At 31.4% G+C, this 69,556-nt stretch overlaps 9 protein-coding genes and 1 pseudogene across 18 annotated transcripts in view; 7 read left to right on the plus strand and 3 right to left on the minus strand.

The window, feature by feature from the left end:
* The window catches only part of LOC107936985 (kinesin-like protein KIN-7D, mitochondrial), a 10,858-nt gene extending 4,671 nt beyond the window's left edge, over positions 1–6,187 (plus strand). For 2 of the 4 annotated variants that reach the window (XM_041116880.1, XM_016869795.2), the window contains 14 exons: positions 1–13; positions 333–437; positions 651–758; positions 856–987; positions 1,077–1,259; positions 1,564–1,779; positions 2,400–2,537; positions 2,824–2,940; positions 3,076–3,126; positions 3,262–3,309; positions 3,510–3,656; positions 4,386–5,132; positions 5,286–5,414; positions 5,869–6,187. The exon at positions 1–13 is cut by the window's left edge. In XM_041116880.1, coding sequence (XP_040972814.1) covers positions 1–13; positions 333–437; positions 651–758; positions 856–987; positions 1,077–1,259; positions 1,564–1,779; positions 2,400–2,537; positions 2,824–2,940; positions 3,076–3,126; positions 3,262–3,309; positions 3,510–3,656; positions 4,386–5,132; positions 5,286–5,360 — 2,080 coding nt within the window. In that variant the 3' untranslated portion in view covers positions 5,361–5,414; positions 5,869–6,187. Of the gene's footprint in view, positions 14–332; positions 438–650; positions 759–855; positions 988–1,076; positions 1,260–1,560; positions 1,780–2,399; positions 2,538–2,823; positions 2,941–3,075; positions 3,127–3,261; positions 3,310–3,509; positions 3,657–4,385; positions 5,133–5,285; positions 5,415–5,868 lie in introns of all 4 variants that reach the window. The other 2 variants (XM_041116883.1, XM_016869794.2) reach the window with 2 other exon arrangements.
* A 1,153-nt stretch (positions 6,188–7,340) lies between these two features.
* On the minus strand, positions 7,341–10,252 carry LOC107936962 (B-box zinc finger protein 20). Its single transcript, XM_016869752.2, has 2 exons — positions 9,874–10,252; positions 7,341–8,089 (listed from the first exon to the last, which is right to left on the minus strand). Exons 1-2 carry the CDS (start codon positions 10,069–10,071, stop codon positions 7,667–7,669), a joined length of 621 nt encoding a protein of 206 aa, XP_016725241.1. The 5' UTR covers positions 10,072–10,252; the 3' UTR covers positions 7,341–7,666.
* A 4,878-nt stretch (positions 10,253–15,130) lies between these two features.
* On the plus strand, positions 15,131–22,521 carry LOC107936950 (V-type proton ATPase subunit a3). Its single transcript, XM_016869735.2, has 18 exons — positions 15,131–15,455; positions 15,864–15,908; positions 16,102–16,224; positions 16,297–16,404; positions 16,857–16,967; positions 17,053–17,226; positions 17,658–17,795; positions 18,136–18,243; positions 18,446–18,553; positions 18,719–18,867; positions 19,636–19,789; positions 20,304–20,464; positions 20,559–20,765; positions 20,864–21,047; positions 21,132–21,215; positions 21,313–21,509; positions 21,767–21,826; positions 22,058–22,521. The coding sequence occupies exons 1-18, from the start codon at positions 15,309–15,311 to the stop codon at positions 22,260–22,262; spliced, it is 2,463 nt and encodes an 820-aa protein (XP_016725224.2). The 5' UTR covers positions 15,131–15,308; the 3' UTR covers positions 22,263–22,521.
* Positions 22,522–24,059: 1,538 nt separating this feature from the next.
* LOC107936945 (WD repeat-containing protein 13) lies at positions 24,060–29,411 on the plus strand. Its single transcript, XM_016869731.2, has 12 exons — positions 24,060–24,601; positions 24,976–25,085; positions 25,477–25,546; positions 25,876–26,023; positions 26,139–26,276; positions 26,731–26,870; positions 27,115–27,162; positions 27,637–27,747; positions 27,840–28,021; positions 28,096–28,217; positions 28,718–28,794; positions 28,883–29,411. Exons 1-12 carry the CDS (start codon positions 24,347–24,349, stop codon positions 28,991–28,993), a joined length of 1,512 nt encoding a protein of 503 aa, XP_016725220.2. The 5' UTR covers positions 24,060–24,346; the 3' UTR covers positions 28,994–29,411.
* On the minus strand, positions 28,732–34,958 carry LOC107936946 (chromatin remodeling protein SHL). Of its 3 annotated transcripts, XM_041116902.1 has the most exons (6): positions 34,689–34,958; positions 34,259–34,604; positions 33,658–33,726; positions 32,289–32,424; positions 30,720–30,784; positions 28,732–28,948 (listed from the first exon to the last, which is right to left on the minus strand). In XM_041116902.1, exons 1-5 carry the CDS (start codon positions 34,759–34,761, stop codon positions 30,782–30,784), a joined length of 627 nt encoding a protein of 208 aa, XP_040972836.1. In that variant the 5' UTR covers positions 34,762–34,958; the 3' UTR covers positions 28,732–28,948; positions 30,720–30,781. The 3 variants fall into 3 exon arrangements, with proteins under 3 accessions (XP_040972836.1, XP_016725221.1, XP_040972838.1); XM_016869732.2 differs by lacking the exons at positions 28,732–28,948; positions 30,720–30,784 and adding an exon at positions 30,797–31,022; XM_041116904.1 differs by lacking the exons at positions 28,732–28,948; positions 30,720–30,784 and having other exon boundaries at positions 32,289–32,450.
* A 9,868-nt stretch (positions 34,959–44,826) lies between these two features.
* Positions 44,827–49,264, plus strand: LOC107937003 (bifunctional dihydrofolate reductase-thymidylate synthase 1). Of its 2 annotated transcripts, XM_016869813.2 has the most exons (12): positions 44,827–45,103; positions 45,795–46,318; positions 46,398–46,797; positions 46,913–46,957; positions 47,052–47,117; positions 47,322–47,383; positions 47,473–47,547; positions 47,655–47,820; positions 47,898–48,021; positions 48,263–48,369; positions 48,479–48,659; positions 48,965–49,264. In XM_016869813.2, the coding sequence occupies exons 2-11, from the start codon at positions 45,885–45,887 to the stop codon at positions 48,587–48,589; spliced, it is 1,590 nt and encodes a 529-aa protein (XP_016725302.2). In that variant the 5' UTR covers positions 44,827–45,103; positions 45,795–45,884; the 3' UTR covers positions 48,590–48,659; positions 48,965–49,264. The 2 variants fall into 2 exon arrangements, with proteins under 2 accessions (XP_016725302.2, XP_016725303.2); XM_016869814.2 differs by lacking the exon at positions 46,913–46,957.
* A 1,188-nt stretch (positions 49,265–50,452) lies between these two features.
* On the plus strand, positions 50,453–52,667 carry LOC107936948 (40S ribosomal protein S25-4). The gene is made up of 4 exons (XM_016869733.2): positions 50,453–50,621; positions 50,750–50,824; positions 50,925–51,059; positions 52,327–52,667. The coding sequence occupies exons 1-4, from the start codon at positions 50,619–50,621 to the stop codon at positions 52,438–52,440; spliced, it is 327 nt and encodes a 108-aa protein (XP_016725222.1). The 5' UTR covers positions 50,453–50,618; the 3' UTR covers positions 52,441–52,667.
* A 1,136-nt stretch (positions 52,668–53,803) lies between these two features.
* LOC107936955 (protein RER1A) lies at positions 53,804–57,251 on the plus strand. Of its 4 annotated transcripts, none has more exons than XM_016869740.2 (5): positions 53,804–54,011; positions 55,002–55,375; positions 56,573–56,753; positions 56,836–56,905; positions 56,993–57,251. In XM_016869740.2, exons 2-4 carry the CDS (start codon positions 55,026–55,028, stop codon positions 56,887–56,889), a joined length of 585 nt encoding a protein of 194 aa, XP_016725229.1. In that variant the 5' UTR covers positions 53,804–54,011; positions 55,002–55,025; the 3' UTR covers positions 56,890–56,905; positions 56,993–57,251. The 4 variants fall into 4 exon arrangements, with proteins under 4 accessions (XP_016725229.1, XP_016725228.1, XP_016725230.1 ...); XM_041116918.1 differs by lacking the exon at positions 53,804–54,011 and adding an exon at positions 54,111–54,207; XM_016869739.2 differs by having other exon boundaries at positions 53,813–54,011; positions 56,836–57,251.
* Positions 57,252–59,533: 2,282 nt separating this feature from the next.
* On the minus strand, positions 59,534–61,237 carry LOC107936954 (3-ketoacyl-CoA synthase 9). The gene has a single exon (XM_016869738.2). The coding sequence runs from the start codon at positions 61,120–61,122 to the stop codon at positions 59,641–59,643; it is 1,482 nt and encodes a 493-aa protein (XP_016725227.1). The 5' UTR covers positions 61,123–61,237; the 3' UTR covers positions 59,534–59,640.
* Positions 61,238–68,049: 6,812 nt separating this feature from the next.
* The window catches only part of LOC121230917 (3-ketoacyl-CoA synthase 4-like), a 32,339-nt pseudogene continuing 30,832 nt past the window's right edge, over positions 68,050–69,556 (plus strand).

A 69,556-nucleotide genomic window follows, 5' to 3' on the forward strand; every position in this document is an offset into this window, starting at 1 on the left:
GACTCTTGGAACTGTAGGTGCCTTGTATTTTTTTATGAATATTTGTTACTTTTCCTTGTTTTTATAAGGCCAAAACATACAAAGCATTGCATATGTCCCTTCAACTACTCTGCAGGATTAAAGCCTCTATTAAGTTGGTGGAGAAAATGAACTGAATCTTGGCAAATATATTTCCTCCAACAGTCTCAATGATTACTAATTACAATAATAAGTCTCAAGTGGATGATAAACTTTTCTTGTCAAATTATTCATCTTTGTCTTTGGTTTTATTGACTGGTGTCTTGACAAGAATTTTTAGTTCTATAATTAAATCATCTGGTTTCAATGTGAAGGTAATAGGAAAGTTAAGTGAAGGAAAAGCTTGTCATGTTCCATATCGTGACTCCAAGCTTACCCGTCTTCTGCAATCTTCACTAAGTGGGCATGGACTTGTTTCGGTGAGTTGATCAGTATCTTACCTGTAGCTGACATTTTTTTCTATTTCTTATCGGTTTGTTAATTTTATCTTCAACATGAAAATTGAAATTATAATTTCCTTTATCTATCAATTTTTTCTCCAATATTATTATGTGATCTGTCTGCAGTTATGTATCTTCTATTGATATGTGACAAAATTTCTGCCTATTTTGCATTTTTCTGTAAAATTACAGCTCATTTGCACTGTCACGCCTGCATCTAGCAATATGGAGGAAACTCATAATACCCTGAAGTTTGCAAGCAGGGCTAAGCGAGTGGAAATCTATGCCTCACGTAATAAGGTTTTTATAGCCTCAGTGTTATTTCTTTCAGCTAGTTGTAGAGAGATACACTTAAGGTCGAATCTTATGCTACTTTCAAAACTAAATTTTTTTCCAGATTATTGATGAAAAATCACTGATTAAGAAGTATCAAAGGGAAATTTCTGTCCTCAAAGAAGAACTTGATCGGCTAAGGAAGGGAATGATTGTTGGTGTTAATCATGAAGAACTTTTGAGCTTAAAGCAACAGGTATGGCAATTTCCTTTCTGCAGTCATTTTTATTTTTATGGTGTAACTATTTTCTGAGTTCTTTATGTTATATGTTGTTTGTGGGACAGTTGGAGGAAGGTCAGGTGAAAATGCAGTCAAGATTAGAGGAAGAAGAGGAAGCCAAAGCTGCTCTGATGAGCAGAATCCAAAGGCTTACCAAGCTTATACTTGTTTCTACCAAAAATACAATCCCTGGAAGTTTGAGCGATTTACCTAGTCATCAAAGGAGGCATTCTGTTGGTGAGGAGGATGTAAGTTCTTTTCTCAATAATTCTAAACAAAAGATTAATTCTTTCATTCTGATGGTTGAAGAAGACAACACAAATATTCTAAACACAAACATATGTAAAGATATTACCCAGAAAAGGCGAATGATACATTTGATTCAAATGGTGAAAAAGATGAAACAAAAATTCGTAGTTATGAGTTTTACTATCCCTGTCTGCTTTTCTTTTTGAAGACTGTATTCTGTAGTCATGAGTACTTTTTAGGTCTTGGGTTTTAGTCTAATAATATAATATGATTTTAATCCTTTTGGTACTTTTCCTCCAGCAGAAACTGGATCTACGAGTAGGTGATTCCTTGCTTATAGATGATGAGAATCAAAAAGATTCTCCATCTTTGGTTTCGGCACTTGTTACTGATCCATGTTTTGAGTTTAAACACAGAAGATCCTCCAGCAGGAGGAATGATGAATTCTCACCAGCTAGCCGTACTTTCACTGAGTCTACTCAAGCGGGTGAACTTATTACTGGGAGTAAACCGCTGGCAGTATGTTCTGCTTTTTTCATTTCCTTCTACCTTTTCAAATGTCATTTTGTTAAATTTTCCAAAGGGATTCCTTGCATTTCCTTAAATTTCTCTCTTTCTTACTTTACAGTTGGATGGTCTTAGTCCCTCATAATAAGGGCTGGAACTTACAGTTTGATGGTTTAATTTTAGATCTGCATTTTTTCTTTCATGTAGCCTACCAAAAAGATGCGCCTTTAGACCTGTTCAGTTAAAAAGTTCCTATACTTTCTATATACGACTGTGCTTAACATTATGACATAGAATGTGTAAAAATTTCCTGTTCTTTTCTAGACAATTATGTTTTAGTGGTGCATAATTTCTGCATGGGGTAGAGAGTAGTTTCATTCTTTTATTCTTGATTCCATTTGATTTCCCTGTTCCACTTTAGCTATTTGCAGCTGAAGTTTTACAACCCCTGCCACAATACACAGGGTTTGTGTGCAAGATAATTTTTCAAATCATAGTACCATAGGATATCGTCCTCCATTATTGCTTCAGTGAATTGCAATCAGAACTGCCTTCTTTATTCTTGTCTTTGTAGTTTTCTTGAATTGCTGTTGATAATGTAATGATTAAAGCTAAGGCTTCCATTGTTATAGGGCCGGATGACATCAGATCAGATGGACCTTCTTGTTGAGCAAGTTAAGATGCTTGCTGGAGAGATTGCACTTAGCACCAGTACCCTGAAACGGCTGGTGGACCAGTCTGTAAATGATCCTGACGGCTCAAAAACCCAGGTATCTTTTCCTGTCTCACATCTATAGCACATTTTAATTCAGTGGCAGTGCCAGTGGATATTCCTAATGGTAGGAAGAACTGGGGGTAGACTGACATGATCTATTATTGATCCTGGTTCTCCAGTCTATAAATTTTAACATTATCTGAGTATCCATGAGGTTATAAAACCGAGGACAGTGCAACTGGAATAAACTATCAGTTCTTGTACTTCCAGTGTCTGTTTACTCAAGAGTAAACTTTACATAGTTTTTATATAGGTGCTAATTAGCTTTTTTCCTAACACAGATTCAGAATTTGGAAAGAGAGATTCAAGAAAAGAAGAGGCAAATGAGGGTTTTAGAGCAACGCATAACTGAGAGCGAAGCTTCAATTTCTAAAGCAACATTTGTGGATATGCAGCAGGTAGTGTTGTTACCCTGTTTATAGTAATGATGTTTATGCTAATTTTTAAAATTATTTTATGGTAAACTATTTATGAGGGCTTTAATGCCTTTGGCTTTTGCTTAGCTAATTCTGAATGTTTTCTTGTTGCAACAGAAAGTTATGAAATTGATGACTCAGTGTAATGAACAGAGTTTTGAGCTAGAGGTGAGTGTTGTGCAATTTTTCTGATATATGGAAAGTGCATTTCATGGATACTGTTTCACCATTGATTAGGGCTTGTTAAACAATGACAATTCATCGTGTATTGTGTAATAAAGTTTTTTCTACTCCTTGTTACAGATCAAATCAGCTGATAACCGTATCCTCCAAGAACAGCTGCAGAACAAGGTGAAAGCCTTGTGTTTGTTGTCTTATTTCCTCCATTAATAAAATGGCTTATCATGTCTCAAATTTAAATTTGGTGTTGCATTTGATCCTTCTTTAAGTGCTTCTGGCTTCTTTATAAAATCAATATGTTGTATTTGTCAATAGTTTCTCCATTTATAAATACAGAACTATTTTTCAATTATGGTTTTGGTTGTTGGCAGTATTCTGAGATCGAGGAATTGCAAGAGAAGGTGAATCTCCTGGAGCAGCACTTGGCATCTCTTTCCGGTGACAAATTATTATTGTCATCCAAAGAGGGAATATCTGAAGAATATGTTGATGAGTTAAGAAAAAAGGTCCAATCTCAGGTAATTTACTTATTGTTGTCTCAAATTTTGGTTTGCAAAAGGTTTATCAGCATGTAGTAGTTCGTCTTATTCTTATAATTGATTTTAATGAAATTTTGTGACCATGCCTCCACATGAATTCACATGATAGGTGCTGAAAAAAAAAGTCATTTTGATCATGTGGTAACTGATTGCTCGTCTCTTTTGTTTTGTACACCTTAGGAATATTTCAAAACATGACGTTAGTAGTAGCATGTGAATCTCCTTTCGAATGTTGCTTCTACTTCTCGACCATAACTCAATAGCATTTCTGGCATGCCAGTGGCTCATAAAACCAAATAGTGTAGTTCATGGGGCCTACACATGGACAATCTCAGTAGGGATTGTCAACCTTACACGGGGTTAGGCAGGAGAATAACTTAACAAAACCCAGACTTTGGTGCTATAACTTTCGTCTAACCTAAACCAATTAATAGCAAATGAAGAGGCTCAAATTAAATATAAGATCATAAGGAGCAATGCCCCCCCTTAATAGATGTGAGATAAAACCACTTAACATCTTCTCTTAGAAATTTAATCAAATTTTAAATTTTGTCAAAGGTTTGCTGAGTAGTATAGAAATGATTCATTAGTGTGCCTTTACAATATGATAAAAGCTACAGGTTAAGAGTGAAGGTTTGTTTGTGATTAGTGTAGTCCTTGTCTTCCTTTCATCATCGAGCTGCTCAAAGTACTGTTTTATCTCTCCAGGAGATTGAAAATGAAAAAATAAAACTCGAACAGGTGCAGCTCTCAGAGGAGGCCAGTGGGTTGCGTGTCCAAAATCAAAAACTTGCTGAGGAGGCTTCTTATGCTAAAGAATTAGCATCTGCTGCTGCAGTTGAGTTAAAGAGTTTGGCTGGTGAGGTGACAAAGCTGTCAGTACAAAATGGAAAACTAGAGAAGGAATTAATAGCTGCTCGTGAATTGGCACATTCTAGAAGTTTTGCTAATTCAACTTTCAATGGTGTTAACCGCAAGTACAATGACAGCATGAGATCTGGCAGGAAGGGACGGCTTTCTGGCCGCTCTCAAGACTTTTCAGTAGCGGTTGGTGATGACTTTGAGTCCTGGAATCTTGATCTAGATGATCTAAAGATGGAACTACAGGCTAGGAAACAACAGGAGGCAGCTCTTAAAGCAGCTCTAGCTGAGAAGGAATTGATAGAAGATGAGTATCGGAAAAAAGTTGAAGAAGCAAAGAAGAGGGAGGAAGCTCTTGAGAATGATTTAGCTAACATGTGGGTGCTTGTTGCTAAGTTGAAAAAAGAAGGAGCTGCTGCTACGCTTGACAGTAATACAGATGAGCCACACAGTAATGGTACTGATAATATCGAAGATCTGAAAGCAAACAACGTTGAGAGTAACAATGTCCTGAAGGAGAGACAAGTTTCTGAAGTGCCTTCAAAACCAGCTAATGAAAGACCTAAAGAAGAACCTCTGGTTGTACGTCTGAAGGTTTGATCCTGTACCGACTTTTAAGCACCATATCTGTGTTCTGACTTCAGTTTTCCATTTCCTTTACTCGACTCCTGACCCATAGACTGGTCTAAGATTTTGTAACAGCATGTTTGTTCCCGTTTCAAAACTAAACTTGGTCTACACTTGCAGGCTCGAATGCAAGAGATGAAGGAAAAAGAGCTCAAGTCCCTTGGAAATGGAGATACTAATTCCTATATTTTGTAAAGTATATTTTGAGTCACCCACTGCTCCTCTTTTCTCTCGTGTCGGCATTTCATTGTAAGTGATTCTCTAAGCCATACCGTATTATTTCTTGCCACTAGTACTTATATTTTTTTGAAATGTTTGTTTTTCATTTTTGCAGTATTTAAATCTTGTTGGCTTGCTTGTTCTGAGTGTCCAATTTGTGGCACAAAGATTGCAGAATAGACTTTTTTGCATTTCACTTCATGACACAACTATATATACTCTCCTAATGAAAGGTCATGCAAATTATCACCACATTCATCTATGTTAGCCCGGCTTCTCATTTTCATTAACGTCCAACATCGTGTGTACACATATTTAGATAGGTATATGGAAAAAGAAACTTAGGATATGTACCCAATATTCACCTCCAAGTCCACATAACATATAGATTATCGTTCTTCTTTAATCGTATTCACATCAATACGAGAACTAATCGGATCATGAAATTTTGACAAATTTAATCTGTTTTTTTTTTTTTTTGCAGGCCTGGGATAACCTGTTTCCTATTTTCAGTGATAAGCGGGTATCAATTCTTTCTTTTATTTATCTGTGTAACTGTTTTAAAGGTTAGTGTACCAGAAGTTTGTTCTCTCCTTCACTGAGAAGCAGCTGTAAAAATAAATAAAGAGATTAAGGTTAAAAATATTTTTGAAAAAGAAAAAAAAAAGGTTAATTCATTAAAAATTGCAGATACAAAGTGTTGCTTTGTTTAAAATTCACAGCAAAGGTTGTGATCTGTCTTTCAAAACTTTTCAATTGCTTTGTACAGAAACGATTTATTAAATGTTCTTTTTTCTCTCTTATTTTGGTTCATACATCTTATCGAAGATTAGTTTTAACTTTCTTGCATGATTCTTTTAATCTTAATGAAGGGAAATTAAAGTTATTATCTTGCGCCATATTTGATAAATTAGAGAAGCTTAAAATAATTATTTCAAACAAAATATTGTCTTGAACTCCATTAATTCTGCTGAGAGGTTTAACTTCATTAAAAAAAATTGTTAAGTGACGTTTGTTAGTGGCCAACAAATTTTCAATGGGTTGATATTTGTTCCCTCAACAAAAGACGTCTTTTTATTGAGGTGTAGTTCGTTTGGAGGCAGCGGACTTATCAGCAAGTCGAATTTTGTTCTTTAACTGTCTTCTTAAAACACTTGTTGAGATGTTCTTATTCCCTTTAAAGATAATCTTAACTAACTGAGGGATTTGTTGGCTTCCTACAGATAATATTTTGTATGCTTCTTTCAATCGAGTTTGCCTCCTTTAATAAATTCTATTTCATAATCTACTTTAAAATTTGATATTTAATTTAAATTTCACCATAAACATTATACTTTTAAATGTAATCTTTATTAAAAAAATCCAATTATAACGACATAATCGATAGAAAGTGAAATGCTTTATAAGTATGGTTTCAAATTCTAATTTTATAGCCGAAAAAGAAGTATGATTTCAACTGGCCCGATTATTAAAGATTCTCTATCCCCATCTCGAACATGTATGTACAATTTTCTCTGAATTTCTTGAGATACGAAAAGCTGATCTGAGCAACTAAAAGAGTCGACCCATTGTCACCTAATATTCAGAATATCTGCCTGATCTTTGAAATGAAAGCTTAGGAGCATTAAGGATGAGACATTTCGGGTCATTCGAATTCCTTGACATGAAAAGGATCTCAAATTCACTAGCTTACAATTTTGCTAGAAAAATTGCATGGAAATAACCTCATAACACAAACATTAAAGACATAATTTTATTTTATTTTTAAAAAATTCAGACAACTCACTTGAAATAAAAAAATAATACGCTTCAGTATATTTAAACTTACATCCTCCTTCGTTAGCTTACATTAAATCAAGTTAAAACTGAATCGACAATTAAATAATCATAATTATTTATGTAATGTTATATATTTTTACAAAAATTAAATCAAATCAAAATTTATGAATAACATTCTACCATAATTCATATATATATATTACTTTCTGGATTTATCACGTTTAAAAATAATGAAATACAAATATCTATTAATATTTTTCGTCTTCTAAATTTTCAAATCTTTTAGATGTAAACCTTAACATACAAAAACCATTAATGGCAGTGTTAAAGAGTATGAACTGAGCTAAAGGCTAACTTTGTTGAGTCTGTTGTAGTCAATTGGATATAAATTGTAAAGTCCAGAGTATCTTTGCTTCTCAAAAAATTCTCTTTAGTTTCTCTTGTTTCCTCAGTAACCAAATAGTGTTTCTTTGTTTCATTTTTTCTTCTTCATTTGTGAACTTTTAACGTGCAGCATATGATGAAGGTTCAAGAAAATCATCGACACGCCAACCAGGTAAAGTTTCCATCAAGTACTCCGATATACTCATTGAAACCAAAACGTCGTCGTCGCCGATGGTGTAATTATGTTCGATCCTGTAAGTCGTCAATGGCTTCTCAATTTCGTTATTGGACTGTGAAGTAGTTTCAGCTTCAGAACAAATGGTTTGACCACCATAACCGCCATTAGAGGAAGATGAAACTGTGTTTAAAGCAGGAGGGAAACCACTAGCAGAAGAACAAGAAGAAGAAGAAGAAAGCTTAACGCCTGTGAGAAGAAACCTGTTATGTTTCGTGGTATGTTCATTGGCTTTGTGAATTGGAATATCACATTCCCTACAGAGTATTGCTCTATCTTCTTGACAAAACAGAAGCGCTCTTTTCTCCTGCAAAAAGGTAAATTTATGAAACCAATGCTTTTTATGGTTAATTGTAGATCTCGGAATTCAAATCCAAGAAGAAACTTTTTTTTCAAGGATGGAAATTAAATTAAAAACTTTTATGAGATTTAAAATGTAAAAAAGAGGTAATTGAGCTTGAGTTCGGTCAAACATTTGTTACTAAGTTTGAATTTAGCTCGAGATATAATTGACCTAACTTGATTAAAATTATTTATCAATTTTAGTAATCAAGCTCGAGCTAGATGAGATAATTAAACTTAAGGTTAATAATATATATTAAGGATAATATTATAATTTAATAATATAAAAATATGAAAAAGCTCGATAAAGTTCGCAAGCAGTTTGAGTCCAGTATTAGAAAATTCAAATTCGCTCAATCGATAGCTCGAGTTACTTGAGCTCAGCTCGATAACTAATGAATCGAGTTCAATTTTTTTCAAGTAGCTTCCAAGCATGAGTGTCTTATTTACACCACTATTTATAATTTTTAGAAAGACTAAATCATAATTTTATCATTTTAGGAACCAAAATACAATTTCGTCGTGTATTAATTTATAACTTTTTGAACTTTAAAAGAATTATTCATTTTAAGGGACCATGGCTCCTATCTACTCCTCGGTGCTGCCCATCTTTTTGTCAACTTAATCATGCAGCTTAGACTTTATATGCTCAAACATGTTACTCAAGTTATAAACATGTGTATAGACTACAATGATAAAATTAAGATTTAATATATTAAAAAAAAATAAAAAAGGAATTAAACCACATATATATTTATATATTTTAAATATACTTTTATATCAAATTTAAACCATCTAAATAGATAGTTAATACAACAGAAAGACTTGATTGATATCCATATAATGAGATGTAACTCACTTAGCCATTTGATTAAATAGTATAATTACTTCCTTAGATATGCTTGAATTTAATAATTCAAACCAATCCTTTTTAGCTCTTTAATTAAAAGAAAAAAAATTGTATTTTTAGTCTTTATTTAAATTAATATTTTTTTTTAATTTTGACACTCTAATTTTTATTTTTATTTTATATCAACCTCAAAGATAAAATTTCTATCTTTGTCCCTTATTGATGTGACACCAATACTTTGATAACTCAACTGGAATGTTTTAAAATGTCAATTTAGAATCTAAATGATAGATTAAAGACATCCAATGGAATTTGTTAGAGTAGATTTTAACCTCTCAAGTTTTCTAAGTTTCCTATGCCGAAAGTCAACATATTCTAATGTTTTTTAAATTGGACCGATTTGATTAAAAATTTAATAAAAATATATAAATTAAAAAACTCTATTTAATCAATTTAATTAGTCCATACTAATTTTTAATATAATTAATTTAAAGTTATTCTTTAAACTAATATCTCAACCGACTTGATACAATTCAAACATCTTTTATGGATCCCTTAATATTAAACTTAAGGTTTCTATACTCAATTTTATCATTTAACTCATATATGCAAAAGCTGATGGCTTTAAATCCCACCAAATACAAATTTACTATAACACGAGGAGACAATGAAAATAAGAAACAAAGTTCAAATTTAAAACTGAAGATAGACATCTCGAATCCAATACCCAACCTAGTGGATTCGTCCGTGGTTAGTCTCACCAAGAGCTGAACCCCCTCCTCCAGAAAAGGAAAAACATATAAAGTCGTTGTAAAATCCGATAGTTAAAACGACCGTCGTTTTAAATCTGGGTTGTAAATATCAAACAAAAAGTGGGAAGTTGGGGGGGGGGGAGTTACCTGACAGATATCACAAAGAGGGGATTCATCGGGTTGAAGAAGAGCAAAACGACAGTGTTTAGTTGCAAGCTTATTTGCATGATGAACATTATGATCACACACACCACAAAGAGCAGCTTCATCAGCTGGGCAAAACACTGTGGCTTCTTCTTTGTCACACACTTCACACCAAATCTTCATCTTTCTTTTTTGTTCCATTGAATTTTTTTTATTGATTTATTTATAAACAGAGACCTTTGATTTTTTGTTTCTTTTTAAAAGAAGGTTCAGAGAAAAGAATGAAGGGCTTATGGGAAACAGGCAATGAATATTTATGAGATGAAATAAACAGCTTTTAAAGTTTTCACTTTCAAGGAGATCTTTTGATATTAAGAAACATTGAGATGCTTATCCTTTTAGACACTTTATAGGCACCAACATTTTGGGTTTTTTATTTTTTATACTTTTTAATTTATAAAATGGTTAAAACAACATTTAAGACCTGAAGTTGATAACATTTTTCAATTTGGTTTTTGAATTTTTTATGTTCACCTTTGTTTGGGAACTTAGCAAATTTTTTCCTAATTTGATCATTAAGCTTAGATTTTATTAAGGTATGATGATGTGGTACTCCCTCGAGGTTCTACATTATCACTTAATTTTTTTAAATATAAAAGAAAAAGAAATTTTAAAGTGTTTTTTGGTTAGGTGAAAATTTGGTACAAGTTTAGTGACCAAATTGAAAAAAGTTGTCAAGTTTCAATACTAATGTGAACAAAAAATTTTAAGGACCAAATTTGGAAAGGTTGTCTAAGTTTAGGGACTTAATTTATCATATCTATAAAATATAGGAAGTTAGTTGATAAGCACAAGAACTTGAATGGTTGATTTTTGTTAATTTGTACGTATGAATTAATAAATTCTTTATTTCTACTAATTATTTTCCTATAAGTCGATGAATTATTGATTTTCAAATTAATAATTTAATAGCAAGATTTAACGGTGCTACCCGAATGGATTAATTTTCATAGTTTTTTTTTTGATAAATTAAAGCAAAAGAATTAATTTTAAAATTTTCAGAAAATACAATGATCAAATTTGGAATTAAACCTTTTTCTTTCTTTGTGTAAAAAGGAAGGTCCAACTTGGCTTTCTTTAATTGTTTATATTTTGTATATAATAATTATTTTTCTACTGCCTATTCTTTCCCAACTGTTTACTCAAAACCTTGTTTTCTTCTTCTTCTTGCACCGTCTTTGTTGAATATTTTTCCTTAGTTTTTTTTCTTTATGGTTTTTAGAAAATTTGACTTCAAATAATTGGACAGTTTTTTTTCTTTATGGTTTTTAGAAAATTTGACTTCAAATAATTGGACTTATTTAATAATAAATAAATTGCTCCCTAAATTTTTAATTCTTCGATCAAATAATTTGAACAATAATGTTCACACACACAAGGTGACAAACAATAACTTTTTAAGAGCAAGATATGAATATGCAAGGATATGGATTTTAAAAAATAAAATTATATTATATTATATTATATCGATAGTTGTATATTTATCATAATTTTTATTTTATATAAATAAAAAATAATAAATCATTTTAAATTTATTAAAATTTTAATACTTATGATTTAAAAATATTTTTAAAAAAAGCAGAAAAAACGTGGTTTGATTTTTTATATCGACAATTACTAAAACTCCAGTTGTAAATGGAAATGATTAGAACATGGATTTTATTTTATAAATTATAAATGAAATTGGGTGGGACAGAAAATGACAAAAAAGACTTTTTAAGAGCAGGATATGGTAGTGATCTTGTCTTGTAATAATATTATTTATAAACAAATAGGATAATGATAATAATGAAAAAGGAAATTTTCAAAGTTGGTTACATTAAAAGGCACACCAAAAAGGGTAAAAAGCTTTAATTGCACCTTTTCAGTATTATTGCCCATGCTTCTTCACATGGTGTAGAGATTTTTGTAGCTTAAACAATTCATAGTCATGTAAGATTGATTCCCTCTTTTTGTTTTGAAAGTTTGAAATTATGGGTAAAGAGGAAAGTCACAAATACTTCTTTTTTATTTAGGTATTTTGTTATTTAAAGACACCTTCCTTATTTTGCAAAACTAAAAAGAGTTTTTTTTTCAATTTTAAAATTAAATAAATTATTCCTTTTTGAATATTTTTTGAAAGTGAACTCTATTTTTTATTATATTTATTAATTTAATTATTTTTATCATATTTTAAGACAAAAACCAAAACATCTCTAGTTAGGTAAGTTTATTCTTTTTAATTTCTACTTATGTCTTTGGTTTATTGCATTTAGAGTTTTTTTTCCCAATATCTTAGGCTTTTGTAGTTTTTTCAATTTATGTTGCAAGCTTCGTGTTTGTTGAATTTTTGTGTTTTTTATTGTTATGGATTCTCTTGATTGTTATAAATTATTATTTAATTAATCAATAAGAGTATATTGAGAGATAAGTAGAAAGAAGAGACATTGTACAATGGCCATGATCGTCATCTCTTCCTCTGCGTTGTATTGTTTGTAAGTTTAAATTAACTTTCAATTTTTAAATCTCAAATTTCTTTTTGTTATGAGCTTAATTTATTTTATCAAGAACAATTGCTAACACTTATTTGATTAATTTAATATTATTATTACAGATTGATGTTTGAAGCTTATTTGCTTTGTTGTTTGTGATTTAAATTGTCGTTTCGGTAAAAAAAGTTCACTGAGATCATAACTTTTAATCAAATTCTTTTTTACCTTTATAGGATTTTAGGTTTTTTTTTCCGGCTAGTAGGATTATAAAATGATTGTCAATTTGGTGGATTAACTTGTTCTTTAGCATCCTCTCAATAGCCAACTTAATTATTTTGTTAATAGGTCCATATTTTATAACAATATAGTAACATTTACAATGCTTAGAATTAGGTATAATCTCCACTCAACCTTCAAATAGGAAGATTTATACTTTAATACGCTTGAATCCACATTTTTTTACTCTAGTAAGAACGGCAATATCAAACTAAACTAAAACTCAATCTTCTTTAATAAAATTTAAAGTTAGTCAAGATTTGAGTTTTTTTTTTCTTTGTTAAGATTTGGATCCTACATTTTATCCATTTGAATAGCCAACGATTCATAATTGAATGAGATTGTATAATCTAATTCGAAATTGCAAGGGAATTAACAATTTTTGATATCATTGTAAGCGTAGCTAGAGGGGAAATTTAAGCCCTTTTAAAGTCATCTTTTTACCTTTAGCTTTCAGTAACAAATTTTTAATTTCGCCCTTGATTATTACAAAAGCCAACCCTTTTTTATAGCAGTTTTATTTATACTAAAATTTGTGTTGTTACACACTTGAAAATATATTTGAGATTTAGCTATAAAATATGATTAATTGGTTTTATGTAAAGTTTAAATAATTTATAGAGAACTAGAGTTTAGTAAATAGTGTATTTTATAATTTATGTATGTTGCTTTTATAGACGAAAATATGCTAGAGAGGGTAAAAAGGCAAAAGCTTGAAAAACCGATTTCATAAAAAATCAATTGTTATAAATTGTGGTTGTTATAGAAAAGACTAATTGTGTAATAATAATTTTAAGTTAGATTATGGTAGAGGTCACATAATTATGTTTTTGTTTTTTGAGTTACTTAACTACGAAAAGTTACAAAATGATTATCCAATTACTTAAGCATCTTACTTGGGGGAAAGGCTACATTTAGTACTGGACCGATAATTTTAGAAATACGCCCTAAATTTTCTTTTTCAAGCGTGAAAACTCCAGGAACAAAAGTAGTAGGATTTATTTTCATAATAAAGTGAAATATGTCAAAATTTTTTTCTAAAATTATCTAATATAAAATAAATCTTCGACTGGACTTGATCGGTTAATTTAATAAGAAATGAGAGTTAACGCTCGATTTCATTGGTCTCATCCAATTCAAGTGCATGCAATTGGATGGTTTCCTTATTTAATGAAGGAATTTTTAAGTTTCACCAACCTATTTTCAAAATAGGAAGTGGATAAATAAAAAATTTGGGAATATTTTTTTGTCACAAACTGGCTAATGTAAAAATGAAAATACTTAGAAATCTAAGATAGTCCTGACCAAAAAAGACAAAATTGAGTAGTTGAGTGATCATTTTGTAACTTTTTATAATTAGATTATCAAAAAAAATTTACTAATAGTTAAGTGATCATTTTATAACTTTTCATAATTAGACGGCAAAAAGAAATTATACTTGATTAAGGAATTACGTAATGGACACTATATTAATGGGCTTAACCATAACGGGCTTAACATTAATAATGGCCTTTCATCAAGTCTATTTTCAGCTTCAATGGTAGCCCGGTCTGTGTTTTGATAACTAGGTCAAATCCTTTGTTTGGTCCCTGTATTACGTTGAAATTTAAGATTTAATTCTTATCCTTTAATTTGATAGCTTGTATTTTATACGAAATAGTTTATTCCTCTCCCTTACGGAAGTTGGTGATAGTAAAAACCATCATTACAGATAAAACGAACTATCAAAACCAGGGATTTAAATAGCGGTCCGTTACCGAAATAGCGGCCGTTATATAGCGGTAACGGCACCGTCCGAAACCGTTACTGCCGAAACCCGCTATACCCGCAATACACAATAAGTAATGTAAAATTCACGACCGCGATACCCGCAGTGACCGCAATAGCGTCCGTTATGTCCGCGACCGCGACAAACGCGACGCGACCGAAAACGCGACCGCGACCGCAATTTAAATCCCTGATCAAAACCATTCCATTTGAACTTAGATAAAAAAATTTAATGGTTAATACATAATTTGGTACATGATTTTGACACTTCTTTAATGGGTTATTTGTATTTTTTTTAGTCTAATTCGATACTTATATTTAACAAAATTTATATATTTTGGTACTGAAAGGTAATGGTATTAATTTTTTAGTGTTTAATTTAGATTTTAGAGTTGATTTAAGGGAAGTTAATTGCTAATATTATCATGTTTGAAAATTTTAAAGCCATACTAAAAATGGAATTAAATACTAAAAAGTTAACACGGTTATTTTTGGTATATACAACTTTTATCAAATATAAGTACTAAATTGAATAAAAAAATAACATAAGTACCATATTAGAAAAAAATATCAAAATTAAATACCAAATGATATTTAAGCCAAAGTAAAAATAAAAAGGCTTACGTGGGAATTTCTGGCGGTAAGAGAGTATAAAGTAAAATAAAATCTCAACAAATCTCACAGTTCGCTCGCTCTGCGTTTCTGTTTCTTTTTTCACTACGCAAACCGCTGCTGTGATTCATTGAACTTCTAAAACCAAAACAAAAAACAAAAACAATGGAGATTGAAAAAGCACACCGGGGATCGATCAAGGCGTGATTTCTCGTCACCGGAAAATTGACAGAATCAAACCGTCGGGAGCCAATGGGAGACACTCGTGGCGGATGCTGTCCCCCGATGGATCTGTTCCGTTCCGAGACAATGCAATTGGTTCAACTAATCATTCCGATGGAGTCCGCTCGTCTCACTGTATATTATCTCGGCAAACTCGGCCTCCTCCAATTCAAAGATGTATGTACACTGTCTTTTTTTATTTACTTGTGTGATCACTTGTGTTAACAATGCTGCTATTTTTTATGCTTTGTTTTTGTTATCTCACGTTGTTGTACAATGTAATTTTACTTGAGTTATGGTGATTGATTATTGATGGTATTTTATGAGAATCCCAGGCTGGATTCTGGAATTAAGTGCACGCTAGTGTTAGTAGTGGGGATCGATATCTCCTTTTTTTTTCTTTTTCTTTTTTTTTTTCTGTTCATTTTCTTGGTTATTGCAAGGGTTTTGGTTTTATCTATTAATATATATTTTATAGTTTTGCTTTATAAAATTCTTGAAAATCTAATTTGTTAAAAAATTCTGTGATTTGATGGATCACTTGGTGAAGATTTGAGACTGATGTGTGTGTGTGATGTCTTACAGCTGAATTCAGATAAAAGTCCATTTCAACGAACTTATGCTGGTCAGGTATTTTCTTCTGTGTTTTTTATTGATATATATTCACGTTTAACATATGCCGAGTTCCTGCTTGTTTCTTATAATGACTGGACACATTAACGGTTTTTATGACGTTAAGTTTTGTTGCTGTAATTTGCTTTAAAGTATTATTTTTCTATTTTGATTTTCGTTCATAGTCTATTAACATCTCTTCCTCATGAAGATTAAAAAATGTGGAGAGATGGCACGCACTTTGCGTTTTTTCAAGGAGCAAATGCTAAAAGCAAGCGTTTCCCCTTCAGCGAAATCTGTGGAAGAAACTGAGATAGATGTGGATGACCTAGAGGTACATCATTTGTTGCCAAGAAATGTTTTATACTATTATTGAACTCAATTTTTTTTCTTTGTGACATGCCAGGTGAAACTAGCAGAACTTGAGGCTGAGCTAACTGAAATGAATGCAAATGGTGAAAAATTGCAACGCAGTTATAATGAGCTGGTTGAGTATAAGATTGTTTTGAGGAAGGTATGGGTTTTTCTTCGCCGCCCTAATTAAGCTGGCTATGCTTGTCTTACTAGTTCCTGTGGATATTTTTGCATAATGAGAAACAGTAACACAAAAATATTTCCACTTAAATTGCTAATTCTTCCAATGAAAGGTTATGTATATTTGGAAGGGTAAAATATCCAAAGTTGAAACACTGAGCTGTGAACTGGATAGGAGTTGATAGACATTGTTCAATCAGATAAAGACTTAAGTTAGTATTAATATCATATTATATTCTTGTCTTTTATAAAATATATTCTTAGTTGATTTCAATTCAGATAATAACTTGCTCTTTGTTTGTACATCTTCTCTTTTTTTTTTTTTAAATTCTGTCACTCTATCTACTGTTAGGTGGTTATCTCTTTCATTTCTTTCCCGCTCAAAATGCTTTATAATAATTGCATAAAATGATACTTTATTTTCCTGTTTAGGCTGGTGACTTTTTTCCTTCAGCACAACACAGTGCTACAGCTCGGCAAAGGGAAATGGAATTAAATCAAATGGTTGAAGAATCCATAGAAACTCCATTGTTACAGGAGCAAGTATAGCAACATTTTTCTTTTAGTGTACTGTACTAATTAGATAATGTATACTTCTGCTCATAGAATCTCCTCACTATCTACGTAGGGAACCTCGACAGATTTATCAAAGCAAGTGAAGCTGGGGTTTGTTACTGGCCTTGTTTCTAGGGGGAAGTCTATGGCATTTGAGAGGATTTTATTTCGTGCAACTAGGGGAAATGTGTTCCTCGAACAGGTTCCTATAGAGGCACCTATCACTGATCCTGTTTCTGGAGAGAAGGTGATTGTTTTTACCAGTTTTGTTCCTATTCTTTTGATATTTTGAGAAAGAAGAGAGACACAAACTCAATTAACAATGGAAAAAATTGTACTTGCATCACAAAATGCAGATAGATATACATACACATGCACATGAAAGAATGTTTCTTATGTAACATTATGTTAATGAGACATGCACTGGCTTTATCATGAATGTATGGTAATAGCGAACCCTTCATGGGAGTTAGAATGTTATAATTGATCTAGATTTTAAGTTTTTGAGAGAAATGGGACTCTTGGTATAAGGTTTATTATGGTATTGAACTATTGACCATGCTTATGTTTGTTGTTAGCTTGTACAGTTTTCTGAAGCTTGTGATTACAGGGAGAAGATACTTGTCTAATATTGTACCAAGTTTTGTTTGGCTTTGATTAGGAAATATTGATGTGCAGATGGAGAAAAATGTATTTATGGTTTTCTATTCTGGAGAAAGAGCAAAGAACAAAATTCTCAAGATCTGTGATGCTTTTGGAGCTAATCGTTATCCTTTTGCTGAGGACTGTGGCAAACAGGCTCTGATGATTTCTGAGGTATAGATCATTTCTTTTTCTTCTTTAAACTGTCATTTCTGTATGCTTTTCTTAAGGGTTTGGTAAACTGGTTCTTCATTGTTTCTCAACACCATATGTTTGTTTCTCTGACATTTCAGGCCTTCCAGTTCTCTTTTAGTTAGATTGTCTGAGTATGCATGTATATATTTTCTTGTAGAGATTACTCCTTCAATTTTACTTCTTGATGAGGAACACCCCTTGCCCTTGTTGCAATTATTTTCAGGCCTCCCTTAACAAAGCTTTAATCTTTCTGCTATTTGTTTGTGATTTTTGGGACTTTTTAACCTTACCAATTCTCTATGATCACTATAAATTTCAGGTATCAGGAAAAATTTCAGAGCTAAAAAGTACCATAGATGCTGGATTGCTTCACCGGGACCATTTGTTGCGGACTATTAGTGACCAGTTTGAGCAATGGAACCTTAAGGTCTGTTTTTTTGTTTGTCGAAACCTTAAGGTCTGTTTGAACTTTAAATTATGTTACTTGTTGATCATCTTTCACATGTGGCATGTGCTTATATTTTCCTATTGCACATCAAATGATAATGCTTTGCTGCAGTCATAAACCGGTGGACTAAATCATTTGGATCAAGTTTAGCGATTAACTATATTTTCTTTAACTTCTGAAGGTCAAGAAGGAGAAATCAATCCATCACACTCTGAATATGCTTAGTCTTGATGTAACAAAGAAATGTCTTGTGGCTGAGGCATGGAGCCCTGTTTTTGCCACAAAACAGGTATTAATTTTCTGCCCTTTTTGCTTTTACATATTCTTTTGTCCTTGCTTGAAAATTTTGAATTCTTGACATCATGCTCTTCTTGAATTGTGGTTTGCTTGTACAACCTTATAGAGATTTCTTTTTGTAGATTATTTACGTATGAGTTTGAGCATTTTTATGCAGATTCAGGATGTACTGCAGCGGGCTTCAGTTGACTCCAACTCTCAAGTTGGAGCCATTTTCCAGGTCTTGCATACAAGAGAGTCACCACCGACCTACTTTCGCACAAACAAATTTACTTCTGCTTTTCAGGAAATTGTTGATGCATATGGGTATGTTCACAAAAACACTTTGTGTGATACTGCTTTGTTTATAAATAAAAAAGAGAAACAATATCTGCCAAAAGTGATAACCGTGAATGCTGATTGTGTGTGTATATCCTAATTGATACGTCTAATTTGTAACATGCACATGCATTTTAGGCATTTCCTGCATATTGACGTGGACTTATGATTACCTGCTTATATATTGCATATTATGTTCAAATTAATAAAAGTATTGATCTCCTTTGGACTCGAGAATTAGGTGTAAACATTCTGTCTCTTCCTTTCTGCTGTAATTTAATGCAATATTGGAAGGGATAAGAGCTATAATAAAACCTGTTCATATTAGAGAGATAACTCTAATGGTACAAGTATCATGGAGTCCCTTGTACTAAGAGTCGGATTGCATTTTTACCCTCTACTGAAAAAAAGGTAAATTAGTTCTTGTATGTTAAATTAAAGAGCAAATTGATCATTCTGTTAAAAATTTCATTCATTTTTACTATTAAAAACTAGTTCCTATGCATATTTTAATTGTACAAATGAATGAAAATTTTAACAAAAAGAACCAATTTACTCTTTGATCTAATGTATAGGAACTACTTTGCCCATCTTTTGAGTAGAGCGGGTAAAATGCAATCTAACTCCTAGTACATGGGCAACCATGATACTTTTACCTAATTCTAATGGGTAGCTTAATAAATTATCCGACTGCCAAACGGACTAGGATCAGAAAATGGTAAATTCTCCATTTTACCTTTTTACATTTAATTGCAGGGTGGCAAAGTATCAGGAAGCAAATCCAGGTGTATACACTATTGTTACCTTCCCTTTCCTTTTTGCCGTCATGTTTGGTGACTGGGGGCATGGAATATGCTTGTTACTTGCAACATTATTTTTTATTATCCGGGAAAAGAAATTGTCGAGTCAGGTAATCTCTTCTTATGATATAATCAACTTCTCAATATATATAACCATACAGCTTTTACATTGGCATGGAGAACTCTCAGTGTGTGTTTTCTCTTCTTTTCTTGCTGTTTATTTGCTACTTCTTTGTGGGTCTCATCAATGATTAAACTGCTGAAAGAATAAGATTCACTGATGTTTTAATTGTGCCAGAAAAGTTGTAATACTTTCTCAACTTTTCATATTAATTTCGCTAACATGGTAAAATGGATGTGAGTGTGACATGAGATTATTCTACAAAGACATTTTTGTTTTACTTTTGTAAACAGCAAAGGTAGGGGCCACATTAATGCGTACTATGAACATGTCATGGATTTTGCGGAAACATAACTTTGCCATGGCTTTTGTTTTTGGTTTGACGGGTTCCTTTACAAAGTAGATATACCCGTTAGCTTTCTCCATTTGTGATATTTATCTTAGTTCCTTCTTCGTATAGTCTCTATTGATAGAAGCTAACTTATATTTCTTGGAAACTGCAGAAGCTTGGAGATATAACAGAAATGACATTTGGTGGCCGTTATGTTATTATGATGATGTCACTCTTCTCAATTTATACCGGGTTTATTTATAATGAGTGTTTCTCTGTAGCTTTTGATTTATTTGCTCCCTCAGCTTATGCTTGTCGTGATCTCTCTTGCCGGTATTTCACTTGCACTTTTGGGATGATATCAAATGTTGTATAATCGTCGTTTTTATGTATAATCCTTTATGGCTTTTCGACTTCCCTTTTGTAGGGATGCATATTCTATTGGTTTGATTAAGGTGCGTGACACTTACCCATTCGGGGTGGATCCTGCTTGGCATGGTACCCGTAGTGAGCTGCCATTCCTAAACTCTCTGAAAATGAAAATGTCAATCCTTCTTGGGGTGGCTCAGATGAACCTCGGAATTCTTTTAAGTTATAGCAATGCAACATTCTTTGGTAATAGTCTGAACATCTGGTAAGTTGATATGCCAATCGATATCTTAGCTTTGCCTACATATTCCAGGTTTTTATCCAACTGCTAAATACGATTGCCTTTGCTCATGCATTACTCAGGTTTCAATTTATCCCCCAGATGATATTTTTGAACAGCCTATTTGGTTATCTGTCACTCCTTATCATTGTGAAATGGTGCACGGGTTCGCAAGCTGATTTGTACCACATAATGATATATATGTTCCTGAGCCCTACTGATGAATTGGGTGACAATCAACTTTTTCCGTATCAAAAGACAGTTCAGGTTATCTCTCTTTCTTTTTTCCTTTTAATTATTTTAAAATTTATATGTACATCCAACTTAACTTTCCTCCGCATTTCTTTCCAGCTTGTGCTATTATTACTTGCTTTGGTTTCCGTGCCATGGATGCTATTACCAAAGCCATTTCTTTTAAAGAAACGACATGAAAATGTATGGTATACTGCTATTTCTTGATTTCTTACTGAACATGTTTTCAGCATTACTTCCATCCTCTTGCCGTCACTTATTATATCCGCCTTTGTTTTAGAGGCATCAAGGCCAATCATACACACAAGTTCAAGGCACGGATGACGCTCTCTCAGAGGCAAAGCATGATTCCCATGGTCATGGTCACGAGGAATTTGAATTCAGTGAAGTCTTTGTGCATCAACTCATACATACCATAGAGTTTGTGCTCGGTGCCGTTTCAAATACAGCCTCATACCTTCGATTATGGGCCCTAAGGTATGCCGTTGGTAATCAAATTTATGCTTAGGCTCAACTTTACTTTTACTGAAATAACTTGTTGAAAAAATGCGAGCTAACAGTTGGATTGTTCTTTGATGCCTGATTTTCATAAAGAAATTGCTTTTTCTTTCCTACATGTGTTCCCCATAATTATTTACGCACTTAGACATGTGTTTGTTCTTTTGTACGAATGGTATCGGATTTTACGAAAGCCTAACAACAAATTCATCATGTTTGTCCTTCTTGTCCCGCAGTCTTGCTCACTCACAATTGTCAATTGTGTTCTACGAGAAGGTTCTTCTCCTTGCTTGGGGGTAACGTCTTTCACATTATCTTATGCTTATATGTTGCACTTTTTATCTCTTATGATATTGTTTTTATGACTTATTTTATACACTTTTTCATATATTTGGTGGATTATACTTTATACCAATGTCCTAATATATGTCGGACATGGATAATTCAAGAAAAATTAGGAGTTCATCATACATCTAACGTACATAGGGATATGCAAATGATAATGATGTGCGTTTTGCTCGCTACAGATACAACAATATGGTCATCCTCGTTGTTGGCATCATCATCTTCATTTTTGCAACTGTCGGTGTATTGCTAATTATGGAAACCTTAAGCGCTTTCCTACATGCATTGAGACTTCATTGGGTCGAATTCCAGAACAAATTCTACGAGGGAGACGGTTACAAGTTCTATCCATTTTCATTCATCTTGATCGATGATGAAGACTATTGAAGCAACAAAGAATCGAATAAAAACGATTTCGGCGGAGTTGAATTTTGATAGAGATATGGAGTTTTTGTTGAAATTTTTTTAAATTCGAAAATCGGGTTTTAATGCATTCCCTGTAAGGGGGAGTTGAAACTTTCAACGGCCCCAACACTGCTTTTTTCCCTTCCGATTGGTGATTTTTTTTTTCTTTAGTTAGCAGTTATTTAATAATGTTTTGATATAATTTTTTTTCTATCTAAATAAAAGAACTCAAAATTGTTTAGTTGTTGCGGTTGTCTTTGTATGGCAAGTCTAATTCATGAATATTTGTTCGGTGAAAGTACTACAGAAATTTTTGTTTTTATTTTAAGATTTAGATTGTATTTTGTCCTACAAGAATTTTCATGTTGCTTTTACCATATTCCTATAGTTTATATTTATGACATAATATTTGCAAGATCATATTTTATTTTTGTTGAGGAATTTTTTACCCCTTTAGAGAAATTTACAATTTTTTTTGTTTAGTGCCCTGTATTCTTTAACAAGTCCAGTATTATTTTCTGCGGAAGATTTTTAATAAAATTTGAGCGTCTAAAATGAGTTCATAGAGCAAGAGCATTGAACAAACGAATTTGAATGAGTTTTAATTGAATTTTTAATTGAATTTTAACATAAAATTTAGATAAGGTAAAACTAAAATTCAAATGGGTAAATTGCACTAAATTTTTTTATCATCAACTATGAAAAGTTACAAAATGATCACTAAACTATTAGTAAAATTCTTTTTTGATCACCTAACTATTCAATTTTTTTTATCATTAGTTGGCTAACAATGTTAGCTTTTAAAATTAACATAATAACCATTTTAACCTTCAACATTTATAAATTATATCAAATGATCTTGATTTAAAAAAAATTAACCCCAACATTTACACATTGTGTAATTTAGTCTTTTTGTTGCGATTTTACTTTTCTTTATAACATTGATGGTTGATTTTAAAAGAATGAGAAAAATAAAAATTATTAACTTGGATTTTTAAGTATTTTCATTTTTTATATATTTTCAATCAAAATTAATTGATAAAATTTTTAACTTTTTAGGTAAAAGAAAAACTAAATTGACATAATGTATAAATATTGTGGGTTAAAACTGTTATTATGTCAATTTTAAAAGCTGTTACCATAGTCCTGATAACAAAAAAGATAAAATTAAATAATTAAATAATTTTTTTATAATTAAGCGGCAAAAAAATACTAATAATTAAATCATCGTATTATAACTTTTTATAATACCATTACGTATTGATTTTAATTCATTCAGGAACATTGGAAAGTTAAAGCCCTCGTGATTTGCGTACAACTTTTTTATTGACTATGTTTGATGGAGAATGCAAATATAATTTCTTTCAATAACTTAGATGCTGAAGTTTCGTTACTAATCTCTGTACTAGGCATAATTTTTCTATTTAGTTGTATTTTAATTTGGTTTATTTGAATTTATTAATTTTAGTTCCTATATTATGAGTTATCAATTTGGTTTTATTTTATTTTGATTAATTTATCAATTTTAATTTTTATATTTTTTTAATATTAAAATTTTGTTCATGAATTAAATAATAACAATTAAATCTATTAAGCAAAATAATATAAATTTTCATACAAATTAGCATGGCATTACAAAGTAATTTATTTATGGTATAAAATTTTAAAAATAATAAAATTTAATTAATAATTTTAATATTTTAAAAATTGAAAAGTATTAAGGATTAGAAATACACGTAGAGCTAATATACATATATAGTTAAAAAAAGAGAGCGAAGTGGGTAGTTTTTTAATGGGGGCGGGTATATAAAGGGCAAACTAGTAAAAAAGCTTAACTTCCTTGGTTTCTCTCAGTTTCATTTTGATTTTGGATTGATTTGATTTTCAGATCCAATTCCAAATTTCAAAGCATTAATTTTCAGTTTTCCACATCACAAAGCGCCAAAAAGGTCTTCGCTTATTGTGTTTTGATTTTTCAGTAAATACGTATCTACTCCTTATCCCCCAACTTAAACCCGAAGGCAGTGAACGGTCTTTGATGAAGCGGCGTCAGCAAGTTTAATACAATGGCGGAAGTTACGAGCATGAACAACTGCTCCAAAGACGGCGGAGCCATTGAAGCTGTGACTAAGAACGACTGTAATATCAACGGTACCGGTAAGGATATAATTAAAGTCACTGTAAAGAAAGCGAATGTGAAAGATCCGGAAATTTTCAGTTGCTTGCTTCAACCGGCGAGTTCCGATTCAGATCTCGATTCAATCGGTGTTCGGCGATTTCTACTCGCTCGCAAAGCTGAGTCCGGTGTTCATCGCCGACTTGTAAGCTTTTATTTGTTTTCTGTTAGTTTGGTTGCGTTTATTTGTAGGTTTTACCTGCGGATCTGAGTTTTGAATTGTTGACTAGTATGATTTTGAGCTAGTTTTAGGGGAATTATGGAGCCAATAATGCGGGTTCAGTATTCTACTTGTTTGTATTGGAACGGAAGGTTTTAAATTCATTTCTTTGTTGAAACACAAAGCAAAACAAGTTGTTTTCTCTAATTTCATTTTGCATTCACTGATTTTCCACGTTTTCACTTCATTCTAGTGTTTATTAACCTTCCATTTCATTTACAAAGAAGCGGTAAGCAAGAGTTTGTAGCTTTTATTTATGTTTTGTTTAAATTAATCTTTATTCGTTGATTGATATGAAGGATTGGAGATGTAATGGAAAAGGTTATGTGGCCTATCGAAATTACATTCGTAGGCCAAGAAACTGGGAGAATTCACAAATACCAAGCTATCCAAGCACTCCTGGAAACAGGTACCTTAATTATCCAGAACTTGCATTATTTTTAACATTTGTTTATGGAGTTATATTTGATGCACTAACTGCATGTAATTATATGCAGATCATAAAAAAATTTAAAATTAAATTCACTTATTTTTATTTCTAATTATGTGGTATCTTCTGGTTTGCTGATAGTATGTAGAATTATACACAATCAGTGCATCAAATATTACCCCCATGATCATTTGCTTCTCGAAATGAGGTTATGAAAGTACCAATTGCGGTCGCATTTGTTAGATTGGATGAATGGTTAGGGTTAAGGATGTTTTATGAACAATCAACTGCTAATTTGTGAGTTCTATTTTAAAGTTTTATGTTTTTATACAATTCTGACATCAGGGTAATTTACTGGTTGATGCATCAGTGGGCAATGGATGTTAACTTCAAGTCCACTCTCGCATTTGTCCGAGGTGGAAAGCTGGAGCTCAAGCAAGGTAGGTACAACATTTGTTACGTAATTAGTACTTTCAATCAATTAGGGTATGTGACTATTTTCTTAGTTTGCATTGTGCATTGCTGTCTGAATTCATTGAATAGTTGTTCATTTTATAATTGTTTGATCACTTTCCATGACAACTTATTCATCATGTTCTTGATGATGAAATGAAAGAACAGAAGATTTTCTTTTCCATTATAAAGGGATTTCCTGCATGTCAAGAGCTTGAAAGTTGTATGTTCTAATCTTGCAGTTAATATAAGACTTCAACCTTGATATATACAGGCTTTTAAAAGACATAGAAGAGTTTAATACTTTTCCTTGCAGGATTTACGGAGTGGTGCTTTGGCTTCAAACCATAGAACAAGTTTCAGCTCTAGCATTAGTGATAGTGATCGCCCACGTGGACAAGGAGTTGAACCTGCATATTCTTTTGTAGGAATGCACTGCATCTTTGATCAGTGCAAATCAGCTGGTACCTTTATTGTAAATCTTGAATGCAATCTACACTAGTTTCTTCTTTGTCATGCTACTTTGAGCAGTGAATTTCAATCTTTCAAAACTGAAGCAATCATTGGTCTTACATGTAGTTACGGTTTTGAAGTTCGGGCACATGAGTTCTGATCTACTTGCATATGGGGCTTCAGATGGGACTTTAACAGTTTGCAATGTCTCTGACCCCCCTACAGTTATCAATCAATTACAAGGGCATTCAAAAGATGTCACAGGTTGGATTTACTGGTATTGTATCTGTAGTCTTTCTTATAACTTAGACTAAAGTATATGTATCTGTGCTGCCTGCTAATGTCTTTCATTTAGTGAGATCACGGTCAACTTCATGTCTGGGTTACTTGCTCCATTTGACTTCCTTTATTTTCTTTTTGGAGTTACTTTGGAAATTGAACTAGATCAGCATGATTTTAGGTATGGATATTCACTTGATAGAAAATGGATGCTAGTTTACACTCATTAATGCATTTGATTACTCATGTAATAGCATAAGGAAAAAACTTTACATACATAATTTTTTTATTTAAAATGGATGCTAATTTGCATACTACATTATTGTTATTCATATTAAATTTCTAGATATCAGTAACTAGGATTGAATTTTATTTCGATAACGATGATTTGTATCTAGTTTTTATTAATTATGTTTCTGATTTGCAACTGCATTCTCAGATTTTGACTTCTCGTCAAACAATCAATATATTGCATCATCATCAGCAGATAAGACTGTGCGAGTATGGGAATTATCAAAAGGCCTTTGCATACGAGTAATATATGGAGTCTCTCCACAATTGTGTATTCGCTTTCATCCTGTGAGTACATATCATCAGCATTAATAAGTCGTCCCATTCAGGCCATGGAAATTTTATATGGTTATTTATTCTGCATTTTCTTTTTATCTACCATAATCTTGAAACAAATTCTGTTCCAACCTAATTTTAATTGAGGCCACAACAAATTTGTTCTCTCTAATTTAACTATAATGTGTATCTTTAAGTTTAGTTCGGGTTTAACTGTCTACTAAATTGTTTTTATATTTTCATTTCTTTGCCACAGGTAAATAACAACTTTCTTTCAGTTGGCAATGCAAATAAAGAGATTACTGTAAGTACTGCAAATCTTTGCTTTCTCAATTTATAGCTCTTGACAACAAAGTGGAAAATAACCCACTGATAATCTCAAGGCAACTTAATGAGCAATTACTGCAGTTGATTTAATATGTTAAATTGTGTAGTTTATAATCATCAGATTCAGACTCTAAATGCATTGCTTCTTTCTCACTGATTTGTTTGTGAATTTTGATGTTTAGCTTGTGGTACGAGACAGGCCTCTGCCTGTTTAAAAATCCATTATGAAATAGCCAGTTGGCTGCTTCCATATATTTTAATCTTCATTCATTTCGTACTTAGGTGTACATCTGTATGTGTTTGAATTTTCTAAGCTCTCGTATTTAGGCTTTCAAAAATTAGGAATCTAAACTTCTGTCAGTTGTCCACAGCAACTAAAACTGCATATTCTTATCTACTTCAATCAATCCCATCATTTAATTGATAGCTTCCTTTTTTTTCTGTACACCAGGTGTTCAATTTCAGCACGGGGAGAGTTATTGCCAAATCCATCTTCGATAGTGAGGTTACCTCAATGGACCATGATCATACTGGTCATCTCATTTTCTGTGGTGATGCACAGGTATCTCTCCATGTGTCCATGTCGTAATTGGAGAATCAAAGAAATTTGTTAATAGTCTTTACAGGAAGTTTCTAACGAGATAACATTTGTAGGGATGTATATACTCTGTAACTATGGACTCCCGCACAGGTGCGTTGTCCCGTTCTCATCGTTATAGAAGTAGCAGTAAACAGAAATTTCCAATCACAACTGTGCAGTACCGAAGTTTCTCGTTACTGGCTGGTGGCCCAGTGCTGCTGACATGTACTAAAGATGGAAGTCTTTCTTTCTTTAGGTTCGTTAAGAACACTATGCCTTCTACTTCCAGTCTTTATGTTGTGTAACTGAAATAGTAAGCTCGCATTGCAGTGTTGCTTTGGAAGTACAAGGTTACTTGACCCTGCGTTGCTCGCTTAAATTAACTCCGAGAATACACAGTATTCGAGCATCCTTCTGCCCTCTGCTTTCCCTCAATAAGGGAGAATATATAGGTTTGTATCTCCCAACTTAATTGCCACTTACAAGTACGGATGTAATGAAATACTGATGCTCGCAAACTATTCGAGTTTGACTCGAAATTTTTTTAATTCTATTCGGTACTTATCAAGTGAGCTCAAGCTATCAGTCGAGCTGAATTCAAGCTTAGTAATACTTGACTCGAACAACTCACAAACCTTATCGAGCTTGTTATGTTTTTATATTATTGAATTATTATATTACCCTTAATACATATCATTAACTTTAAGCTTAGTTATTGAGCCGAGCTCAAGCTCGAGTACAAAAATTGGTAAACGAGCTTAATTGAGCTCGAGCTTAAAAGTAGATGTTCAATTGATCTCGGCCCGAGTATCGAGCTCCAAATTTGAAGTCAAACTCAAGCTTGAGCTGGACAATATTCGGGCTGGGCTCAATTACACCCCTACTTACAATACAACTTCATTCTCAAATCATGTATATCATTTCTGACATTATGTTGTTTCGTGCCGTGAAGTTGCTGGGAGCGAGGATTCAAATGTCTATTTCTATGATTTAACTCGGCCGAAACATACATGCGTAAATAAGCTACAGGTAATACTCTCTCGAGTACTAGTGGATAACTTGTTCGAAACTTCTTTACTAATGTCCTGTTAACAATTTGAGTAATTGATGTCCGCAGGGTCATCGTTTTCCGGTTTTAGTAGTAGCTTGGAATCACGGGGAGAACTTTTTGGCTTCAGCAGACCTGTATGGCGTTGTTATAGTATGGAAGAGAGCAAAAACGAGTTAAAAAGGCAATATATAAACATTATACAACGATATAAGGTAAAAAAAACACTCTCAAACACATACATATAGATGCATTAAACTGAACAAGGAAAATCGGCTTTATTCGCTCAGATTGATCATTCTTTGTTTATTTCATTTGAGTATTGAATTGTTCCTATGTTTCATTGTCTGCCATTGATGAGTAAGCCGTGTGATCATTGTTCGACTCAAATTTTTAGTTCGTCATATTTTTCTTTTAGTTACATGTTGAGGAAATTTAGGGGGGAGAAAGGCCCAATTGCTACAAACTTGGGGTAGACCAGATTTGGGGGGGGGGATGAAAAGCATGTAGATTAGTTTATTTTCTGCTTTGTGTAATTTTAGTCACTGCGCCAAAAATTGTAGAATTACATTGTTATGAATTTGATTTCTTTTTATTATTTGTGATTGGTTGTGGGTCCAAAAACAGTCATTAGTTATTCATTCATTTATGGCATACTACGTGTTGTGCTTAGGTGTATCTTAAGAGGTAATATAGTAGTTACTCTTATCGTCTTATATTATGCGTTGGGCTCAGGTGTTAATGAATCAAGTTTAGACTAATTCAACAAGTGATTTAAAAATTTAGATATGTTTTGATTGGAGGTCGACTCCTTTCGGGTAAGTCTTCAACCTGTCATTCGTTGGGAGACAATAGACCCCTCAATAGGTTGGTGTTGTCGTCAATCTGAGTTTTGTTTCGCTATTTGGCGGGGATCCCCAGTGCCTATAATGGCAGATTTAGTAAAGTGGGAGTGCCTTGTTAAGATGGACCTGGACCTTGTGTGACATCACTTATCAAGGGGATGTGAACATTCACACTTGGTAGCATTTAAGTCCATGCTTTTAAACAACATCAATGGGCATCTATCCTACGGTTTGATTAACCTAATTTGTTGAAGCATTTTGATTTTTTTTGGAGAAGTTTTTAAATTGATGAATCCCTCAAAAAGTCAGTATCATTCTCACTCTCAACTTTGTGGAAAGTTAAAGAGTGAAGGTGATAAGTTCGATAAAATGAGAGTGCCTCATCGAAATAGATTATGCTTATATATGTACTTGGTAGGATTTAAATTTACCTATCTAGGTTTAAAGGTCTGTTCAAAATTTGAGAGGGTTGGGATAAAAATATTAAGCTTGAAAATGGGCTTAGTTAAAAATATTAGGCTCGTTTAAAATATGAGCTAAGCTCAAGCTTGAACATTCAAAGCTCGAGTTTGGCCTGACCTGACCTAATTTTAGCTTATAATATTTTATGTTATATTTTTTTATATTATGTAATTTAGAACATATTAAAAAAATAAATCCATACTAAATATATAATATTATAATATAAACATAAAATAATATGATTATATAAAAATTTTCAATAAATAAAAAAATGTATAAAATTATTAAATATTAAAATAATATAGGAGAATTTAAAATAGGTTTGGATTAATTTTTTATAAATATGAGTAAATTTTGACAAACTTTTAAGTATATATTTCAAGTCGAGTCAAGCTAAAATATATTAATATTATGTTTAAGTCTGACTTGACTTGCCCGTGATACCCTTTAATTTGAATACATGTCCTTAAATGACATCAATGGGCATCTATAACATTCGCTTGATTAACTATATTAAAACCAACCCATTAAAATTAAAAAAAATAAAAATATAAGATTTTAGTTATTGCATTTAATTTTAATTTATTTAAAAAACTCACTTTGTGTTTTTCTTCTCTCTCCTCAGATGTAAAAAATCCGAAATTTGAATTTCGACATATAATCACTGCACCAAAGGTAGAGAAACAGTGAAGTTTTATATAGCATACAATACAACCTTAATTTACAATCCAGATACATACATATGGCATAAAAAAAAAACCATAAAGGTTTTCAAACCAGCTAAGTCAGCCAGTCTCAAACTCAACCATCGTGGTAAAAATTAAAACTATCGTCTCTCAACTAAAACACTAGAAGTTTATGTACATTCTTTTTCACCTCCGTCGTCGTTTTTTTGCATCCACCTAAGTCACAATGTTGATATTTAAAGGTTAATAACAAATACATAGTAACTAAATAATCTACTAATACTACAATCATTTCATGTAGATCTGCAGGTATAATTAAGCTGAGCCAAGCTTGAATATTGATAAAATCAATCTCAAAAATTTAGAGTTCAATATCTAAATTTGATTGAACATCTATTTTCAAGTTCAAACTCAACTCGAGATATAGTCGAGTTACTTGAACTCGAGTTTCACTAGGCTTGTTTTTCAATTTTCATGCTTAACCTCAAAACTCAAGCTCGATTTAAGTTTGTAGGTGTTCAAGCTCAGGCTCAACTCGATAATGAGCTTAGGGTTAATACAAAAATTATTTCAAATATATATTAAATAGACTCGTGAACCGTCCTGGTTGAGTATTATTAAACTTTAATCCGACTCAATGATGAGTTCAAAGAGAGAATTATTTAATAGAGTTCAAAGTTTTTTTCAAGTTATATTCAAGCATCTTACAAGCATCACATTTAAACCTCTAAATTGCCCTATCCATTAGGTCTAAAACTAGTCAATTCACGTTTCGAAACATTGTATTATGGATTGATATCATTAGGGCTTGAGGAGATGTTTTCTAGGATGAGTCATTATGAGTTGAGATAAATTCAATTCAAGTTCAACTCATTTTGAATTACTAGTTCGGGTTATTCTAGCTAGAATTATTTCAAGTTTGGGTTGAACTCATATTCAAGTCGTTGACTTTTATGTTCAAATAGAATCAGAATCGATTTGGGTTCAAATTGATAAAGTTTGGTCGAAATTGTTAATCCTACAATCCCTAACAATGTTCAACGACATGATACATTCTCTTTATACTCTCTTTCCCTTTAGTCTAGGTTAAGTGTAAGTATCGAAAGACCATATTTTTTACACTTACTAGACATGGATTTTGAATCTGATACTAAAAAAAAAGGAAATGATTAAAATATGTCATAAGTCTACATAATCTTCACAAATTTAAAATTTAGTCCTAGTGCTTTTATTTCTAGACATTTAATTCCTCTACTTTTCTAATTTTAAAATTCAGGTCCAATTGTTATAATTACATAGCTATCAAGTAAGTATTTTTATTATTATTTCAAAATGCAACATAAACAAATTTAACAGTGTTAACAGTTAAATTTAAATTTTAAAATATGAAAAGTAGAAAGACTTAAATTTCAAATTTAAGGATTTATGCCATATTTTAACCAGAAAAAATTATAAGACTAGAAGGAATTAGGAATTTGCTACCTTTGTATCCAAGTCTACGGAAGAGGCAAGGGAATTCTGCAACTTCTTCGGATCTTCGGATAAACAAGTTTCACAAAAATAGTGATCGAGTAATTTCACCTCTTCTGCTGTCATTTCTATACAAGCAGGGTGAAACCTGAATCAAAAGTGCATTCCCACATACTACATAAATTTAAGTGTTAATAAAGGAGCCTTTCAATTGTAGTGTAGAATAAATAGGTGAAAATGTTGAGTAAACACAATGAAGCAATTGCATGAAGAAATGATACTACGTCAACGTATCATGTCCCGTAACTAAAATTATATGAAAATGTAACTAAGTCATTAATATGTCACACAAGTAATTAAATTAAGAAAAAAATATTTCAGCAATGCATTTATAATTTACTTAACATAATTTGACTGGAAATAATATATGCTAATATGATGTCCCCAGTCTATACAATTTTTTCTCGTGATCTTTGCTATTATAGAGAAAATAAATTCTAATACTAAATTTAGTTATTAGTGTAATACCATGAGAAAAATACTAACACAATGAAAATTCGTTATAGTAATCTTGGAGAAAGAGCCGTACAAAGCAGTGATATTGCGTCAGCATATATTATTTCCACTTAAATCATGTTACGTAATTAATATTATATGAAAAGGCAACTGAATCATTAACACATCACATACGTAATTAAAAAATATTTTAGCCAATGCATTTATGATTCGGTTAACTTCTCACACAGTTTTGATTATGTAATGTGATTTGAGTGAAAATAATATACCTTAATGTAATATTATTATTTCATACAAACTTTCATACAAACTTTTTTTCGTGATCTTGTTATTATATAAAAGATAAATACTGAGGTTACATTTAGTTACTAGCGTAATAATATGAAGAAAATGCATATTTAATACACATGTATTAAAGTAGATAAATTTAAATTAAAAAATAATTATAATAAATTTAAATTTGAAATTAGAATGATGAGTAAAAATTCTTGTAAAAAATAAGACCACTTTAAAAGAAAAACTTTCTTCCTCTTCACTAAAAGTAAATAATGAGAGTAACTAAATATTACTAATTTAAATTAAAAATAATACTCAGAAAAAAATAGCACAAACGAAGCAAAGAAAAGCTAAATTGGATGAAAATTTTGAATTGGATTTTAATATTATGAAATCCGATGTTTTTCACAGCAGCCCAAAAATATTGGAGGGTAATGTATTCATACTCGCAAGCATATTTTCTTACTCAAGTTTAGATATATTCAAATATTAATAAGAGAAATAAAAGCCAAAACTATATATATATTTCAAGAAAACAATCGTAGCAAAAAAGGTATTATGGAAAAATATTCCCAAGCATCCAACTTACCAGTCACTGCAACCTTCACACTGAACCATAAGATCATCAGGATTGTAAGGCATCTCACATTTGCAATAACTGCCCACATTAAGTTCAATTTTAATTTACATTTGCAATAACTCTGACATTTAAGTAGAACTTTTATTTTAACAACCTAACATATTTGAATTTAAAGAAAATAAATGCATATATTGAATGAACGACAATTAGCAAATTAATTTTTAACATTCTCCCCAAACACCAAACTCGTAAGATGGTATCTAAATATCGCATGCTAATAATCAACATTTCTTAAATTTTTCTTGCGTAAACCTAAAAAATTGAAAGAAATCAGAACAAGCGGATCTCAAAATATAACCTATAACTGTTCTAAACATAAATTAACCAAAAAACTAAGCATAGAAAACTTTAATCAGTTCCTTTTAGTCGATGTATTAACCTAATCTTAGTCGAGAGATTAAGTAATCAAAACATCATTAGACAAAATTCACCAAAAAATTATCATTAAGTCACTAATTATAATGTGTGAACCAAATTAATAATTATCCACTCAGAAATTAGGTCATGAATTAAAAGTAAAAAATAATGGAAGAAGAAGAGAGGAACGTACACGGCGACGCGATCGGGGTTGAAAGCACCGGTGGCGGAATTGTATTCGAAACGACAGAAGAAATCGTCGTTTCCAACGGCGTCAAGCTTTGTATAGCTTTTGAAGCTATGGACCGTACACTTCGCTTCGATCGTATCAGCGCTTTGCACATCGTAATGATCAGACAAGAAAACCTCCTTAGAACCATGGAACTGTCTCCTCCCTCCGATCGACTCCTCCGGCCGATAATACCACCTCACGTGCACCTTCACGTTTCCACCACGTGCGTCCGCCTCGATCCGTTCGATTCTCGCCACGTATTGCGGTTTCGATCGCTCCGCCGGTCGCATCAACACACAATCTCCCGCTAGCAATCACCACCACAACTTTTAAAACACACACAAAAAAAGGTGAGGAATAAAAGCTCATCTTCTTAGTTCTTTAGTCTTACCTTTAATTGTTTTGTTGATGTTCCTGAGTGTATAAGAATCGAGAGTTCTCCTTGGAGCTTTGCCTTTGCCCATGGCGAAACAATTTTCTTCAGATAAACAGAGATTTTGAAATGACACAAAAAGAAAATTTTCAAAATATTATACTAATTATTTAAAATTTTTATTTACTTTCTGTTTTGGCGGGGAGTTTAGATTCAGTGTTTCTCGGACGTATGGTGATACAGTGATTTTGGGGTTTAATCTGCGTTGGATGGGTTTTTTAAGGGACAATATTGGAATTAAGGTAAAAGTTTGACGGTTTTAAGGAGAGTAAAAAGGGAAGGATAAGTGAGGATCCACGTCATCGGGTGATTAGATTTGGGAAGGAGCGTGTGGGTGCGGTGACGTTTCACGTCATGCGGATATGGGAGTTTGAGATTTGGTGCAACCAGATTTATTTTTACAAAGTGCTGTTCTTCACTCTGTTGTTATATAGAAAATTCATTACTAGATTTTTTTATATCGAAAGTTTAATGAATATGTATGTAAAAGGGAAATAAAAAAGGAAATTGATTTGATAGTGGTGATGTCGGTGTATCGTGTGGATGGGGTGATATACAAGTGTTGACTTTTGCACCAGATAATTTTTTTGACTTATTATTTTATAAAATTAGACTTTATTACATCAATTCGAATATAAAAATTAAATAAATTTTTGAATAAATTGTTCAAAAACGATATAAAATTAGAAATTAAAAAAAATCAACAATTCAATCAATTAAATTAATTTCACAATTTTTAAAATTGTTATTATTTTATAATTTTTTACCATTTATGTAAGTATTACTAAATTAATTATTAAAATTATTGAATCCAAAATTATTAATTTAATTAATTCAACTGCTATTTCAGAATTAAAAAATTGGTCCAAAATTGACTAAAGATGAATAAAAACAAGAAACTGATTAAAACTATCTTTAAAAAATAAAAAATATTGTTTTAAGAATTTTTTTAATATTTTAATATAAAAACTTTAAAAAATTAATAAATGTTTAAAACAATGATAAAACATATTACATTTTTAAAGAGAAATACGTGCCTGAACCTTAAAATTAACATTGTTGATAGGAAGAATTACGAATCTCGAATTTAAATCATAAATGGACCAAAAGAATACTAATGAAAACTTAAAATAAATTATTGTATAAAAGTTGCTAGTTTTTATAAAGTAAAACTATATTTTTTAAATCTAAATTTAATTTTTATGTATTTTTTTACTTAATTCTTTTGTAAAATTTATGTGAAGAATACCAAAAAAAATTAAAAACTTAAAATAAATTATTGTGCAAAAAACTGCTCCTTTATAAAAAGATTTTTTTTTTAAAGTCTACAATTCATTTATACATATATTCCTTTTACCAAATTCTTTTATAAATATAAATTTATAATTCACATATTGAATCACATAATTTAATATGAATAAAATCGAATAATATATGAGTGGTTAAAATATATCTATCAATCTTTACGCTTAAAATTGTGAGTCACATCCTATGGACTTGGGACTAATGTTGGTTTTTGTCGTTTGAGCAAGAGTTGATTTCTTATTCGGTTTAATCGGGTTTTTTTATATTTTTATTTATTTATTTTTAATATTAATTTCATTATAAAATTTTACTATATTTTTTTTATACAATATTTAAAAATTATTCATAGCCATTCTCTAATCCTTAAATAAGAGAATAATGCACTTCAACACACTCGAACTCAAGTCCTCATATACTGATAATAATATTAATATCAATCGAGCTAAGATTCAAATCGACTAATCTCATTACTTTTTGTTGTTGGTTGTTTGTGCTTAGTGGTTTGTGACTATCTTCATTAGGTACGCTATCCCTCTATTATTTATGTTTTAAAATACACTTCAACACATTCGAACTCAAGTCCTCTTATACTTATAACAAATATGATTGTTGTTACCTTAGATTTATGTTTTCAACTTCTGTTGGACCATTCAACGGTCTTATATCAATCTTTCCTTATTTGACCTAAAAAAAATTCACACTTAAAATCTCCAATAGTTCAATGTTTGTACTTAAAACATTAAAAATTCTTCTTCTTTTTTTGTGATTTAATCCAATTTGAATTAAATACCACTATTCATCCTATACCCGAATTTATAAATTATGAAATAATTTAGTAAGCATATAAGTTAATAGGAAATATTACTAATCAAATCTGCAATTCTTAAATTGCAATGAAAAACAAACCCTTAAAATCAGCACGTATAAAATAACTAATGTACATAATATGATAATAGTATATATATACTTTTTATGTTATCCATGCTCGTGTTTAATATATATTCCAATATGAGTGTATAAAAAATTAGATTATATTTAACCATAGTTCGAGAAACATAATTTAAATGCCGATGTAAGGTGAATTGCAATGCGCTTTACTGGATACTCTTTGACATGGATAAGGCATATACTGATGCTGATGATGATGCATTTCCTTTGTTTTTGGATATTTCTTTCTTTTCTTAGCATTGGGATGTTCTTGTTTTTTCAGATCCTCGACGTTACGGACATCTAAAATGCACGCAAATGATTGAGATTTTCCGGAATAATACATTGATAATCCTCGCCTGTTTAGAGTAGGGTTGAATCAAAATTACTGAATAAAAATATTTATTAAAAAAATAAAAATTACATATAAAAAGAAAAAAGAAAAAAAATACTTTTGTGGAAGATTGTTCCTCAAAGATCCCATGTCAAAATGCCTCTTTTCACTTTGATTCTCCATTATTTGAATGTATTAAAACCTCAATGTTATGTTGCTGGGGATTTTATATGAAATTTTGTGTTTAGGAAATAGGTAACCTAAAAGGTTTTTTTATTAATTTATTTATTTTTCTATAAATATGGATTGCTTTGAATTTTTCTTTTTGATTTTAGGGGGAAAAAGGGAAAAAAAAATTGATGTCCCCATGATTGTCTAAACTCCGTCTTGTCCATTCAAAGGGTTAAATGAATTTCTCAAAGGAAAAAAGACTTCCTAATTGATATAGCCTTTTTTTTCCAATTTATTAATAGGTCTAATTTGAATAGAAAATTATCGATTTGGTTTAAATAAAAGATTGAGTAGAATGAAAATAAATTTATATTCATTTTAAATTAAGGTTAAATTGTAAAAATAAAATTTAATTAAACTCAGATATTGCTAATTGATTTTTGACTCATGTTTGAGTTTCTTAAACAAAGAGTTGGGGAGTTATAAATGAAGTATTTTAAAATATTGAATTTAATACAATATTGTTATGTTTTTTATTAAATTATTGAATTTTACATATATACTTTTCAACATTAATTTTATTATAAGTTCTTATCATATATGTTTTTTTTATATAATATTTAAAACTACTCGTAGCCTCTCTTCAACCCTTAAATAAGAGGATACGACCTCTTACATTAACAATAATACTAATGCCAATCAAATTAAAACTTAATCGACCTAAATTTCCTGCCCTTTAAATTGCTAAATTTCTTACCAAGATCTCATGAAATGCTTATTTAAGAAAGCTATTTTATATAATATTTTAATTGAGTTTCTAAGAAGGAAAATGCAGTATAATCAATTGGTCATTAGTTTGTTTGGGCTTTTGTGCAAATTTTGAAACTTTGAATCTATAAGAAGATTAAGTTGATTCCTCTTCAATTAATGCCCAAAATAGTATTTCTTCCGTTTGCTAAGTATTTAGGTCACCAGAGTTAGCATAAGTATTTTTACTCGTGCGTGGCATTTGATTGCATATATTAATTAAATATATTATATTTTGTTGTTAAAATTTAGATATAAAATTTATATAGAGATTGATTATATGTATTAATTAAAATATAGTGAAATAGTGAAAATTTTTAATTTTTATAATTACATTTTATTAAATTAGTTCATATATAATTTTTAATTTTTTTAGGTTTCACAAATAATAAATTTATGGAATTAAAATATAATAATTAATAAAATAAAATTTTGAAAATAGGAGTTGATATTAAAACCATTTAAAAAAAACAATAAATAATAGTATTGTTAATCTCACAAATTAAAGTATATTAATCTCATTATAGGGTCATATCACATTTGCTTTGTTTTTTATACAATATCTAGGATTATTCATAGTCCATTCATAACCTTTAAATAGGCAGATAATATGTTTCAGTGCACTTAAACTTACGTTCTCCTACACTGGAACAATGTCGATGCCAATTGAACTTAAAACTCAATCAGGTCCATATAATTTTTTTAAAATATTAATATTAGTTTATGCATTAAAAATAATACAAACTAGTTATTAACATGTGTGCAATAACCTAATTTCGAATACAATGACATTTGGTTAGAGTTTGAAATTTATTAATATCGAGATTATATATTTCAACATAGTTTTATATTTGGAAAATGCATTAATGCAAAAAATGTGATTAAGTTTACATCATCTAAATTAGATTAATATTTTTTTGTAAGTATAAATTTAAATATTGATACGTTTTTTTTCAAATTTTATTTAAATAAAAATTGAGTTCCATCTTTGTAACACAAATCATAAACTTTGCTTATCAATGAACTCTTTGTTTCAATAATTAAGAATTTAAATAATTCAAGATTATTTGAATATTGTTATTTTTTGAATAATTTTATTATAGGTTTTAATCATATTTGTTGTTTTTTACACGATATTTAGAATTACTCATAACCCCAATCCATAAATAGGATGATAATACGCTTTAGCATATTCAAACTCACGTTTTCCTACATTGACAATAATAGCTATATCAATCGAGTTAAGACTCGATTGATTTATTCAAGTTAAATTATATTTTAATAAAAAATAATTCATTTTATTAAATACCATTGATTTAAAATATATATCAAGAAGTCATAACTAAGTATGAAATGATTAACTAATATAAATAACAACAGGGATGAAATTGAATGGATTCAATTGCAATTGGAGGCTAAATAACATAATTTGCAAACTATGAAAGATTGGGTTTATTTGAGTTAGATACCTAAACTATTTTTTGACCGATTCGAATACGTAAACTTTGATTGCGGTTAGTACCGTTATAAAAAAGTCAACCAATCAAATTTTACCTCATCGCCTCTCATTAAAATATAATTATAAAATTGAGGGACTAAAGATTAATTAATCCAATTTGAAAAGATGGAATCACTTTTCCCTACCCGACGCCTTGATGGTTCCGACTGTAATCTATTTCCGCATCTCAAATTATCATAATATGTTTTTCACAATACTTTTTGAAAATTCTAGCTTTTTCAGTTTGAAATATTAAACTCTAGCTTGATTAAATTAGGCATCATGGGTGGGTCGGTGTAAACTAGGGACCAAATCCACACGTTTTAACTTTATATATATAGTATTAGTATTTAATATTATAGAAAATTATAATTTTATGAGCACCATACGTTCTTTTTAAAACATTTTAAATTATCTAATAACATGTTAAAAAGGTATTTGTCACCAGTTTAACCTTTTTTGTAAAGTTTTTAAACAGTTAATGGAATAATTTTCGATGCATAATAAGCATCAAGATTGGATGTTTTTCCTTGTTTGATAGGGTTGGGTGTGTAAGATGCTTCAACATTGTCAAAGCAGTGAAAGCTACATTTGTTGGTAGTAATGGCATACCAAACATATCAAAACACTAAATATTTCACTTTTTGAATTTTAGGTGTTAATTTGGGTTCAAATCGTACTAATTACATTACGGTTTTACCTTCCTCTTATAATTTACAAAAAAAAATTCTTTACTTTTTTTTATTAAAAATATTTTAAAAAATAATATAAATATAAACAAAATTTCAATTAAAATAGAAAAATTAATATATTAAGTTTACTTTTTATTTTTTACATAAAAATATGAAAAATAAAAATACCGTCAAAGTATTATAATTTTATACGTAAATAATATTTTAATCATTACTCAACTGAATTAATGTCTGATTCGCTCATGACACTAATTCTATGAATGAATTAAAAATATATAGTATAGCTTAATGTGTCATAATTTAATTATATAAAAAATTCTCAGAAAAATAGATTCCATGGTTTTCTATATGATTTGATAAAAATAATTAAAATAGAAAAATTAAACTTATCAAAATTTATATAAGATAACATGCTAAAATCTAAATAATTATGATGCAAAAAATAATATAAAAGATCACTGATTAATACATTTAGTGTTGTCAAGTTTAAAAAGGATGGATATTGATAAATTTGACCAATGCTGGAAAAATAAATTTAAGGAAAAAAATGTATTAAATTTACAATGAAATTGTTCTAGAATTATAAACTTAATTTAGTTTTTTTTATAATAACACATTTAATCTTCAATGTTTATATTTTTATTAAATTAGTATTTATTATTTTTTTAGTTAAAGTTAATCATTAACCTTTTAAAAAGAGTTAAATAATTTTTTAAAAACGAAAATATTGACTAAAATATTAAAATTTTAATAGTGTTGGTGTGGTAATCACATGCCAATTTACTCGTATTTCGTGTTGATTTTGCATTATGTCTTACATGTTACGTTAAAAAATAATTTAAAAATTATAAAAAGTTCATAAAGACTAAAAAAACTAGCATGAAATACATTTAAATTGTCATGTGTATTGTAATTTTTAAAATTTAATGATTTAGTTAATTTTTTTAAAAATAAATTGACTCTTTTTAAAATATTGAGAGTCAAATTTAATTAAAAATAAATAAGATTCAAATCGGGAAAAGATGTAAAATTAAAAATTAAACATTATACTTTGTTTTTTAAAATTTTAAATATATTTCAATAATCACTTTTGTAATTGATTTTGAATGTAATTTATTCACAACCAATTATCTGTAGAATAAAAAATCATTTTGGAGATGGAGAGATGGACGGCTGAGATTTCATTTCCAAAGCAAGCTACTGACGACCGGTATCTATAATCAAGCGATCAACGCCAGGTGGATGGTAAAGATTCGAGAAACATCCAATGTAAGTATGACACGTGGCACACAATAATTGGTTGGTTCTTGATTTTCCTGCCTTCCAGCGTAGCACGCAGGTTTGCTTTTCCTTGTACTCCTTTCTCAATAGCCGTTTCGTACAATTTTTGGTTTTAGAGTCAATTATTTTAAAAACCCAAATTACCTATTTACCACCAAGATAAAAAAAAATTTATTGTGATTTAGGCAATATTTAATTCAATAAATTTAAAATCTTATAAAAAATTTAAAAAAATTCCTTACTCTAATACATTAAACATATTCAAAATTAATGAATCATATTTATATATATTAAAATTATAAAATAGATTTTAAAATTTATTTATTGACAGTAAAAGATTTCATCAGGCAATAATTTTCATTGAATAATTCTCAATGTTGGTACCCCTTTATCCTTTATTTTTTTATGAAACTACATTAATGTCACTATACTATTATTATGTTAACTTTTTGGTTATTTAACTTCAAAAAGTTATAAAATGATTATTAAACTATTCGGAAGTTTTCATTTAAGTAAGTAAATTATTTGGAAATTTTCATTTAATTCACTAAGTTGTTAAGTTTTTTGTTTTTGTTTTTTAAAGTTCGGATAGCGAGCTTCAAATGAAGATTCAACGATCGGTGCCTTTCTACAAGTAAAATAACATACCTTAGGTCCAAGCCGATCTAACGATTAGTGTCTAATACTGAAAAAGAAAACAATTTGGATTTTGGTTCATAGATTATTAACGTTTAAAATTATTCAATGCAAAAAAAAAAGGACTATATAGGAGAAGGGGAAAGAGACCTTTCAATTAGCATAACTTGTGCAAATAAAGAAGGCCATACAACAATGATTTTAACAATCTAGTAATTTGAATGAAAACTTTCGAATAAATTAACAATCATTTTATAACATTTTGAAATTAAATGACCAAAACGTAAATTTACAAATAGTTTAATCACCTTGATTAGCATACGTTTATCTTTTTTGTAGGCGTAACCGAAAAAGGAAAAAAAGTTTGAATATTATCTAAAATTATTTTAAAATTACAATGAACACATTAAAGTAAAATCAATACAATAAATAAGTTTGATTATTTGATTAGGTGTAAAATTATAAATGGAATATTGAAACAAATAAACATATTTATATACAACCAAAAAATAAATATACATTAATGGAGAAAAGTAACAAAATATGAATTCATTATAAAAGTGAGCGTTTTTATATTTGAAGAATAGTAAAAAATAATATTTTTTAAAGAGTTGACATCTTTAATTTTAAACTTTATTTTAATTATATTTCTAAATTATTGATATTGTATTAATCAAGTCATTTCGTTATTAAAACCATTAATTTAATTGTTAAATGATGCTTCAAATATTGAACAATAAAATTTCTGTAAAAGATTTGAAAACCTCAAATTAAATTTCTTAAAACATCTATTTTTATAATATTCAATTTTTTTAAAAAATTTTCATTTTAAATTATGTGACATAAGATTCGACGTTTCATTCGACAGATAAACTAATGATTTTAGTAACAAAAAAACTTGATTGATATAACCTCGATAATTTAGGGATGTAATTAGAATGATATGAAGTTTAGGGATAAATTTAGAATGAGAGTCATAATTTAAGAATGTTTGGTGCAATTAACATATTTTTAAAATATGGGTTTTTTACAAGCTATTTGTGAAAATTGAACGTCGATAAATGAATCGCAAATAAAGAGAGAAAATAGAAGACATAGAATTTTACGGGCAAAGAAAAAGAAAATTCATTATGTTGAATTCAAATGATACAAGATGAGTATAGACTATATTTATTTATAGGTTTGTTACTTTATTTTTACTTATTTTACTTATTTTTACATTTGAATTTACAAATTCCATCTCAACCCCGCACCCTCGATTGCAACTCCAATCCAATATTTTTACTTATTATGAATCTGTGTTGAGCTGAAACCCTCAATTTTTGCCCTCACATATCTTCTTATATTTCCTCTTATAATTCATTCTAATAGAAATTTAGATCAGACAATTTTAACATTATTATTTTAGGATAAAGTATTTTTTTTAATATTTTAATACAAAAAGACCCTGACACTAATGAGTAGGAAAGTCGATATACAATGAGTAATTTATGAGAGCTGACCTCTACTTATAAATGAAAGTATAAGCATAAAAAAAAATCATAAAATGCTATATGTAATTGTTAAAAAATTTAAAATTTTCATTAATAAAAAATAAAAGAAGATGAAATTTTAATTTTTCGTTAAATGAAAATATTTATTATCAAATAAAATTTTACCAAAAAGTACTATTATGATGGCATATTTATCTTTTCAATAACGAATTTGTAATTTTTGTATTATTTTATTTAAAGATAATATAAAAATGTAAAAAGATAAAAAATACTATTATAATAATATTAATGGTAAATTCCACTGTAGGTCACTAAACAATTACTAAATTTAGGTTTGAGTTACTTAGCTTTAAAAAGTTATAAAATAGTCATTAAAACTGTTAAAATTATTGTTGTATAACCTTCTCTTTCACACTGTCATTAATCGAAAACTCTCATTCTCATTCTCTTTCACACTTCATTTTTTTCCATGAAATAATTTTGAATGTTACGAATATATGAACCAAAATTTAAATAGTTTTATTCTTCGATCCACTATACTGATCGTCAAATCGTCATTTGAAACTCTCTAGCTAAATTAAAAAAATTAACTACCAAATAACTTAAATAAAAACTTTAGAATAGTTCAATGATTTAAATGATTTTTTTGAATAGTTATGTGATTATTTTGTAACTGTTTAAAGTTGAGTGACTAAAATGTAAACTCAATAACAGTTTAATGACTTAACTACCCTAATATTAATTATAATTTAAAAGAAAAATATTTTTATAAATTTATAACTGAATTGGTGATTCGATTAAAATTAATATTAACTCAATAAAATATTAAATATAAAATTGGTGAGATTAAAAAAAAAACTAATTCATTTTTTTTTCAACCGATTTAGTCATTTTATTAGTAATGATAGAAACTAAAATAAAAATAGGCGGCAGCGACACTCCGCGTCAACTTTGCTTTTTGGATATTTGCCGTCTCTTTTTCTCTTTTACTTCCTCCCTTTTTTATATTTTTTCGCTCTTCTTTTCAAACTCTCTCTCTTCGATCTACTAAAAGAGTGATTCTCCACTCACATTTTATTTTCATTTCTCTATACTCAAAAAACAAAATCCCTAATTTCTCTCCTATTTTGAAAAAATTATTCTAATAATTTTATTCTTAGTTGTAGAAGAAGTAGCCGGAGCTTTTCACCGTTGCTGATCAAACATTTTTGTGTTTCCTTCTCCGATCGGTTGGTACCTTATTCGCATTTCTCTCATTTTTTTGTCTTGCCTTTTGAATTTTGTTTTAAACTTGGTTTTAGAGAGCTGGTTTGATTGTCTGGTTCCATAAATTTTTGGTACAAATAATTTTTTTAATATTTAAAAGAGTTGAATGTTTGGTAGAAGCGTGATTATTGATCAGTTATGTTCGTTTTAATTTAATTTAATTTTATTTTTCCTCCAAATATTTTCTGGAAAATCTCGTTTATAGTTCGTCATTTTTTGTTAGGAATGTATAACAATTTCTTCTTTTATTTTTTATTGGGAAAAAAAACTCTGTTTTCTAAGATTTTTCTTTTGACTTTCTCTCGCATGCATCGATAGCTCGATACCTTTTTAAGTTCTGAGATTAATTAAAAAATGGGTATTAAATTTTTGGCATTTGAGAGGTTGATATCTGAATTTTCGCGCTGATTTTAGTGACTGCTAAACGGGGTTGACCTTGATTAAAGTGTTGTTTTCGTTTAGAAGGACTCTTTTTCCCATTAATTTCACTCATTTTTATATTGGAATTCGGTTACTTTGAGTAAATGCTTGGTAGATTTCAATGCTAGGAAGGTTTAACTTACATGTTCTTTATGTTAAAAAAAGAAAGAAAGAAAGAAAGAAAACTTACATGTTCTTTATATTGAATTTTGACTTCATTCTTGTTTCTGTCAGACTCTACCGCACTTCCACAAAAAAAATTGGCTGATTGGTTTACGTTGCAAGCTTTGATCCTTGAGCTTCAGTTCGGCTTTTAGTTGAATTATGTCTGCTGATACCATGATGAATGTTCCTAATGGCAATGGTAATGGCAATGCACAGCCTGATCCGCAGCGAACGTATCAAGTTGTTGTGGCTGCGACCAAAGATATGGGTGTCGGTAAGGATGGGAAGCTACCTTGGAAATTGCCTTCTGATCTCAAATTCTTCAAAGATATCACTCTGACTACATCAGATTCTGGGAAAAAGAATGCAGTCATAATGGGTAGGAAAACATGGGAAAGTATTCCCCTTAAGAATCGACCTCTTCCAGGTTGTCTTAATGTTGTTCTGACTCGGTCTGGAAGTTTCGATATTGCAACTGCTGAGAATGTTGTTATATGTGGAAGCATGACCTCTGCTTTGGAATTATTAGCTGCATCTCCTTATTGTCTTTCGATCGAGAAAGTCTTTGTTATAGGTGGAGGCCAGATATTTAGGTGCAGAAGCTATTTTTTAATAGTTTTGTTCTCCTTTTTTCTCTCCATCTCTTCTTACATGCAATATCTTTTGATGCAGGGAATCCCTTAATGCAGCTGGTTGTGATGCTATTCACATAACTGAAATAGAGACAAACATTGAATGCGACACTTTTATGCCTGCCATTGATACCGCTGTATTTCAGCCTTGGTACTCATCATTTCCTATGGTGGAAAATGACATTCGGTATTGCTTCACAACTTATGTTCGTGTGAGAACCTCGACAGTTGAGCACCTCTGCCAGAACTGTGATCTGGTCGTTGATAAAAAATCAGATACTGGCAAGTTTGAGGTAAAGAAGTTCTCTTTCCTGCCCAAGATGATTTTCCATAAACATGAGGAGTACTTGTACCTGAATATGATTCAAGACATCATCTCTGGGGGTAACCTTAAGGATGACAGAACTGGAACTGGTACTTTATCGAAGTTTGGTTGCCAGGTAATGTCTAGCTCTTAGTTAAGTTCCTGCTGTTTTTTGTTTGAACCGTTAGGTTTCCATCGATCTTTATTGGTTTCAGCTTGCTGATTTGAATATATATTTTTTTTGTCCATAGATGCGTTTCAATTTGCGAAAAACGTTTCCGCTTTTGACAACTAAGGCATGTGTATTATCCTTGTGATGTAGTTATTTCTTCTGTATATTATTTTTAAGTATACAGAGAGTGATTTGCATTAGTGTTGCTTTGTCCGCAGAAAGTATTTTGGCGAGGTGTTGTCGAAGAGTTGCTTTGGTTCATCAGTGGTTCAACTAATGCCAAGGTGATAATTTCTTGAGCAGCATACTCCTTTGCATTGCTAGACATTTTTATGCCCTGATGGGATGGAGTTGCTGGCTTCAGACTTCTTTTGTCTTCCAAATGAACTGTGATTTATGGGACGGTTGAATTAGCAACTGCAGATTTTGTTTTGGTATATGAGAGCTGAGGGTTATGATTCGTTCTAAAATATTTGCATCATTGACAGGTCCTTCAAGAAAAGGGCATTCACATATGGGATGGTAATGCATCCAGGGACTTTCTTGATAGGTATTAGACTCTTTTGTTGTCAATTTCTTGTTGAACTAATTACCGTTTTCGTGTTGTTATTATAACTTGCATTTGAATTGCAATTTCAGCATTGGGTTGACTAGTAGGGAGGAGGGTGACTTGGGACCCGTATATGGGTTCCAATGGAGGCATTTTGGTGCTAGGTTGGTTTTTTTTTTTCCCTTTTCTACTTTTACTACACTGCTGGTGATCGGATCCGTATTTCTACTTGATTTTTTAATTCAGATGCCTCATATCTGATACTTTCCAGGTATACTGACATGCATGCTGACTACACTGGACAAGGATTCGATCAGTTGTTAGATGCTATCGACAAAATTAAGAACAATCCTAATGATAGAAGGATTATACTCTCAGCTTGGAATCCGTCTGATCTTAAACTTATGGCACTTCCACCTTGCCACATGTTTGCTCAAGTTGGTATTAAATAGTGAACTTATGTCTCTCTTTCTTTTGTACTTAAAATTAATACTTTTCAATATGAATGTTGCAGTTCTATGTAGCCAACGAGGAGTTATCTTGCCAAATGTATCAGCGTTCTGCTGATATGGGCTTGGGTGTGCCATTTAACATTGCATCTTATGCTCTCCTGACATGCATGATTGCTCATGTTTGTGGTATGTTGTCGTTGAGACCGATAACCTGTTTATGTATAATTGATTTGTTAGAATGATGAGTAACATTTGTGTAGGGTTGCAAATGAGACAACAATGAATAGAAAACAAAACTTGATGCTATAACTGCAGGATAGCTTCCTGCTCGACTCTAAAGATTAGATTAAATCGTTAATGGTTTCAATTTCTCCTAGACTGCAATCCTCTTGTAAGGATCTCTCTTAATTTCTTCTACTGTGTATAGATCTCATTCCTGGTGATTTCATCCATGTACTCGGTGATACACATGTTTATAGCACTCATGTTAGGCCATTGCAGGAGCAGCTTCAGAAACTGCCGAAGCCTTTTCCGGTGAGTACAGTGAATTAATCTTTAAAAACCATGGAAAGGTATTTTTGGTTCCCATCACCCTTCAACCTTATTTCCTCTGAAGCATTTTTCTTACCATATCGGAATGCAGATTTTGAAGATCAATCCTGAGAAAAAGAACATAGATTCCTTTGTGGCATCTGATTTCAAACTCATAGGTTACGATCCTCATGAGAAAATAGAGATGAAAATGGCTGTATAGAGCTTTGTTGCAGGTTCAGCAAACTCAGAGGCTCCGGTCTGATTCTAGGCAGCATCCACTCAGTTTTGAGGTAAAATTTTCACTCGACTGGTATCTCTTGTGTCATGGTTAAGTGGTTTCTGGTTTGAGAGCTTGATGCTAGGAGTTGTATATAGTTGGTATGCTCATGCAGATGCTCTTTTATGTTGCTCCAACATTTTCATTTTGCTTAAAGTACCCATGTCTGGTATCCATACCTAACACATATTAAGAGATAGGTATTGGGAATATGACCAACGACTCTGATTATGACACTCACACCCGAGTCCTAGTAAAACATTAGTTTAATCTGCATTTTGACTTTGTCAGACTGAATGTTTTAGTGTAACATTTCAGGGCCATTTACCGGAGGCTTATGCCGATGCCGAGACATACTGATTACCAAGTTCAAAAATAAAAGGTTTTTTTTTTTTTAGTTGGATACAGTTAGAAGGATGATATCATATGTAGTAAGTGAGAATCCTTTAGTTCCACATTATTATTCTTCAATGGTGGTTCTAAGGAGATTTAGGATTTTACTGTAATTTTCTTGAGCAATTTTACTTTCTTAATTGCCAAACATATTCTTGAAAAGAAAACTGGTTATTTGGAAGACCAAAAGTTCTTTCAGCTTTTATATGGAGGGGTTATTATTTATTAAGGACTTAAAAAGAAATTAAATAGTATTCATTATCAAATATCAATCCATAAATCTGTTTTCTATAGCTATATTTTGTTTGTTGATTTATTTAGTTCAATGGCGTAATAATGATGTTTGTTTGTCAATTTTTAAATTTATTATTTTCCTCTTAATAATACTCATAATGGATTCATAAACTCACAATTTCATTTAATTTTATTTATTCTATTTTCCTACATATTTTATAGGTTAATAATTAGTATTTTTTTAATTGGGGAGTTAAATCGAATTGTTGGAATTAAATATAAATTTTCATACCTATAACATAATATTTTATCATGGGTCAAGAGATTTATCATGGGTCAAGAGATTTTTGAAATTATTAATTAGTTTTAAATCATATATTATGTTATTTTGAAGAATGTATTTATAAAAAATAATTAATAATTGAGATATAGGGTAAGGGTGAGTATCACAATTTAAAAAAAATTAACATATAATTTTTTAAAAATATTTTATTCTTAATATTTTATTATACTTTTATAGAATATTTGTTAATTTTTAATTTTATTTGTAGAGTCTAAAAATTTTATTAATAATATATGAAATAATTTTATATTTTATAAATAAATTTTAAGGGTAACATATCTCATTTAGAATATAGTAAAAAATAAAAATATAAAATTAAAAATTATGAAATTAAAACATTTCATTCACAAGTTATCACATGCTAACTTATAATTATACATGACATCATGAACCTAAATATTTTTTCAGTAGTCTTGCGACATCAAGACCTGCTCCGCTTTTATTGCTATCTGAAAAGTTAAGAGTTTAATTTGAATTTTTATAATATATTATGATTATTCGGTTGAGTTTTCCTTTTTAAATTTTTTTTATAAATATTTTATATTATTTGATAAAATTTTAATTTTTTATAAATATTAAAAAAGTTAAATTTTTATTAAAAAAGTTAAATTTTAAGTAAATTAAAAATTATAAATCTTATAAAATATATTTTTAAAAAATTATATAATATTTTAATATTATTTTCAATATAAAATATTTATTTTCTCATCATTTAAAAAAAATATTTTCTAATCATAAAAATTAAAATTAATTCGATTCACATGGATTTTAGATTTTTTTCTCGGCCCAACGAAAAAGTCTTTAGGCTTCTAAAATGGTAAATATCCTATTGGGTCGGATTTCAACCAACCCAAAAACCCTAGTGTTACAGAAAAAAAAAAAGCCATCCCATTCCCATTATCACCTTCCTTATATATCTCACCGCACCCAAAGTAAAAACCCACCCCGACAAAAGCTGCGCTTCATCTCTTATCCTTTCTTCTTCACTTTCGGCAGATCCCAATGGTTTGTTCATCTCCCTTCTCTTCATTCTTCAATACAATTCGATTTGCCATTTTTCTACTTCAAAAGAAAAGGTGAATCCAGCTTTGTTTTAGATTCGTAAACTATATTGTTTTGTTGTTTTTTTGCAGGCACCAAAGAAAGACAAAGCTCCTCCTCCATCATCAAAGCCTGCAAAGTCTGGAGGTGGCAAGCAAAAGAAGAAGGTCGATTTTTTTTTCTGATATGTATTTAAAGGGGTGTTGATTTTTCTGCACTTTTTGAGTTAAATATGAACTGGGTTTTTTTTATTTTGGGTATTAATAGAAGTGGAGCAAGGGAAAGCAAAAGGAGAAGGTCAACAATATGGTGCTATTCGACCAAGCTACTTATGATAAGCTTCTCTCTGAAGCTCCTAAATACAAGCTCATCACTCCCTCGATTCTCTCTGATCGTATGAGGGTACGTTGAAATTTTTTTACCTCTTTTATGTTAATTTCATTTTTAGAATGTGGAATTATTTTGTTGTGTGATGTTTTTTTTTCTTGCTCTTCCATTTGTGATACTATTAGATTTTTTTTTATCTGGATGCGGAGATCTGAGTTGTTTATTTGGTTACATTAATTGTTGTTGTTCAATGATTATGTTATGGCTGTTTTATGCCGAATCTGGGCTATCTAGACTATTGTTATTGATGCTACATGGATCTGAATAATGGGAATTTTTCAGGTTGTTGATTATAACTTGAAATGTAGCCTATAAAATGGTATCATGACATGTTGGATTATAGCTTGAAATGTGGCTTACAAAAGTTGAATGGTATTGTAATGGTTAGGGTGTATTAGTGTTGAATCTGGGCTATTTACACTTTAGCTATTGGTGCTGCATGGATCTGGATAATGGATGATTATAGCTTGTAATCTAGCTTACAGAAGTTGGAATTGTTTTAGTGTTGAATTCGGGCTATTTAGACTTTAGCTATTGATGATGAAAGTGGATAATGGGATTTTTCAGGGATTTTCCAGGTTCTTGATTATAACTTGAAATGTAGCCTACAAAAGTTGAATGGCATTGTAACGGCTAGGGTGTTTTAGTGTTGATCCGGGCTATTTGGACTTCAATTATTGATGCTAATAATAGGAATTTTCAGGGATTTATCCGGGTTCTTGATTATAGCTTGTAATGTGGCTTACTAAAGTTGGATGTGGTAGTATTGAATCCGGGCTATTTAGATTTTAGTTATTGGTGCTACATGGATATAGACAATAGGGTTTTTTAGTGATTGCAGGCTAAAAACATGAGTGTTGATCTTAATTACCTTTGGCATGAACTTCTGTTGTTTGATTAATGTCACCCTAAATCATTTCTACATTCGAATTGTCTATTTCTATAAGAAAGTGCTGTCGGGACGTAACTTGGGTTACCATTCTTTTATACTTGTCTGCTTCTAGATGCATGTGCGAATTCTATTACATGAATTTGAATTTGGCGATTTAAGTCTGAGCCGTTGTGCCATAGAGTTTGATGCAGGTCGTTACTTAGTTGTCTGCTTCTTAATGGCTGTGTGAATTCTATTACATGAATCTGCTTGTGCTATAGAGTTAGATGTCCGGCATTACTTGGGTTACCGTTCTTTTATGTCTGCGTCTAGATGCATGTTGTGAATTTTATTACTTGAACATGCATTTGGCTATTTGAGTCTTAAAATTGTTTTGTTTGCACCTTGCAGATCAACGGATCGCTTGCGAGAAAGGCTATAAGGGAACTGATGGCAAGAGGGTCTATTAGGTTGGTTTCCGCCCATTCGAGCCAGCAGATTTACACTAGGGCAACAAACACCTAGGTCTCATATTGTTACGTTTTTTGCTTAATTAGTTATACATAGTAATGCTTTTTGCTGAGATTGAACTTGTTCAAATGGTTTCGTTTTGTTTTATTTTAAGACGTTTCTTCAGCTCAAGAATGTTTTTGTTATGGTTTAAAGGGATAGTTTTGGGATTTTGTTGACATGCTCTTTAGCTTCTCGGTTTTCCGAGATGAGATCAGTATGATGCTTCTAATTTTACATTACATTTTGATTTTGTGTGGGGTTAATTATTTTTGGGTTAAATTATAGAGTAAAAAGATTATGTTATCGCTTTTTTTATTTATTTATCTGGAATTTATCTAATGTGAATTTTTTTTTGTTAAATTTACTGGTGTAATGTGTGAAAGTTTAAAAGAAAAAACCCAATAATATGATATTATAATGGAATTTAATTTCACAGTGCGTTAATAATCTTGACAATTTTTATTAGTTAATAAATCATTTGATATTTTATGTTGAATTTGATATTTAGATCAAAAGGCATTATATGTTTAAATAAATATGTGATATTTTAGGTATTAAATTGAATATTAAAATAAATTTGAGATAATAATAATTTAAATATGAAATTATAAAATTGAAGTATCAAAATCGAAATCAAGTATCAAATTAAAATATAAAAAAATTCAGAATTAGACTCATAAATAGCATAATGATAAAAAATGATATTTAATCATCTTATATTATTTTAGGATTGTGTATCTGTGAGTTATTATAGGGGTAAATAAGAACATATCTCAGTCAACTATTGGTAAATAATAAATTTATGTTTTCATCATTAATTTTAAAAAATTATAAAATAATCATTAAATTATTTATAGGTTTTCATTGAAATCATTAAATTATTTGAGAGTTTGTATTTAAGTCATTAAGTTTTTTTATAATTTGATTGGCGAGTTTCAAATAATGATTTGATGATCAACACGGTGGATCAATACCCATCAATGAGTAGAAAAATATAAATTAAATCTAAGTATCCCATCAATGAGTAGAAAAACATAAATTAAATCTATTTGATGGTCAATGTTGAATATCAAAGAAGAAAGTTGTATAGATTTTAGTTAATAGATTTGTGACATTTAAAGTCGTTTCATAAATAAATGAACTGAAGAAAAAAAGAGAAAAAAAAACTTTTGATTAATGCGGACATTGTGAACAGAAGAGGTCGTACAACAACAATTATAATAACTCAATTATTTAAATAAATTTTTTTAAATAATTTAATAACTATTTTATAATTTTTTAAAATTAAATAAATAAAACATAAACATAAGTTTAAGTGTAGTTTAGCACAAATATAGGAATTAGAAAAGCAAGCTAAATCTTTAAAAAGTTGAAATTTAAATATTGGCTAATGGCACACAAAGAGAAGGCCTAAAAGGTATATTCTTTCTTGCAGCTCCGTTTTCCACGACTCTACTGTCACCCGTTCAAGCTGCGTCACTGTCTTGTTCAACACAGTTAAATAGAAGGGGAAAATATTTATAGAAAATTCCACCTCTGAACAGATCTTCTCCCTCTCGTCAAACAACGGACAGTCATTTAAGGTCACCCCCATTTTTTGCTTTCAAATATTTTTTTTTCAGTTTTTGTATTGGTTTGCTTGTTGTTAAGATTTTAACTTTTTTTTTCCTTTCATAGATTTTATGCTTCGTAAATATAGGTTTTTATCTTTGGTTTTTCTGGATCTGGGTTTCCAAATTGTTGTTTGGTTGGTGAGAAAGTTGAGGAAAAAAAGCTTTGGTAATCTCTTGTTCTTTTTGGTATCTTTGGGTTTTGGTGATGGGTGAATGTCATTGATTAGTTAGTGACTTCTTGTTGATTGGGGTTTGTGTTTTCTCCTCCTCTGTTTCCAGATTCTGAGCATGAAATTTGGTCGAATTCTATATTAGTCCCTCTGCTTTTCAAAATTTGAAATTTCACTATGAACAACAGTAGCTGTTAAATTTCGTAAAGTTAAATTATGCTGTTTACAAAATTTTACTTGACAAACATATTATCATGTTTAATGCTATGTTAACTTGTTATTTTTATACAATATTCACAGAAAAACTGTCATTTTAGTCGATAGATTTAACGACTACAAATTGGCATTTGAAAGATATAGGGCTACAAATGATCAAATCAGAGAATAGGGACTAAATCCACACTCACACATAGTACAGTACTAATAACAGAATTTGACTTAATGAATTAACTGTTTCAGTTTGGTTTAGAATTGAAATTTCAAAATTTGAAAAGCAGAGCGACTAAAATTGATCAAATTAATTTACGCATAGTATAGGAGCTAATAGTAGAGTTTGACTCATGATTTTTTATGCATTTTCTTGGTAAACAAACATAGCATTAGGGCATTGTATTGGATTCAGTGATTGAAATTGACTGAGCTGTTTTGCTTTCCCTTTTTGTTGCTTAAATTGATGGAGTGTTTAATAATGAATTGAGAGTTATCGAGTGTTTAGTGATAACTATGTTGTTTTTGGGAAGCTAATGAGTCTGTGTGCTTAACTTTATTGGATTCTCCTCTTATGATGCAGGCTTTAAATTGGAGCTAATATTGAATGGAGGGAATTAGAGGCGATGGTGCATCATCAGCTTCGCCTTTGTCTCAATGGGGGCACGACGGTTGGAGGATTTATCAGTATTATCTCGATAAGACTACTCCTCATACAGCTTATAGGTGGATTGGAACCCTTGTTATAACGGCTATCTATTGTTTGCGGGTTTATCATGTTCAAGGCTTTTACGTAGTTGCATATGGCCTTGGGATCTACCTGTTGAATTTGCTAATAGGATTTTTGTCTCCTCTGGTTGATCCCGAACTTGAAGTTACCGACGGGCCTTCACTGCCAACTAAAGGTTCTGATGAATTCAAGCCATTTATTCGTAGGCTACCCGAGTTTAAGTTCTGGTAATTGAAAACATGTTACTTTTGTGTTCTGTGTCAACATTGTTTATGATGAGTTTTGTGAAGGCAAAAACACTGCTTGATCTCTCGGATAGAAACATGCCCTTTCGTATTTAGTAAAAAAAGAAAAGATATGCTGGAAATATTTGATGTCTGGTTAATGGTGTGATCTTTTATGCCTTTTCATCATTGATGAAATTCGGGGGATGTTATTGCATGATAGTAGCTTTGTGTTTAACCAAAATTATGGTCTTAGTTATTATTGCTTATGGTTTAACTTATCACAACCTAAGATAGCATAATTCGTTCTACCTGCTGCTTCTTCGGCATGCTCACTGAATCAGCTTAAAGTTTCTATCAATACCGTCAAACAATATTGCATTACATGCTAGTTTGACAACCATCAGCAACACTCTTCCGCTTCAAGCTTCTGTCCTGATTCTGGATATGTAGGGATAATGTACTTTAGAGCTTTTGCTGTTATCTGTCATTTCCATTAGCCATTGCCTTTTATTGTCTATCACTCCATCTCATGCATGCACGTCACCTTTGTGCATCTAATATCTAGACGTGGGTTTAGGGATATGACTTCTGTTGAGGGTTAGTCGGCTCCTTAGGGAGAAGATTTCGAAGTGTCGTCACTTGACAGCTGACCGGATCCCCAACAACCAAAGGCATTGTCCCTCGGGGAGGGTTTTGTCTCCCATGCTCTGCCGAAAGGCAGCATGCTGTAAGCGGCTGCCTTGAGGACCCGGTTTATAGAGTCAGGAGCACTTCGAACATACGTGGACGTACAGCCACCCACCAAGGCGATGTGAGTGTCTCGCCCTTGGTGGGGTTCGAACCCTTAACTCTAAATGGCCGCTCACAGAACACGTGCTCTGGTAGAGCATGATAGACAAAATCCTCCCCGAGGGACAATACCTATGATTGTCGGCCGCCATGAAGCCGACCTAACCCTCAACAACTTTCTAAAAGTCGTAAAAATAAAAATAAAAATGGACATGTCTGTGTTGGATTCATACCTACAACGTATCTGGTGATTGGTTTAACCTATGTCATTATTTCCCGTAATCAATAATATTTTGGTTTGACCATTTGGAAGTTTGTTGTCTTGCTTAAGATTTGTATGTACTTAAGCTTGACGAATAGGTATTTAAGAATAGATATAATACTCCCTCTGTTTAATGATTTTTGCAGGTACTCCATGACAAAGGCTTTCTGCATAGCATTTGTAATGACTTTCTTTTCTGTATTCGATGTTCCCGTCTTTTGGCCCATATTGCTTTGTTATTGGATCGTTCTCTTTGTCCTTACAATGCGGCGCCAGATTACGCACATGATCAAATACAAGTATATCCCATTCAGCATCGGAAAGCAGGTCAGCTTCAAATCAGTTTTCGTAACTGTAGTTCCAAGCATTGTCTGCTTGAAAGATAACGGTATTTTCATCTCTTTTACAGAAATACACTGGCAAGAAGCCTTCTGCGAGTAGCAGTGGCTTTCGTGGGGATTGAAACAGCTTGTTCACCGGTAAGTAGTAAAAGGACTTGGTAAAAAAAGAACGAAAAGTAGCAATCTGATGATGATACTGATATTTGATTTTCATCTTCGGAATAGGTGCGTTGCCATTGGTACGCAGTTACTACAAAACATAGGTTCTTCGTAGTGCTGACATATCCTAGAACTGAAACTTGATTGTTTATATACACATGGTGATGCATTTCAGATTATTTGCAAGTAATGTGTACAAAAAAGTATTGTTTTTGCACTTGTATGTCAGTAGGCGTCATTGGCAGATTGTAGGTTTTAATTTTATTTATTTGTTTTTAAAAATGGTATTCCAAATTTAATGTTTTTAAATATATTTTGAGAATCATATTTATATTTCTATTTATGTTCAAATGTGTTTCTATAGGTGTTTGATATTTTATGGAAAATTTGAGTAACAGCAGGCCTATATTCTGAATTTGGATTTGAATGAAATTGTGTTAAAGCATTATAGAAACAATAGGAAAAAAAACCTTAATTAATTAATTAATTACAAAAATGACTCGACTTGAAATCTATAGTGTCTGTCGGTGTCACTTGACATATCAGCGGCACCATCCCCAATGTTGAGTCAATGATTGGCTTTTTAAAAAAAAAAAAAGATTTTATTTGAATGCCGTAATTGTGTCAAGAGGTATCAATATGTATTTTTCGTAATATTCATGAAAAATGAGTATTCACAAGGGAGAAAAATGACTTTTTTTTTTACTGGAGGCTGTGGATGCCGTTGGTATGTTAGGTGGTATCAATAAATGTTTCTAAAAAATTAAACTTTTTAGTGCCGTTTTACATTTAAATTTAAAAAAAAAAATATATGTTAGGTGATATTTTTAAAAAATTGGTGTACAAAGAGTAGTTCGAAGTTTTAGTTATTATTTTAGAAAGTTGAGAGATCTAAATTGAGGAAGTCAAAGAGAAGAAGGAATTTTTTTTTAGTCAAAATCACAGGAAAATTAAATGAAAAAAAATAAAAATAAAAGCATCATCCCATTTAATTCCAATTAAATTTCACTTAACTTTCTTTTTATTATTCTGTTCTCTCTGTCTTCTTTTCACATTTCGTTTTTGTTTTTATCTTATTTTCTCAATGCTGCTGTTTACGGTGGCCTTTTATGTTGATTTCAATGTTAAAAAAGGAGATTTCCTCTTTCTTGTTGACTTCTCCGATTTAGATCTCTCAATAGCTGATTTCAAATCCTCTAAAATAATAACTAAAGCTTTGAATTATTTTTTCATGTATTATTTAGATATTTTTATTATTAATTAATTAAGTTAGGTTATTTTTAAAAAACCAACATTCAGAAATTGTAAGAACTGAAACCTTTGGAATTTGTTTTCGAAAGCTAATTATTTGGCTAAATGGAGATTTATTTTACTAAAAAAAAAAGAATTTCTCAAGAAATGCAGAATTTTCCTAGGACCCAAACATGATCTGTTTTAGAAATTTATTTACAAAATCCTTAAAATAACAAAATATATAAATGAAAAATCACTTTCTATTGCATAGCTTTTATATACGAACAGTTGTTCTTATTTCACACAATAACATAATTTCATAACTTTCTATAAATATTTTAATAATTCAACTATTAAATTTTAAAAAAAATATTTATATTGATTCGATAATTTTTTTAAAATTAATCTGATATTTCTATTATGTTAATTTAAAATATTGTTTATATCATTATATTTTTAATGGTTGAATTTTTACATAAATAAATAATTTTAAAAAATTAAATTATTATTTCAAACTTGAAATACATTATTTAATTTATGTCAATAAAACAAATAAAATTGTATATTAATTTAAAATACTGTTTATTTCATTATATTTTTAATGGTTAAATTTTTTACATAAAATAAATAATTAAAATTTTAATTTATTACAAACTTTAAAATACATTATTTTATTTACGTAAGTAACATGAGAATAGTGTGTAAAACTGCATATAACTGTAGCCATAAATCATAGCAGGTACAAATTGATGATCTTCAAGCAATATTAGATCCATGTCATTCAACCAAAAGAGACCACTATTAACAATCAACAAATTAAACATCACTACATTAATCTTTATAATTTTATATACTTGTTACGATGGTTACCACTATTGGTCCAAAACTTATTTGGGTATGGGTCGATGCCGATCCAAACTCACAAGGTCGCAGATTGAGCTCGCATGATGAATTTGCAGATTGAGCTCATAGGCAGAGTTCGCTCGCCGAGCCTTCTCCCCTATGAAGTTATACGTGCATAAGAACGTGTAACACATGTTAATAATATGTGTAGGTTACGTGTCTGTATACATGAAGTCTACTTAGCATATCATCTCAACGAATAATATTCATATCATATAAATAGACAAACATTACTAGAAAAAGGGATCAGAGAGAAAAATTCTCCAAAAATACTTTTTAAAATTTAAATTTTAAGTTCAACTGTTAAAATTATTTCATTAAATTGAAGTTAATTACAATGTCACTTTTTTAGTTATAAGTGTTTTTTTTTTTCTATTTGAAAATATCATACCAACAAATTAATATTGATAACAATTGAATTTGAATTTTAAAATCTGAAAAATATATGAACTAAATTTATGAAAATAAGAGTACAATAATTAAATTTCAAATTTATGAAAATAAGGTATTACATATTTCAACTTAAAAATTTAAGCACTCAAAAAAATAAACATTGAAAATCGCTTTGATTAATCCCATTACAGGCTAAGCTGCACTGGATACCTATGAATGCAACCTTCCCAGGGACTATTACACGATGGCTTAACATTCTTGAGTGCCAACCAAACTGCACTGTTACATTTGAAACCGCTCCCGAAAGCGATTTGCCAAACCCGATCCCCCTTCCGCATCCGACCCTTCGCTTCCATATAGGCTAGCTCGTACCAGATCGAACTCGATGAGGTGTTACCGAACCGGTGAAGCGTCATACGAGAAGCTTCAACATGTACCGGAAGAAGCTGCAAATTCTTCTCGAGCTCATCGATCACGGCTCTCCCACCGGCGTGTATACAAAAATGTTCAAACGCGAGCTTGAAATCCGGGATATAAGGCTTGATTTTAGCATTGATCAACTTGTTGGCAACTAATGTGACAAAGAACAAGATTTGTTCACTTATAGGAAGAACAAGGGGACCTAACGTAGTAATGTTGGACTTAAGTGCATTACCAGCAATCGTCATCAAATCTTTAGACAATGAAACACCTGTTTTCCCAACATCATCTTGTTCTTGTTGGACACAGTTAAACGCCTTATTATTAGCACCGCAATGTGTACGTACCACATGAATAAGTTTATACTTACTTCTTAGTCGGTCCAATGATTTATTCGATAATAAAACCGCAGCACCACCGATTCGAAACAAGCAATTTGGTAACAACATTGCTTTTTTGTTACCAAAATACCAATTTTGTGTAATATTTTCAGTACTAACAACAATGGCATAATTGTTCCGATGAACTTGTAACATATCTTTAGCTAAATCAACAGCTATAACACCAGCACTACATCCCATACCACCAAGATTAAAGCTTTTAATATTGCCCCTCATCTTATACTTGTTGATAATCATTGAAGACAATGAAGGTGTTGGATTAAATAAACTACAATTAACGACAAGAATCCCAACATCTTTTGGCTTAACATTAGTGTTAGCAAAAAGGGTATCTAAAGCACCAAACATCACCTGTTCTGTCTCTTGTCTTGCAGCCTCCATTGATGGTTTTGGTGGAAGACAATGCATTGCTTCTGGTGCACATGTTTCTTCTCCAAGCCCTGACCTTCCCAAAATCTTGTCTAAAAACACCAAAGAGGTCTCATCAAAACAACCCATTAGCTTACAATGTTTCATGAACCGGTCGTGTTCCACTTTTAGCTTCGAAGGAGGGAGATAACAGGCATAATCCACCAAATAAACGGATCTTTTTCGGGTCATAAAGTAAACGGTCGACCCGACCAAAACGAAAGCCGACAACACGACGACATAGACAAGTTTATGTTCAAGGTGAAGCCATGTTTGGTGGATGTCATTAAGGCTTAACCTCGATGCTTGAACGATGATAGCAGCCATTAAAGGGACTAAACAAAGCTTTAAAAGGTGAGTTATGAGATAATGGTAACCAAGTTTAACGTACTTCAATTTAAGTACCCTATTGTTTGAACTGTTTTTTTCACCATTCATGGTGATGGGTGATTCAGAAAAAAGAAAAAAAAAACTGCGTTTTAATTTTTTTCTTGAAAAAGCTAAAAGATTTGATGGAAACTAGTTGGATTTTTTCGCTTGTTGTGAGCAAAAGGGGGTATATAACTATATATAATGGACAAAATTAAGAGTTTGTATTGAAAATTTTGTGGGTGTTTAAAGCGGGTTGATGAAGCATTTACAGCAAAGACCGGCCGCCATTAAAGAATACGTAGAGTGTTTGATGACTAATATTATTACCAGTTGAAATATACCGTAAGTGTCTATACTCTTCAACAATTTAAAATTTAGTCTCTTTATTTTTATTATAAAAAATTTAATCTTTTTACTTTTTATATTTAAAAATATAAATCCAACTGTTAATATAATTAAAATTATTATGTTAAATTCTTGCTCATTGTAACTTTGTTTTTCTTGTTATTTGGCTATCGAGTATTTAAATTAAAAAAATAAGAAATTAAAATTTTCAAAATAAAAGTGAAAGAGCTAAAATAAAAATTTATAAAGAATACGTGTACTAATAATGTATTTTAACGTATATGTTTTAAAGAGCAATGATGAGAGGTCGGAGTTAGGGCGTTGGGCGTTGTGCGAATCTTCTTTGAGCTTTGGGTTTTCCTTTTGATGCATTTATGGAGTTCCATTGACAATTATGGACATTTACGGTCTAAGTAAAATTAGGTTCGAAGTGTGAAATGGTGAAAAGTATTCACGGTTGTATTATAAATCATAATAAATAAATTTGCGTTTCCTTTAATTTAATTTTTATATTTTAAAATTATTAGAATATATCCCATACCCAACACTAAATAAATATTTGGTGCCCATAACTTTGACCTTTCCAAGGTATGGGTAGGTATGGGAAAGGTATGGGCAAGGCATGAGATAATAGCAATTTTTGGTCCCTAAGTGAATAGGGACTTTGCAAGGTGGCCTTTGAATCTCAACTATAAATAGGCCAACCATTGCTCATTCTCATCATCCCACATTTGCCATTCTCTACTTAAGGCATTGTTCTCTCTCCCTATTTGTAAAGTTTCACTTGTATTTTGGAGTGAAATATATTTGGTAGTGCCCGAGGACGTAGGCAAGATTTGCTGAACCTCGTTAAAATTTTGGTGTTCTTTACTATTTAATGTTCATATTTTGTGAGTGTGATTGTAGTGATTTATTGTGCTATTAAATTACGATAGAGGGATATTCTGGCTAGGAAAGACTTGGTACTTAAGTGATCCTCGTGATTCACCTCTCTTTCCTGGGAATTGAACTTAGTGTGATTTTTTAGTACAATAATTTTACTCTTTCACACGCTTCCGCGCAACAATTGGTATCAGAGCTAGGTTCGTACTTGGGGAATACGACCGTTTACGGTACTATTCACGTATACGATACTATTCACATATACGGTACTATTCACGTATACAGTACTATTCACATATACGGTACTGTTCACGTATACAGTAGTTGGGATTGAGGAGAAAAATGGCAGCAGCATCGTCATCAGCAAGGATTACTGTGACAAATGCAAAATTTGAAGTAGAGAAATTTGACGGTACTAATAATTTTGGTATGTGGCAATGTGAGATCCTGGATGTCTTATGTCAGCAAGAGCTAGATATAGCCCTTGAAGAAAAACCTGACAAGATGGATGACAAGGAGTGGGCCAAGATCAATAGACAGGCGTGTGGTACAATCCGCCTATGTTTGGCCAAAGAGCAGAAGTACTCTGTCATGAGGGAGACATCAGCGAAGAAGTTATGGGATACACTGGAAGAAAAGTTTCTAACGAAAAGTCTTGAAAATAGGCTTTATATGAAAAAGAAACTTTATCGATTCACGTATGCACCCGGTATGTCGATGAATGACCATGTGAACTCATTCAATAAAATTTTAGCAGACTTGCTAAATTTAGATGAGAAATTTGAAGATGAAGACAAGGCATTATTGTTGTTGAATTCCCTTCCTGATGAATATGATCATCTTACCACCACATTGCTTCATGGGAAGGACACGATCACATTTGATGCAGTCTGTAGTGCGTTGTATAGATCTGAGACTCGAAAGAAAGATAAAAGAGATCACAGAGATACAACCGCAGAAGTCTTAACAGTAAGAGGTTGTTCACACAGCAGCAAATCTGGTAGAAGGGGAAAGTCCAAAGGGAGACCCGCCAAAGATGAATGTGCCTTTTGCCGTGAAAAAGGGCATTGGAAAAAGAATTGTCCTAAGCTACAAAAGGGCAAGGCTATTTCTAATGCATGTGTAGCGGAGCATGATGAGGAGTCAAACTTTAGCTTGGTTGGCATGGCAATGGCATGTCAAACGGATGAGTGGATTTTGGATTCAGGATGTACTTACCATATGTGTCCTAATAAGGACTGGTTTTCTAGTCTTAAAGAGCTAGAAGGTGGAATTGTTCTTATGGGCAATGATAGTGCTTGTAAAACAATGGGAGTGGGTACAGTCCAATTGAAGAATCACGACGGCTCAATCCAAGTCTTGACAGATGTTCCTACGTACCTAGCCTGAAGAAAAATCTCATCTCATTAGGTGCCCTAGAATCTAAAGGGCTCACAATCACTTTGAGAGATGGATTACTAAAAGTAGTAGCTGGGCAACTGACGGTGATGAAAGGCACAAGAAGAAATAACTTGTATTTTTTAAATGGAAGTACAGTTATTGGATCAACATCAACAGTTTCTACAAAAGATGTAGATTCAGAGGCTACCAGATTATGGCATATGCGATTGGGACATGCTGGTGAAAAAGCTTTGCAGACATTGGTGAAGCAAGGCTTATTGAAAGGTGCAAATTCTTGCAAAATGGAATTCTGTGAACATTGTGTTCTGGGCAAGCAGAAGAGGGTAAAATTTGGTCCAACAATTCACAATACGAAAGGAATTCTGGACTACGTTCACAGTGATGTGTGGGAACCTACCAAAGTAGCTTCTTTGGGAGGTATGCACTATTTTGTTACTTTTGTTGATGATTATTCAAGAAAAGTATGGGTGTATCTAATGAAAAGAAAAAGTGAAGTTTTGGATGCATTTCTGAAATGGAAGAAGATGGTGGAGACTCAGACTGATCGAAAGGTCAAACGACTTCAATCAGATAATGGTACTGAGTATAAAAACGATCCATTTCTACAAGTATGCCAAGATGAGGGCATTGTGCGACACTTCACTGTTCGGGATACACCACAGCAAAATGGGGTGGCAGAACGAATGAATCGAACTATACTGGAGAAAGTTCGATGTATGTTGTCCAATGCTGGATTGGGCAAAGAATTTTGGGCTGAGGCAGTTACATATGCGTGCCATCTAATTAACCGTTTGCCATCAGCTGCAATAAATGGAAAAACTCCTATGGAGATGTGGACTAGTAAATCTGCTACTGATTATGATTCTTTGCATGTATTTGGTTCCACTGCATATTATCATGTAAAAGAATCTAAGTTAGACCCAAGAGCAAAGAAAGCATTATTCTTGGGTATAACTGATGGAGTAAAAGGATATCGTCTCTGGTGTCTTGATACAAGGAAGATTGTTTTCAGTAGAGATGTGACTTTTGATGAATCAACCATGTTAAAGTACAAGGATTCACAAAAGGATGGCAAAACCAGTAGTACTTTGCAGCAGGTGGAGCTTGAAAAGGTTAACGATGATCCAGCTAATATTGAAGGGACAAATGATGAAGAGGTTCCTACCCAAGAACCTCTACAGCAACAAGATTCAATTGCATATAGGAGGCCAAGAAGAGAGATTCGTAAGCCTGCTCGCTTTGATGATATAGTGGCCTATGCACTTCCAATTGCAGATGATGATGTTCCTTCTACTTACACAGAAGCAATAAGTAACCCTGATGGTGTAAAGTGGAAGCAAGCAATGAATGAAGAAATGCAGTCTCTTCATAAAAATAAGACCTGGGAGTTGGTGACACTACCCAAGGGAAAGAAGGCAATTGGATGCAAATGGGTATATGCAAAGAAGGAAGGATTTCCTGATAAAAATGAAATTCGATACAAGGCTAGATTAGTAGCAAAGGGTTACGCTCAGAAAGAAGGAATAGACTACAATGAAGTGTTTTCTCCAGTTGTGAAGCATTCGTCTATTCGGATTTTGCTAGCCTTGGTTGCGCAATATGATCTTGAACTAGTTCAGCTTGATGTGAAGACCGCGTTTTTACACGGTGATTTGGAAGAGGAAATCTATATGATTCAGCCAGATGGATTCAAGGTTGCTGGAAAAGAAAATTGGGTTTGCAAACTGACAAAGTCGCTTTATGGATTGAAGCAATCTCCGAGGCAGTGGTACAAGCGATTTGATCAGTTCATGAAAGGGCAAAGGTACACAAGAAGTAAATTTGATCATTGCGTGTATTTTCAGAAGCTACAAGAATGAACTTTCATATACTTGCTCTTATATGTTGATGATATGCTAATAGCATCTAAGAGCAAAGTTGAGATTGAAAGATTGAAGACTCAACTCAATCTCGAGTTTGAGATGAAAGATCTAGGAGAAGCTAAAAAGATTCTCGGCATGGAAATATGGAGAGATAGAGCTCATGATAGAGTTAGCTTGTCTCAGAAGCAGTATTTGAAAAAGGTACTACAGCAGTTTGGCATGAACGAGCAGACAAAACCTGTAAGTACCCCGTTGGCTTCTCATTTCAAGCTTTCTGCACAACTATCTCCTTCGACGAATACGGAACGAGAATACATGTTGCAAGTTCCGTATTCTAATGCAGTGGGTAGCTTGATGTATGCAATGGTGTGTACAAGACCCGACATTTCACAGGCAGTTAGTATAGTGAGCAGGTATAAGCATAATCCTGGAAAAGGACATTGGCAAGCTGTGAAATGGATTCTACGGTATATTCAGAAGACCGTAGATGTTGGATTACTGTTCAAGTAGGATAATACACTTGGTAAATGTGTTATTGGGTACGTTGATTCTGACTATGCCGGTGATTTGGACAAGCGAAGATCAACCACCGGTTATGTGTTTACACTTGCTGGAGGACCAATAAATTGGAAGTCTACACTACAGTCTACAGTTGCATTGTCAACCACAGAAGCCGAGTACATGGCTGTAACAGAGGCTGTAAAGGAGGCTATTTGGTTACAAGGTATGGCTAAAACCTTGGGGTTGGTTCAGGAGCATATTAACGTGTATTGTGATAGTCAAAGTGCTATTCATTTGGCAAAGAATCAAGTCTATCATGCACGTACAAAACATATCGACGTACGATTCCATTTTGTGCGGGAAATTATTGAAGAGGGGAAAATTTGTCTTCAGAAGATCAAGACTGCAGATAATCCCGCAGATATGATGACCAAGGTGGTAACAGCAACCAAGTTCGAACATTGTTTGAACTTGATCAATATCCTGCAAGTTTAACAGTCGAAGAAGGCACTATCAAGTATTGTTGTCAAAGGCAAAAAGAATTGTGTGAAGATAAGATTATCCTAATCAAATCTTCAAGGTGGAGACTATTAGAATATATCCCATACCCAACACTAAATAAATATTTGGTGCCCATAACTTTGACCTTTCCAAGGTATGGGTAGGTATGGGAAAGGTATGGGCAAGGCATGGGATAATAGCAATTTTTGGTCCCTAAGTGAATAGGGACTTTGCAAGGTGGCCCTTGAATCTCAACTATAAATAGGCCAACCATTGCTCATTCTCATCATCCCACATTTGCCATTCTCTACTTAAGGCATTGTTCTCTCTCCCTATTTGTAAAGTTTCACTTGTATTTTGGAGTGAAATATATTTGGTAGTGCCCGAGGACGTAGGCAAGATTTGCCGAACCTCGTTAAAATTTTGGTGTTCTTTACTATTTAATGTTCATATTTTGTGAGTGTGATTGTAGTGATTTATTGTGCTATTAAATTACGATAGAGGGATATTCTGGCTAGGAAAGACTTGGTACTTAAGTGATCCTCGTGATTCACCTCTCTTTCCTGGGAATTGAACTTAGTGTGATTTTTTAGTACAATAATTTTACTCTTTCACACGCTTCCGCGCAACAAAAATTAAATTTAACAGTTGACTTTTTAAAAGAGTAAAATTAATTTTTAATAAAAATATTGATTAAAATATTAATTTTTTAATGATAATGACATGACAATTCATATGAAAACTCTAATTTTTGAGAGACTAATTTTTGAGAGGCCATTATAGAATTTTTCTTAGAATTTTACTTAGTATTTTTCATTAAGCTGTTCATAATTTTTGAATAATTTAATTAATTCTTCATTTCTTTTCGAAATTCTCATTAAATATCTTAATATTTTTTTAAATTTTAATTAAACCCTAAAATTTTTAAAATTTTCAATTAAGCATCCAAAACCTTTACTAGAGCTTACCTAACTTGATCCAACTTGTATCTCTATACAACTACCGTTGTTTCCCAAACAAAGCCATGCAATTGAGACTTGAGGTCCCTTCTATTTGACTCAAGGGCAGCGCTAGATTGGACCTTAAAATGGAAAAATTATGCTTCAGTCCTTCTAAAATTTAAAAATTATAAATTAATACATAATAAAATTACATTTTAACCTTTCATAAAATTATAAATTTTTTAATTTCATATCAAAAATTACTGAAAAAATACATTTTACTTCTTATAAAAAATTATAATTTAAATTCGACTCCTACATCAAAAGCACACCACAATAAAAACATGCATGCATCTTCCTAACTTTCGAAACCCAGAATACTCCCATTTCCTATCCCTTTCTCAGTATTCGTATGAACTTTCATTAACACAAACAATACCATACGTACACAAAGGCTAAAAGAACCACAAAAAAAAGGAAACACCCAACGCTCAAATCCCCACCCTCTCCATTATAACATACGACAATACTTGCAATTAAAACATTCTACGGGTTCTTCAATGGCTGCTATACTTACTGTATTTCATGCACATGAAAATATAATAACACATCTCATCATTAGGGGCAGAGGGATGCTTGCCTTTTCTCCTAAAAAATAAAAATTCTTTATATAGTCCCATTAGTTTTTAAGATATCACAAATTAATATGATATTAAAATTGCATTCCCTTAATTTTTTTATTAATTTCTTGCCCCTAAAATAATTTCATTGCTTATTTTCAGTGAAGTAAAAAATAATAAATGAGTTATAAGTAAATATTAATAATTGTATTTTAAACATTAACAAATTCGAAACCTAAACTTGAGGGTCAAATATAATATTTATGATTAATATATTTAATTATACTTAAATAAAATTATTAATATTTATTTATAAATTTTTCACCTACTAATGATAATGTTATTCATTGATGTTACATCACATGTTATTCCTTTGATCAATCATTTAGATCTTTCAAGGAAAATCATATACTTGACTCTTCGCGTCTGAGCTTTATATTTGAACAAGTTCTCACTTGTTCTTAAATGGCCGCCGGTCGTTATATGTATATACCATTGTTCATTATAAACGAAACCCAATTCACTTATCAATCTTTTAGAAAAACCAAGTTTCCTTTTTTACCCGACATCGTGAAAAATAGTTCAAAAATGGAGTTCAGGTCCTGCAACCAAGGAGATTGCCTGATTTCTTACGTAGTGTCAAATTAAAGTACATTAATTTCACAAAAAAAAAAATTAAAGTGCGTTGAACTTGGTTATCATTATCTCATAAGTCATCTTTTGAAACTTTGTTTGTTCCGTGTAATGGCGGCTGTTACCATTCAAGCATCGAGGTTAAGCCTTGATGACATCCACCAAATGTGGCTTCAGCTTGAATATAACCTCGTCAGCGTCGTCGTTTTCTCTGCTATCTTTGTCTTCGGGTCGACCGTTTATGTTATGACACGAAAAAGATCCATTTAATTGGTGGATTACGCTTGTGACCTCCCTCCACAACACCTCAAAGCCGATCACCGGTATTTCATGGAATATGCCAAGGAGGCGGCCGATTTCGATGAGTCCACTATGGAGTTTTTACGTAAGATTATGGAAAGGTCAGGGCTCGAAGACGAAACCGGCGCGCCGCCATCGCTGCATTGCTTTCCCCCACGACCGTCTATGTGTTGTTCCAATAGGGTCGGAAGCGTGTAAATTATTGTACTAAAAAATCACACAAAGTTCAATTCCCAGGGAAGAGAGGTGGATCACAAGGATCTCTTAAATACCAAGTCTTTCCTTAGTCAGAATATTCCTTCTAACGTAATTTAATAGCATAATTAAATACTACTATTATACCCTCAAATATTGAAAGAAAAATAGGACAAAAAGAACCTAAGAGTTTTAACGAGGTTCGGTAAATTATACCTACGTCCTCGGGCACTAACACCAGATGATAACTTTACTATCTCCAAAATATTACAAACAAATAAAATTCCTTAAGAATTCTCAAATGGGAGAAGAGAGAAAA

This window comes from Gossypium hirsutum, chromosome A01 (assembly GCF_007990345.1).
Source record: "Gossypium hirsutum isolate 1008001.06 chromosome A01, Gossypium_hirsutum_v2.1, whole genome shotgun sequence".
NCBI lineage: Eukaryota > Viridiplantae > Streptophyta > Magnoliopsida > Malvales > Malvaceae > Gossypium > Gossypium hirsutum.

Coding starts and splice junctions, on each gene's coding strand:
- LOC107936962 (XM_016869752.2), bottom strand. CDS start 10,071: ATGGAACAAAAAAGAAAGATGAAGATTTGGTGTGAAGTGTGTGACAAA. Junction 8,090..9,873: donor CTCTTTGTGATATCTGTCAG/GTAACTCCCCCC, acceptor ACCTTTTTGCAG/GAGAAAAGAGCGCTTCTGTT.
- LOC107937003 (XM_016869813.2), top strand. CDS start 45,885: ATGTCTGCTGATACCATGATGAATGTTCCTAATGGCAATGGTAATGGC. Junction 46,319..46,397: donor GGTGGAGGCCAGATATTTAG/GTGCAGAAGCTA, acceptor CTTTTGATGCAG/GGAATCCCTTAATGCAGCTG. Junction 46,798..46,912: donor TATCGAAGTTTGGTTGCCAG/GTAATGTCTAGC, acceptor TTTTGTCCATAG/ATGCGTTTCAATTTGCGAAA.
- LOC107936955 (XM_016869740.2), top strand. CDS start 55,026: ATGGAGGGAATTAGAGGCGATGGTGCATCATCAGCTTCGCCTTTGTCT. Junction 55,376..56,572: donor CTACCCGAGTTTAAGTTCTG/GTAATTGAAAAC, acceptor TGATTTTTGCAG/GTACTCCATGACAAAGGCTT. Junction 56,754..56,835: donor CATTCAGCATCGGAAAGCAG/GTCAGCTTCAAA, acceptor TCTCTTTTACAG/AAATACACTGGCAAGAAGCC.
- LOC107936945 (XM_016869731.2), top strand. CDS start 24,347: ATGGCGGAAGTTACGAGCATGAACAACTGCTCCAAAGACGGCGGAGCC. Junction 27,163..27,636: donor ATGCAAATAAAGAGATTACT/GTAAGTACTGCA, acceptor TCTGTACACCAG/GTGTTCAATTTCAGCACGGG. Junction 27,748..27,839: donor TTTTCTGTGGTGATGCACAG/GTATCTCTCCAT, acceptor TAACATTTGTAG/GGATGTATATACTCTGTAAC.
- LOC107936954 (XM_016869738.2), bottom strand. CDS start 61,122: ATGAATGGTGAAAAAAACAGTTCAAACAATAGGGTACTTAAATTGAAG.
- LOC107936948 (XM_016869733.2), top strand. Junction 50,825..50,924: donor GTGGCAAGCAAAAGAAGAAG/GTCGATTTTTTT, acceptor GGGTATTAATAG/AAGTGGAGCAAGGGAAAGCA. Junction 51,060..52,326: donor TTCTCTCTGATCGTATGAGG/GTACGTTGAAAT, acceptor TGCACCTTGCAG/ATCAACGGATCGCTTGCGAG.
- LOC107936950 (XM_016869735.2), top strand. CDS start 15,309: ATGGGAGACACTCGTGGCGGATGCTGTCCCCCGATGGATCTGTTCCGT. Junction 15,456..15,863: donor GCCTCCTCCAATTCAAAGAT/GTATGTACACTG, acceptor GATGTCTTACAG/CTGAATTCAGATAAAAGTCC. Junction 20,465..20,558: donor TGTCGTGATCTCTCTTGCCG/GTATTTCACTTG, acceptor TCCCTTTTGTAG/GGATGCATATTCTATTGGTT.
- LOC107936946 (XM_016869732.2), bottom strand. CDS start 34,761: ATGGGCAAAGGCAAAGCTCCAAGGAGAACTCTCGATTCTTATACACTC. Junction 34,605..34,688: donor CATCAACAAAACAATTAAAG/GTAAGACTAAAG, acceptor GGTGATTGCTAG/CGGGAGATTGTGTGTTGATG. Junction 31,023..32,288: donor CCGTAGACTTGGATACAAAG/GTAGCAAATTCC, acceptor ATTGTGACTTAG/GTGGATGCAAAAAAACGACG.